Source organism: Gossypium raimondii, chromosome 3 (assembly GCF_025698545.1).
Source record: "Gossypium raimondii isolate GPD5lz chromosome 3, ASM2569854v1, whole genome shotgun sequence".
Classification (NCBI taxonomy): Eukaryota; Viridiplantae; Streptophyta; class Magnoliopsida; order Malvales; family Malvaceae; genus Gossypium; species Gossypium raimondii.
Window position 1 is genome coordinate 16,146,657 of NC_068567.1, and position 72,089 is coordinate 16,218,745.

Sequence of the window (72,089 nt, forward strand, 5' to 3'; positions counted from 1 at the left end):
CCAAATCATATCAAAACATGCCCATTCAACCTATATGTCTAACCAATATGCCCACAAAGGCACCTCAATCAACAATGCAAACCTAATCAATTGATCCCACTCCAATATACCATTATGCCTTCAATGGCACTCAAATTACCAAACCAAACATGCACAAGAACAACCAATACATTCAAATAAAGCATAGGTATGAACATGATTTTTATCAATTCCATACTAAGACATAATCTAGGCATATTATGCATCCAACCAAATCCAAACATCCATCAAACACAATGCCTAACATATAACCATTTCATTCATGGAAACACTTAGCAAATAACCAAAACCACCATTAAGCTATCAACAAAATGACCATTGCCAAAATGCTATACATATTTACATAACCTATAAGGCTAACAAGATTCAAAATTCCATCAAAATACAAAATCAACCTTCCAAAAACAAGATTCCCTAGGTACATGCCACAACCAAAATAAGAGCATCACCAACACTTGAGTTCAGGATTATCGTTGGATGCTGAATCGACGTACAAACTGAATAGTACCTAAGCTGCGCATGGAAATAAAACGTACGTTGAGTATAACTCAGTGATATTTCTATAATTCAAACATTAAGTATAATATAAAACATTAAGAAACATAATTATAGAATGAAAATGACATGCAAAAATTATCAAGTTAAATATGTTATTTCAAATCCCATGTATTCAAACATCCCATTACTCTCTTTTTCAATATAAATCTATCACATTTTGTAAATAAAAAATATTATAATGCATATAAACACTTTTCCTATCAACATCCAATTTCATGTTTTCATGGAACATAGCATACTAATGTTCCCAATTCAATTTTCAATTCACATCTCATTTCCCATTTCACTTTCATTTCATATAAATCATTTCATCATTAATATCTCTATTAACAAAACTCGGACTCGGACAGATACACGGATCCAACCAACATACTAGTTTGACACTCAGTGCCTCATCGGATAAATACCAAGTAAATAGTTGCGCCCAACGCCAAAAAGAACTTGACACTCAGTGTCTCATCGGTTAAACTGAAGTAAATTGGCACCCAGTGCCTCATCGACTCGTAGTAAAAGTATCCTTGAACTATTCCTATCCTATGGCATGCCATCTATATTAGACTTAGCCCAAACAGTTAATAGGGTTTTCATTTCATATTTCAATACCAACCAATATTTCAAATTCATATTTATTCTCAACATGTATACATTTATTCAACTTAATAACTGCTATAGTTATCCCAACACATATACTCAATTCATACATTTAAAAAATACATATATTTCTAAAATATGCACAATTGAGTCCTCATAATCATCAATTTATTCAAATCAGCCCAATTGAACAAGAAATCTCACTTCAAATGCTTACCATGATAAAAAAAATTCAATATGTAGCAAAGTGTAAATTAGTTCGGACTATAGAAACACAAACTGTAGAAACACAGTTCGGACTATAGTTCGGTCTATAGAAACACAAACTGTACATTATGAGCTATTCGTCGATGACCTTATCTTTTCCCTTTTTTTCGAGGAATCTGGGCCGACGTTAGCTACAGAATAAAATAAACAACACATTTCATCAATACACAAACAATTTCACATTCAATTGTTAATTTATGCAACTTTTATATTTATTCAATTTAGTCCCTAAAATTGGGACTAACATAACTTTCACAATTAAACTCAAATTTTCATACCAATGTCACTGATAGCCTAATTTAACTCCCTATTTTTCATTTTTACCATAAAATTTTGAATTTTTTTCAATTTGGTCCCTATTACACAAAATCAATAATTGACTTTATAATTTAGTTCTTTTTCACTTCTAACCTAAAAATCTATCAAATTGGTCCCTAAAACTTTAACTATTCAACAATGACAACATCTTCAATATTGAACAATATCAAAAAAATACTATATGGGTTAGCTAGCTCATATTATCGAGGTTCCAAAAAGATAAAAATTATAAGGAAAGGACAAAATTGCACTAATCAAATTAAGCTTGAAAATTTTAAGCCCTAGGTCGTGCGTGCTTCTCCCCCTTTCACCTTGATATCGAAATGAAGAAAAATAAAAAGAGAAAGTGGCTTCTCTTACTATCCACCTACATAATATTTATTTTTTATTTTATTTTAATATGATTTTATATAACATATATAAATTATATCTCTTGACCGTCCATTACAATTAAAAAAAGGTATAATTGCTTTATAAGTCCCTTAGCTATATTTTACCTTATAATTAAATAATAAGTCACACTTTTAAGTCCCTTAACATTTACTCAAACACTTGGCCTGTTTTGTTTTCTTGTGTTATCTTCTGTTCTTCTGTTGCTCTTACATTTTGAGTTGCTTTTGTTTTATTTTCGATGCTTTGATGAATTGCTATCGAGAATTCTCACTTTGTGAGAGTTAGGCTAACTCAGGTAGATTTGAACCCCAGAAATTACTTAAGGCCACACAGATTGCGAGACTAATATTTCGGCCCTCCAATTTTTTCACCCTGTGAGCTAAAATTTTAATGGTTTCCTCCTCGTAAGACAAATAAAGCTGAATTTCAATTTCTTCCGTCGAAATAAACTGAGACAGATCTAAACCATATTGCCTGAGCAGTGAAACATAAAAAATATCGTGCATTTTCTGCAACTCTGTTGACAATGCTAAATGATACACTACTGGTCCCACCCTTTCAATGACTCCATATGGTTCGATAAAACGTGGACTTAGCTTCCCTTTTTAGCCAAATCGTAAAATTTTCTTTCATGAAGTTACCTTTAAAAATACTTTATCACCCACAGCAAACTCGATGTCTCAATGTTTCAAGTCTGCGTATGATTTCTATTTGTCAAAAGCTGTTTTCAATCTATCTCGGATTAACTTAATTGTATCCTTCGTTTCTCATATCAATTTTGGGCCAACTACTTTTCTTTCACACAATTCTAACCAACAGTCAGGTGTTTGACACCTTTGACCTTATAAAGCTTCGTACGAAGCCATTTGGATGCTCGATTGGAAACTGTTATTGTACACAAATTCAGCAAAAGGTAATTATTGTTCCTAAACTGATTCAAAATAAATTACGCAGGCTCGAAACATATCTTCCAAAGTCTAAATAACACGCATTGATTGCCCATCCATCAATGGATGAAAAGTTGTGCTAAAGTTGAGCCTCATACCAAGAGATTGATGCAACTGTTTCCAAAACCTCGAAGTGAACTGGGGGTCCCAATCAAAGATAATCGATATAGGTACACCATTCAATCTAACAATTTCTCTAATTTAAACTTCGTCAAGTTTAGGAAGAGACCAATCAATTTTGACTGAAATAAAATGGGTTAATTTCGTAAGTCGATCAACTATCATCCAAACAACATTTTTCTTGCGTGGAGATAACGGTAACCCTGTTACGAAATCCATCGTAATGCGCTCCTATTTCCATTTGGGAGTCGAAATAGGCTAAAGTAATTCGGTGGGAACTTGATGTTCCAGCTTAACCCATTGACAAGTTAGACATTTATCCACAAAATCAACTATCTCCCTATTCATTCAAGGCCACAAATATAATTTTCATAATTCGTGATACATTCTCGTTCCACTAGGGTGTAAAGAAAAAGGGCTAACATGAGATTTGCAAAGTATAAATTCTTTTAATTCAACAACATCTGAAATACTGATTCAATTACGAAACCTCAGACAATCACAACCATCAATGCTAAAGTTTTTTATTGAACCATTCTGAACCATTTTTCTTTTTCCCGACAATTTAGCATCAACAAGTTGCGCTTCCTTATTCAAACAACATTGATTTAAGTTTTAATTCGACCAATAAACCGCTATCATCGAAAATATTGAGTTAAGCAAACATTACCCGCAACTTAATCGTTTCTTTTCTACTCAACGCATCAACTACAACATTAGCTTTACTAGGGTGGTAATTGATAACACAATCATAATCTTTCAAGAGTTCAATCCAACGACGTTGCCTCAAATTCAACTCATTTTAGGTTAGGAGGTATTTAAGACTTTAATGATTGGTGTAAATATGACACTTTTCATCATACAAATAATTCCTTCAGATCTTAAACCAAAAACCATAGCAACTAGCTCTAAATCATGCATAGGATAGTTCTGTTCATATGTTTTTATCTGGTGAGATGCATACACAATCACCTTCCCTTCTTGTATCAAAACGTAACCTAGACCATTTAAAGAAGCATTGCTATATACCACGAAATCTTTCCTTGATTCAAGCAAGGTTAGAACTGGCGCTTCAGTCAACAGTTGTTTCAATTTCACGAAACTTTTGAGGCACTGTTTTCTCCAAACGAACTGGATATTCTTTTTCATTGGCAAGCTAATTTCAAAAACCCATTTACAAATATTTGATAGTATCCAAATAAGCCAAGAAAGCTACGAACGTCTGACACATTCCTCGGTGCTTTCCACTGAACAATGGCCTCGATCTTTTTCGGATCAACTCTAATCTCATTAGCTGAAATAACATGCCCAAGAAACACAACTTCAGACAACCAAAATTCGTACTTGCAAAGCTTCCCGTATAATTGCTTATCTCGAAGTACTTGCAAAAATATTCGAAGATGTTGTTCATGCTCCACTTCAGATTTTGAATAAATAAAAATGTCGTCGATGAAAAAAACCACAAATTAATCCAGATAGGGCTACAAGATACATTTCATGAGATCCATGAATGTCACCTGAGCATTTGTCAAGCCGAAAGGCATTACCAAGAATTCATAATGGCCATAATGCGTACGAAACATTGCTTTAGGCACGTTACTATCTTTTACTTTTAACTAATAGTAACCTGATCTCAAATCAATCTTGAAAAAGATAGAAACTCCTTTTAGCTGATCAAATAAGTTATAAAACGAGGTTAAGGGTACCGATTCTTGATTGTTAACTTATTCAGTTACCGGTAATCAATACAAAGCCACATCGAACCATTTTTCTTTTTATTAAACAAAATTGGAGCTCTTGAGGGCGATATACTAGATCGTATAAAGATGCGGTCCAGTAAATCGTCCAACTAAACTTTCAATTCCTTCAACTCTGTCGGTGCCATATGGTAAGGGGATATTGACACCGGAGCCGTACTAGGAAGCACCTCGATTGCAAACTCAACTTCCCAATCCTTTGCTAGTCCTGGTAATTCTTTAGAAATATATCAGGGAATCCATAAACAATTTTACTCTTGATAATCTAACTATAACAACATTCGATTTAATGAAATAGGCCAAAAAAGCTGCACAACCTTGATTAAGGTGTTTATTAGCTCAAACAGCTGAAATGATACGAGTTGAACCACTCATTTGAACACCATTCACCTCAATCAAGCTGCCACTGGTACACTGAACCACAAACTTCTTTTACAGCAATCCAAAATCACTCCATGCTTAGTGAGCCAATCCATACCCAAAATGTAACACGCCAAACTCGGCCTAGACTTTATGGTCGAATCTGGCATGTCACATTGAAGTGTCTTTCGAAAATTGGACTTGTTGGTAAAAATTCATTTCTAAGTTTTAAAAACCCCTTAATTACAATTTAACAAATCATCTAGACAAAACGTTTGTCTTGTTGTCTTCTTTTGATATAATAAGTTGATCTAAAATCGAAGAAGCTTTTGAAACTCTATTGTTTAAATCTCGTGTCTTTGAAAACAGTAATTATTTTGAAAATGCATCTTCTCCTAAACTAGTAGTTTGGAATAAGAAAGCAAGAGCCCAATTAAAAATTTAAACAAGCTTAAAGGCCTTATTACATAACAAAAACCAACATAAACATTAAATTTAAATGAAAGCAAATGTAGAACTGCTGCAGTTGTGTGGCCACCTCCGAGTCCTTCGCACCACCAAATCGCTTAAGACTAAGGATTACCTGCACGGTTTAAAGGAAAGACTGAGTTTACAAAACTCAGTGTGTAATCCCCTATCAGACAATTAGTATACAACGAGCAGTGATAGTCTGGGCCCGACCCCTATTCAGTAACAGTACAGTGTGGGTCTTAGCCCAATACAGTAACAATGTGGGCCTTAGCCAAATACAGTATCGGTGCAGTACAATAATGCAACCCATCCCAATCCAGCCAACACACCACTCCGTACCACCAACACATTATGTGGGGATAAAATTGACCTACCCAGCTAACACACCAATATCGCAAAGAAAGTCGCCAAGAATAGTATCGCAAATGAAGCTACCAAGAATGAGATCGTAGCAAAGCTAGTAACAGTATACTTCTTCCATAACAGTATCCCAACCCCATGCAATATGTCATGTCATAAATCATACGTGTATGCAAAATGTCATACTCATTCATATTCATACATATCATAGAGCAAATCAGTTATACATAACATAAGGCCATATCAGTCATTTCATCTCCTAGGGGTATAATAACCATTTTACCCTATGGGGGTATTTTAGTCATTTTAACCTATGGAGGTAGTTCGGTCATTTTACCTTATAGGGGTAATTCGGTCATTTTACCTTATAGGGGTAATTCAGTCATTTTACCCTATGAGGGTAATTCGGTCATAATAGTGTAAATGGGCCCAAGGCCTATTACTCGGCCCAAGTGGGCCCACACACTCATGCAGTTCATTCAACCCAAATTTCACCACGGCTGTGAGATCTACATAGCCCAGTCTAGCATTTACCACAAATTGTGGATTTTATCCGTGTAGGGCCCAAAAGCCCATTGAGCCCACACGGCCCAGTTTGGCCCAACGTGGCCTATTACGGCCTAAGCCCATGAAAATGCTCATGGAGGCCTTTACAGTCCAACACCATGTTTTGTGGGCTCTAATTACCACACGAGCGTTCATACGCTCATATGGCCTCGAACGTTGTCATTTCCGGCTTTTCGGCTTTTGCCAATTTGCAGTAAAAGAAGGTGTGATTACACACCTAGATTCTATTTGCTGAGAAAACCTCCCACGCCTATGAAACCTACACTTAACCAACAATCTCCAATTAATCACTTACGCCATTTAAACAATCGAATAAACAAAAGTTATCACAATCGTTACTTACCACAACTTTTGATCGAGTGAAGAGGGAAGTTCGCCAATCCAAAAGTATTCACAACCCTTCAACCCTTTGAAAAGTTCCTAGGCACCAATCAAAACTGGGTAAGCACTTAATCAACAGGTAGTAAGGTAACACTAAACTATTACCCTTACCAATAATGCTAGAAAGGAATCAAACTACGAAATGCGAGACACACAGTTGCCCCCCCCCAAAAAAAGGAGAGATTCGGCAACTAGAAAATAAAAGGAAAAGATGAAAGAAGGGGAAAGCCAGAAAAGCAAAACGGCAGCAGTGAAGCAGGACAAGGAACGGTAGAGAAGATAGATTCAAAAGGGAAGAAAGGGAGAAAGGTGTATTCGGTAATCAAAGAAGAGAGAAAGTAAAAAGAAAGAAGAAAAAGAAAAAGATGAGGAAGGAGAGTTTATTCATCCAAAAAGAAAATAGGTGAAAAGGAGAAGAGCAGTCAAAAGAAAACAAACCCGAGAGGTACCCAAAAACTTAGCAAAAATCGACACCTACAAGTAGGGAGAGGGAAAACCACACAAAATCGGCATGAAAAGAATAGCAAAAAATGAACAAAATGCCCACTAGCCGAATTTTCCTGAGTAACAAGTCCAATTTTCGGCACCACTCCCTTCTCCCCTCACTTCCCTTGATTTTCTCCTAAAATCTCTCCCCTTATCCCTCCTTGAATCACTCCACCAATTTCTCCTCAACTCCCCAAACAACTCCATTCAAACACCCCTTAGCTGCGTTTCAGTCCAACTCCACTTCCTACACAGCTCCAGCAGCAAAATAAATACTCCAATGCGCAAGCCAGGACTTGAACCTCAGACCTCACAGTTACACCACACGCAAACTTGCCACTAGACCACAAGCTATTTTTGTGTCATAAAATAGGTACTAATATTTATAAGGCCTATATGCCAGTGTCCAGATTCATTTAAAAGCAAAACTAAAATTTCTACAAAAGCCAAGACTAGAACCTAGGCTTCTCAAACACTCCCATAAACACCCAAATCACTTAGCCACTGAAGCAGACATTCATTTATGTCACTTCCTTGCACAACTAAATATATATGTGCAGTCTCCTAACTGTTCCCTTGTTCAAAACCTATTTCTTCTAGGCCCAAAATTCGGGGTGTTACACAAAATCAGATCAAAATCGCCAAATGACATAATCAACAATTCAATAGGAAAAGTTACGTTTTGAATTTCTAACGAACACTGCCTACACACGTAGTCGACCAACATAGGTTGCCCTAAAGGACTTGACACAATCATGGATACTTTAGACGCCTTAGAGTTTAAACTTCCCGATTTGACCAATTTAGAATTAACATAAGGGTGTGAAAATCCAAGGTCTATCAAAGCAAAAATAGACACAAAATATAATAAAAAGATACATGCTACAACATCAGTAGAGTCGCCTTCCTCACAAGTCTATACAACATATGTTCGAGTCAATGCTCTAGCCTCTAACTAATGAGCAACAACTTCACTCCCTTTTCTTGCACCTCCTCTAAAAATAGAACCACCGCAACTACTTCCATGACCCTCGGGCACTCTCGAGCGGAATGCTTCAATGATCCACAACAAAAATAGGCTCGTGTCAATTTCCAACACTCACATCGATGCTTCTTTCCACAGTGCTCACAATTAGGTATCTCAACATCTTAGGACGGACCTCGTACACTACCCACAGACACAGTCAATTGTCGATCTCAATTTTTGTCAAATCTATCAGACTTAAAACTCGATTTCCAATTACCACGAGAATCCTTACTTTCTTTGACTGCGAATGTGAACTAACAGCTCCTATCCATTTTCCAACAACTCGCGTAGTCTCAGTCTTTATATCGAGACCCAAATCTTGCTCCACCATTTTTGCTCGCTCTACTAAATCAACAAACTTTGAAAGTCAATGTGATAAAAGTTGTACTCTGAGTTCATCACGTAAACCACATAGAAATCATTTGCAACTTTTAGCTTCAGATGACACAAACTCTGTACCATATTTACTAAGTCGTAAGAACTCACATTCATAATCAACCACTAACATCGCACTCTGTTTCAATAGCAAAAACTCTTGTTTCCAGTCTTTAAGATACAACTCTCTGACATATTTCTTTTGAAATTCTTTTTGAAAGAACTCCCAGTCGGCTCGCTTAGTAGGTACATAGCTGTTACCATTTGCCATAGAGAAACAACACAAATTACACATTTCCCGGGGATGCACTCGAGTTGTTGCAAAACACATTTAATCGATTCTAACCAAACTTCAGTAGCTGAGGGATCAACCCTTTTTAGAGCAAAGAACTTAGTAGCATCGTATCTCCATAATTCCTTAATCGGAGCCTATCGGACAAGAGGTACAAGTACAACAGTAGGAGTAACTCTGGCTACCCTCTGAAGAGTTTCAACTATAGCACGAAGTAAATTTGAATCACCTTGACCCTCTTTATTACCTCTATCAATGTTAGGTTGTTGAGCACCAACTGAATGAACACTCGGTGCCACTGACTAAGCTATGTTTAAATTTTTAGTAGAATTATCACTAATATGAACCTCTTGATTGACTTTGTTATTTGATTCTCCCGACATCTTTTATCTATAAAATAGAAAAAATTAAAATCAGCATCCAAATCCTGACTCTAACTCAACTCAACTTTGGCGTGTACCTCTAAAGTCAATTCTGAGCTTAATTTAGTCCGATAATCAGCTAAACCTGTAGCTCTGGTACCAATAAATGTAGCACCCCTAACACGTCTCCGTCTCCACGTACCTGCTAAACGAGTATATGACATTTAACAAGCCAAATAACAACATAAACCATTCAAATATTAGTTTAAATATCAAATATTTGAATTCAATCATCATTCATATCATATATATAAATACAAGCTTTATATCAAGCTTACGTAACCTAAAATCAATTTGAAAATAGGGACTAGTTTGAAATAAAATAGAAAAATATAGAAAAATTTCAAAACAGAGGTCACACAGTCACGTGGCCAGGCTATATGACATATCTCAGGTCGTGTGGCTCAGGAACAAGTTCGTGTGACCAAACTGTGTACAATTTAAAAATAGGGTCACATGGCCATGTGCAACTTGAAATAAGATCACACGGTCATGTCGCAGACCTATGCCAAACTGTGTGTGATTCAAAATAGGGTCACACGATTGTGTCTCCAGGCTGTGTAACAACCTAAAACCGTGTGGGACAAACCTACACCAAAACATAATAAGCCACATGGCTGTGTGCTGTGATCGTATGTGGCACACAGCCATGTGGTAAGCCATGTCCCAGGCCGTGTGCACCTAAAGTAACTTCAAAAAAAAGTCATTTCAAATACAATTTCTTGTTACCAAGCCATACCATTTTGCACCTATAATACTCATCTAAAAACACACCAAATCATGTCAAAACATGCCATATATCATTGAAACTAAGCGTCTAACCAATATGCCCACAGAGGCACCTCGATCAACAATCCAAACCTAATCAATTGGTCCCACTCAAATATACCCTTATGCCTTCAATGACACCCAAATTACCAAACCAAACATGCACAAGAAACATTAAGTCTAATATAAAGCATTAAGAAACATAATTATAAAATGAAAATGGCATGCAAAAATTATCAAGTTCAATATGTTATTTCACATCCCATGTATTCAAACCATCCCATTTCTCTCTTTTAAACATAAATCTATCACATTTTGTAAATAAAAAAATTTCATATAATGGATATAAACACTTTTCATATCAACATCCAATTTCATGTTTTCATGGAACATAGCATACTAATATTCCCAATTCAATTCTCAATTCACATCTCATTTCCCATTTCACTTTCATTTCATATTATTTTTTCCATATCAAATACATATAAATCATTTCATCATTTATATCCCTACTAATAAAACTCAGACCCGGACAGATACATAGATCCAACCAACATACTAGTTTGGCACCTAGTGGCTCATCGGATAAATCCGAAGCAAATAATTGTGCCCAACGTTACAAAAAACTTGACACCTAGTGTCTCATCGGTTAAACCGAAGTAAATTGGCACCCAGTGCCTCATTGACTCGTAGTCAAAATATCCCTAAAATTTTCCTATCCCATGGCATGCTGTCTATATCTGACTCAGCCTGAATAGTTAATAGGGTCTTTATTTCATAGTTCAATACCAACCAATATTTCAAATTCACATTTATTCTCAACATGTATACATATATTCAACTTAATAACTGTTATAGTTATCCCAACACATATACTTAATTCATTCATTTATAAAATACATATATTTCTAAAATATGCACAATTGAGTCCTTATAATCATCAATTGATTCAAATCAGCCCAATTGAACAAGAAATCCCACCTTAAATGCATACCATGAACAAACAAATCACTATTAGCAAAGTGTAAATTAGTTCGGATTATAGAAACACAAACCGTAAACTCTGATCTATTCATCGACGACCTTATCTTTTCCCTTCTTTTTCGAGGAATCTAGGTCAACGTTAGAGACAAAATCAGATAAACAACACATTTCATGAATACACAAACAATTTCACATTTAATTGCCAATTTATGAAACTTTTAAATTATATTCAATTTAGTCCCTAAAATCTGGACTAACATACCTTTCACAATTAACCTCAAATTTTCATACCAATTTCACTCATAGCCTAATTTAACTCTCTAGTTTTCATTTCTACCACAAAATTTCAAAATTTTATCAATTTGGTCTTTATTGCACAAAATCAATACTTAACTTTACAATTTAGATCTTTTTCACTTCTAACCTAAAAATCTATCAAATTGATCCCTAAAACTTTAACTATTCAATAATGGAAACATCTTCAATTTTGAAAAATACTGAAAAATACTATATGGGTTAGCTACCTTGTATTATCGGGGTTCAAAAAACATAAAAATTACAGGAAAAGGACTAAACTGCACTAACCAAATTAAGCTTGAAAATTTTAAGCCCTAGACCATGCATGCTTCTCCCCCTTTCACCTTGGTTTCAAAATGAAGAAAAATAAAAAGAGGAAGTTGCTTCTCTTACTATCCAACTACAGAATATCCATTCTTTATTTTATTTTATTTTATTTTAATATGATTTTATATAACTTATACAAATTATATATAAATTATACCTCTTGACCGTCTATTACTGTTAAAAAAAGGTATAATTGCTTTATAAGTCCCTTAGCTATATTTTACCTTATAATTTAATAATAAATCACACTTTTAAGTCTCTTAGCATTTACTCAAACATTTGGCGTGTTTTGCTTTCTTGTGTTATCTTCTATTCTTCTGTTGCTCTTTCATTTTGAGTTGCTTCCATTTTATTTTTGGTGCCTTGATGAATTTCTATCGAGAATTCTCACTTTCTGAGAGTTAGGCTGACTCAGATGGATTTAAACCCTAGAAATTACTTAAGGCATTGCAGATTGCGTGACTAAAGTTCTAGCGCCATGATAGTTAGTATTAGAGTTATGGTTTGAAGGCATTTTGGAGATGAAAAAAGGAATAAGATGAGCACAACGTCCTGATTGAGACTCGTGCTAGAAGGAGTAGGAATAAGATCTAGGTATATGCTACAAGGTTTGGAAAGTCGTGTGGTCCATCTCGATGAATCCATGGGTGAAGTAAGGAAACACTCGAGGTAGTGGAGACACATACTGAGGAGTTAGACTTGACAAAAGAGTAGTTTAAGGAATATGTGGCGAAGGCCTTTAGCTCCACTATGGACATATTGCAAGCTCTCCTTAACACTACTATAGGTAAGCCGAAAGAAAAGAATGATGCTCTTGAAGCTGGGATGATAGCTGTAAAGGAGAAAAATGAAGCCATGGTGATGGTTTAGAAGAAGGAAATTGAGGCCACGATGCTGTCTTTGAGCACAAGGATTTAAGATCATGATGTGTGTCGATCCACCATGGGTAAAGGGGTATTGAGTGCTACACTAAATTAAAAGTTGGTATCCCTAAACCAGAGAAGTTTAAAGAGGCAAGATATGCAAGGGAAGTGATAAAGCTAATATATAGCATTATTTGCTTTTGAGCTTATATTTCATGCTAGTTAAAGGTGATTGATAATTGTTTAGTAGTTATTCCTGTTATATTTTTGTTGAATATCTGATATTGAAAGGTTTTACTTGAATAATACCTTTTTGTTCAATTTCCCTGCTAAAATATGCTATTTTATCATTGAAGGTAGCTATTGAAGTCCACCCAATGCCACGGTAATGTTGTAGCAATGCCACAAGACTCAAGACCGATGGGAACAAGCTCGCATGCATTGCTCATGTTCTCAGATCACAAGTAGCACTTACTGGCCATGAGCTTGCAGTGTATAGCTCGTAGGGCACTGCTCACATTCTCAGCTCGCATGGAGATAACTCATACTTCACTAGTTCGTAAGCTTTATATTTGTAACTCGAATGGAGTGCTTGGAGACAACTTGCAGTTCACCAGCTCTCAGCTCTGTTATTCACAGTTTACCAATCCATAAGACAGTTCGTACTATACAATTTGTGGTACACAACTAACATACATTTCAGCTCGCAGCACGCCAATAGGAGAGTTAACAGCTCGCCTTAATAGAGCTCGTATGCACAGCTCACCTACAGGGAGCCTGCATATCATAGCTCGCCAACATGGAGCTCGCATGCATTACTCTTTTATATAGAGCTCACACTTCACCTGTAACACCCCATACCCGGTCCGATTGCAAAACTCGAGCGATAGGATGCTATGAGCAAAACCAAACAATTACATACAATTCAAAATTCAAAATTTAGTTAATTATAATCATATCAAATATGTTCAAATACATCATGTAATTCAATCTCTTTGAGCTATATATTGAGCATATGGAAGCTTAAAAATAATTTAGTGTCAATTAGGAATCAAATTGAAAACAGAAAAATAGGAAAATTATGCAAATTAGGGTCACACGTTCGTGTCCCCGGGCCGTGTAAAGGGTGTGAGGCCGTGTAGGTAAGCCTGTAACAGCTTGATGATGTGCGAATTTGGACACACACGATTGTGCAAACAAACCGTGTAACTCTCTGAGGCCATGTGCATAAAAAATCAACCAAAACTTATAGGCCACATGACCATGTCTCGAGCCGTGTAAGGCACACAGTTGTGTGCCAGGCCGTGTTACTTGGAAAATGCCTTCCAAAACAAGTCTTCTAACCTATTTCGCTTATGTTACAAGTAACAATTGATACGAAATTCAAGCAACTCAAAATGCATCAAATTCATACGAAAAACATCATTTAAATCAACCAACCTAAGTGCCTAACCAATATGACATAATTGACACCTCAATCAATAATTCAAAACAAGACAAACAATTATATTTAATCATACCAATATACCTTAAATGGTAACTCAAAATATCAAATCAAACATGTATGGATACAACCATTCAACCATTTCACTTTTATTTTCATATTAACCTTATAATCTAAATACTAGGATTGCCAAATTTCCTTCAAGCCAAACACAAGTATAAACATCAAACTTACCAAATCATCTCTATTACATAACCTAAACATACCATTTTCAAGATCAACCAAACCACATCACATAGTATATGATTTTCTCATTCATTAAGTCATTAAGCATATAAATCAAACTACCTACCATGACAACATCAACATGGATATTACCATCCCATATATATACATATACTTACATACAAAATCTTCAAGTTACCAAAAGAATACAAAAAGATAATTAAAACCATAGGACCTCCTAGGAACATTCTAAGACCAAAATGAACATATCACAAATGTTGGAGTTTGAGACTGCCGCTAGATGCTAAAGTGGACAATTCGAGTTAAAAGTACCTAACCTGCTTCCCCAAAACAAAACTGTATTCTGAATATACTCAATGGTATCTCTATAATCCAAATATTAAACATAATATGATACATACAAATTCATAAGTTAAATATAATGAACAATATGCAGATTTTACATGTACTTTCACATTTTCATAGCTTCAATCTCCAACCTAATCAAAACATTAATGTCTTATTTCATCTCAAAATTCATTGTATGCAATCTAAAGTTCATAATCAACTTTATTTGAACTCATTTCACACGCTGTAATCTCGATTTTTGTTTTCATTTTCCCTATTAATGTGACTCAGACTTGGACGGATACGTGGATCCAACCAACATACCGATTTGGCACTTAGTGCCTGACGGATAATTTCATAATAATGAATTGTGCCCTTTGCTGGCCGGTAAAATTGATAAATAAATGTGTCCAACACTTGTTGGTATAGTTGAAAAATGGGGTGTCCAGCACTCCTTGACACGTAGTCAAATAACCCTAAACTTTTCTTATCCTATGGCATGCCAATTATACCCAATCCTGCCCAAATGGGGTGTCTAGCACTCCTTGACACGTAGTCGAATACATGTAGGGTAACAATTTCTCACATTCGTTTATAATCATTTCTCTATTTCAATTTCATAACCACAATCAACCAATACAATTTTCTATAACAGAAAGGTTTCATCACCAAATTAGCACAATTTCACATTTCAAATAATATCTAATATTTTTGAATCTATTCAATTCAATCCTTAATACAAATAACCATTCCAATCACATAATTTTCAACTCACTGAACCAATTATAACACACCTTACAAACTTACCATGCAATAAAATGTAAAAATGCAACAATTGAGATAGTTCGAATTATAAAAACACAAACTATGAACTCCGAGCTATTTGTCGACAACTTTATCTTTTCCTTTATTTTTCGACTGATCCGGGTTGACGTTAGCTACGGATTAAAAAAACATGATATTTCATCAACACACAATCAAATTTTACAATCAATTTCAAATTTATGCAACTTTTTCATTTTATTCAATTTAGTCCCTAAAATCGAGACTAACATAACTTTCACAATTAAGCTCAAATTTTAATACTAATTTCACTCTATGCCTAATTTAACTCCCTATTTCTTATTTCTACCCTAAAATTTCAAAATTTGTGCAATTTGGTCCCTATGGCCCAAAATCATCAATTGACTTAACAATTTAGTCCTTTTTCAATATTAACCTTAAAATCTATCAAATTGGTCCTTAAAATTTCAACTATTCAACAATAGTAACATTCTCAAACTTTAACATTGCAAAAAATTATGACATGGTTCAGCTAGATTAAACTTTCAGGATTTCTGAAACATAAAAATTACAAGAAAATAACTAAATTACCTTAACCAATTAAAACTTGAAATTTGGAAACCCTTGTCGTTTCGTTTTCTCCCTTAAAATTTTTGTTTCAAAATTTCATGATGAAAAGGAAATGTTTTTGTTCCCCACTACTTAGGTTTATGTTATAACATTTTATTATGTTTTTATTATATATTTATTTAATTATTTCTAATCTTTATAACATATATATACATAATTTGCCTCATGACCATCCATTAACATAATGAGATGGTAAAATTTCTATTTCAATCCTTATTCCATTTCTAATTAATGAAATTATAAAGAAATTAAACTTTTGACACTTTTATAATTTAGTCCCTATACTTAATTTAATCCCAAAATCGACAAAATTACTCAACCAAAATTCAATTCAATTCTAAGATGTCCTCGTAAATATTTAATAAAAATATTTATGGAAACGGGGTTTTGAAACTACACTTTCTGATACCATGGACTTTCATGTCATTATATCACTACTGCATGCATTGTTCGTAGTAAGAATTCAAATCGCATGCATAGCTCCCATTTCATCAGTTCGGAACTCTCCTATTAGCACTTCACTAGCTTGCAGTTCTCTATTGACAGATGGAACACATTGTAGCTTGCAGCATGTGGAAACACAAAAATATATAGACTTTTTCAACTCCTCTTGAGCTCTAATTCATGTAGTTTTGTAGTCATTTTTGTCGAAATTCATACTTTAATTATAAAATAATTAATTTTCACTTAAATTATTAACATATTGAGTTTTAATTATTTTTAAAATAAAATTTTACAAATTTGGTTTATTTGACAGTTTTGCACAAAAGGTAAAAATTGGCTCGGCGGACACCTTGAAAGGCTCGAACCATTGGGGTAATTTTTGCATCAAGTGAATCAAGAACATGACTAATTTATTTTCCAGCCAAAGAAGGTCCAATAATTAATATACATACTTTATATTTAATTTTTATCGAACATTAATTGGGTCAAAAATTAATATAAAGTCTGAAGAAGAAAGTGGCCCAGTGTGCTAAGTATAGAGGACTGAACCACAAAGCAATTGGGTAGCCCAAAAATGTCCCTATAGTGATCCAATCAGCTAATTTTCATACTTGCAAATCAACCTTTGAGCTTCCCCTAAATTCTAATCAAACCCCTCCATTGTTTGTGCCCTTCACTTTTTGCCTCAAGCTAAATATAGCAAAGTTTGAAACGTTCAAACTTGCTCAATGCATGGCCGACCAAGGGGAGCTTGAATGGCTGAGATTTTTTTCTATTTTTAGCAGTTGTTCCCACCTATAAATACCCCTCTTCCTTTCCTCATTTCACACACTATTCATTCCTACACATCTCTCTCTTTCACTCACTTTCTCTCTTCCATTTCCTTCTTTTTTCCCATTTTTCTTGTTTCATTCCCTTTCTAATTTCCCTTTTGAAAAAGAGCTGTCATCCACCTTGGAGTAGTAGCATTCAAGTGTTCGTGAAGGCCTTGGATTGACAGAATAAACAGAGAAGGAGAGGAGCGCACTAGTCTGGTTTTGGAGAAATATTGGATTTGTTTTCTAGTTTCATTCTCTTTAATCTTCTTGTTTATGTTGTGATCATGAACATAGATATTTATTGTGTTGTTATTCTTGATTTAATTTAAACGACTTAAATTTAATTCTTGTTAGATTGATTGCATTATGTCCACTTAAATTATTTTAATCATGTTTGTGTTGTTATTAGGCCTTGGTAGTTTGTTCAATTAAATAAAATCAAGCCTATGCTATACTTGCATTATAATTGTAAGGTAACAAATGAATTAATTATTAATCATATTGAAATTTTAATTAATTGACACAATATTTAATTGATGCATGTTTAATCTTCTAAGGTAGCTTAAGGTTAAATTAGCAATGATTAAACGATACATTAGCCTTACATAACTTGCAAGATTATTGTTATTAAATTGTTTCAATATGGGACTATGTTGTTACTTCACTTAACCTTATACTTGCTTATGAAAATTGATTAATTGTTTGAATTGACATAGTAATATGTTCAAGAGATTAATTAGTTTACTAAGTTTGTATGTGCATTAGATAGCAAAATACCAAGTTGCCGTGAAATTATTCTTAACAACATGAACATGAGTTTAGTAATTTTAAGTTAAAGAATGTAATTGATCTAACACAATTATGTCATATTGATTAAAACCCATATTTTGAAATTGTGTATTGGAATTTTTACTTTTATTTTTCTTACTTAGTTAATTTTAGTTTTTAGATCACTTCTTCAAATCAACTATTGTTTTCACCACTAATTTGTTTAATTTCACATTTCATAAATTTTTTCTTTCACAGTCCCTATGGGTGGTATGATAACTCGACATTTACTTGTCACTTTATTACTTGATACGATTGTGTACACTTGCATATTTCCTCGTTCCAGCATGCAATCCACATCTTGCAATGTCAGCTTGTCATATGTGCAAGTTATTGCATAGTTAGCCAACTCCAACACGTACAAGAAAGACTAAGTCTACAGTTAAACTACGGGAAGCGAAAATCAAGGAACCACTTCAATAGAAGAGGAAATCAAGGAACCACTTCAATATAAGATAAAATCAAGGAATCGCTACACCTAAAAATAGAAAAGTGAAAGGCACTCAAACAATATAAATAGGGAGTGAATTTCAACAAACAGGACATCAAATGGTATACAACAATCACACAGTAAGCTGCACACAACGAGCTATAGCAGTAAGTTGTGAAAAAAAGCACAGGGAAAAGGAAGAAAACATTGTGAGCTAGCTACGAAGAACCACTAACATTCGACTAATCACCCTTACTTTCTCTAGTTTGCTACTCAGTTTTGTGTTTACAATTTTGACTAGAACTTACTTGTTTGTTTTTAGTTTAATGTTTATGGCTTAAACTTGTTATGCTAGAATAATTATGGAATCTTAGCATGAAATTATTGATGCTTGCTAATAATGTTTTGTGCAAATGGTGGTTTATTCATTCAAGTATTTTTTACATATAGAACTTGCTAGTGTGTAGCTAACAATTGTAAGTAATTGAGTTAATTATTCGATGTGAGAATATGGTAATTAATAGACACACAACTCGAATAGTGCATGTTTAATTCTTCAAGTAATTAAATTTGTAAGGGTATAGATATATATTGTTACCTTGCATAACCCGTAGGAACGATACCTGAAAATGTGATATTGAGGTTTCTTGGCATAGACATATGTCAAAGTGATTAAAATATTAAATGTAGGACTTCGAGAGAAGCTTATAGGTTGTGGAAAGGTAGTGACTTCGAGAGAATCCTACCGCATTCAAGTGGATTCCGAATTAGTAAACTACCATATTGTTGCGACATCACCGCAACATTACTACAACATTGCTACCAATAATTGCATGTTTAGAGGAAATAATTGTTCTAGCCTTTCATGTCATTGTTAATTAAATTTTGTATCATTGTTTCAATCGCTAATACTTTTTTTCATTGTTTAATTTATTTTGCATTTCTAAGTTAGATTTTGTAACAACCCATTTTCAGTGAAATCAAAACAGTAGTTTTGGGACCAAAATTTGACGAATCAATTATTATTTATTATTTTAATGTCTATGGAATGTTAGTAAGGTCATATTAAAATTTCATTAAGAAATTTTAAAGAGGGTGGGCTTAAATGGTAATTATACCATTTGTGTGGTTAGTGGATGTTCATATATGGTTTTGATGAAATTTTGATATTAATTAAAGGTTAAAAAGGTAAATGTGTAAATAAGGTTAAAATAAATAAAACTAAATTTGCTTCATCTTCTTCCATATTCTCCACTAAAATTCTAAACCAAAAAGAAGCCATTTTAGGGTTTGAGCATTCAGTTAGCTTTCTCTCTTGCATATAAGTGTTTTTAAGCCCCATTTTTAATGATTTTTATGTTTTTGAAGTCGTTTTAGCTTAATCTAGCTAGCTTAGGGGTCAATTTGTAAAATCATTAAAGATTGAAGATTATGCCATGAATGTACTTGTATGATTATTGATGTTAAATGCAAGATTATGAATCCTTGTTGATAAATAAATAAGTTTTGTAAAGTGATTTTTGATGAAATTTACATTTAGGGATTAATTTATAAAAAATAGTAAAAGTTCATGTTAAATTTATGAAATGATGATTAGTATGGATTGATTTAAGTCCCTAAAGAATTTGGTTAGCTTGAATGGGGATTAAAATGCTTAGATTTCAATTTATGAGCTTAAGGACTAAATTTTGAAAAGTTAAAATGTTAGGGGCAAAATAGTAATTTTGTATAAATATTGAATATGGACTAAATTGAATACTAGAAGTATTAAGTGGATTGAAATTGTCTATTTAGATCAAGATAGACCACGTACGGACCTAAACCAAGGCAAAGCAAAAGCTTCAAAATAATTCATTTAACTTTAACACCCTAGTTGTCGAGGAAAGTTCGTATAAATGATTATTGAATTAACGTTGTTAATTTGAATGTTTATTATGTTAGTTTAATGTAAATGGATCGATGTATAATTGTACCAAAGCCATGATGATTTGACAGATGTTGATTCCCGGTTGAACCTTAGGAATTCGTAGGATACAAATGACATGTCATTAGGGATTTCATGTTTCGGATGCTAGTCTTGAATGTCCTACCGATGGCTGAGGTCCTACACTTGTTCTAGATACTCCATAGCTCATATGAGCAGCATCATAGCATACGTTCCGACCCATAGCTCATGCGAGTAGGCCCATTTCACAGCTCATGTGAGCAATAATATAAAGGAAATGTTACGATTATAAGTTTAAGGACACTTTTTCTGAGCTTTCCCGAGTATCCAATGATATTCTAAATGGTTCAATGGGCAAGAAAATGGATTGAAATGGTAAGTTTTCAAATGCAATTATACATATGCTCATGAAAAAGATGAATAAATCATATGATGTATTTTCATATGGAAATAACTTATCATATGTTTAATCCAAATGAGTTATGTATAAATGCACTAACTTGTGTATTGATGATGATGCTTAGGCTTGTGCCAAGCTTGTGGTTTGAATTACATTATGCTTACTCTTATGGTTATGTTTTATTTTCTACGAACTTACTAAGCATTAAGTGCTTACGTAGTTTCTTTTCTAGGTTTTATAGATTATTGGAAGCTTGATCGGATTGGAAGCTCGTTAGAGATCTATCACACTATCCAACATAAATGTCGGTAGTTTTTGAATGTTTTGGCCAAGGTTATAATGGCATGTATAGTTTGGATTGTAATGTCATTATGATAAATGTTTAGTTAGTGGATTGGTTTGTATAAGTTATGAATGTTTTCTTGGTTTGATACATTTGAGGTCTTACTAGTTTGTATTATTGTGGGTATATCATGTTCCATGTTTTGAATAGCTCAAATGGAATGTTTTGTGATAGAATAGTAATGGTCAAGTTGTGTCATGTTTGGTAAGTTTGGTAAGTTTTGGAACTAGTAGTTGATGAATGGAAAGTGGTAAAATATGCATGTTTATGTAAGTTTTGATGATTGCATTTGAGTTGCCTCTGAATGGCATATTGGTTAGTTAATATAGGACTCTTGAAATGATAATTATATATATATATATATGTTTTGATAGGGTTTTGATGCCTTGATTATGTTCATAAATGACTTAACAATTTATTTATGAAATGGTATAGGAAATGACTTGATTTTTAGGCAAATTTATGTCCACACAAGCGTGTGACGAGGCCGTGTGATCCTACTCAGAGAGTTATATGGGCTAGGAAACGGTAGTGTACACGGTCTGAGACACGAGCGTGTATCTCAGCCGTGAGAGGCACATGGCTTGGCCACACAGCTGTGTGACCCATGTTTTCAAATTTTTGTAACTTTTTCTTAAACTTTCTAAATGTTTTCAGTTTAGACCCGAATTGTTTCTAAGGTATTTCTAGGGCATTGAGGGCTCGATTTAGCGATGATATATATGTGAATGAATGGTTTATAGTGTGTTTATAATAGTGTATGAAATGTATGTTTAAATGTTCTGTCTATACGATAATACTCTGTAACCCTAATTCGACGATGGATACGGGTTAGAGGTGTTATATTTGGTTGTATCAAAGCTACGGTTTAGTCGGTTCACAAACTGAACATAGCATGTATAGAGTCTAGAAATACATGCCATTATATAACCTGCGATAGTGTGATAACTCCTAACTGAAATTGAACTATGTTTTCATATAGATAAGATGTCATCCAACAGAGCTAATTCTGATGAAGTAGAAAGTAACACGCAAACCTCCATTCACGGAGCTACGTCTAGTGGTAGTAGGCCTGTATCTAAGGGCCAGGGAGGAGAGGCTAAAAAAGCCTTCTTCTAGATTATTTTCAAGTAGTTTTTAGAGTTTCTGAGAACAAACCCAATGGCTCAACAACCTTCACCCCCACTCGTACCCCAACCACTCCTGTAGTTCCTCAGGATTTGGAATCAGCACAAGTGAGTAAGCCTCCAGTTGATAAAATTTGAAAGTATGGGGTACACAATTAGGGTTAGAAAACACAATTAGGGTTTTCGATGAATTATCTTGTACATTGATAGAATGCTTGAAATGTGTTATTTCTTTGTTGAAAGACTCAACTCATCAATGGGGGAACACGTTGATCACGTGGTACCGAGGGAGTGTGTAAATTGGGAATTCTTTCAAATATAGTTCAGCAAGAAATATGTGAGTCAAAGGTTTTTAGTTAAGAAACGCAAATAGTTTCTTGAGTTGAAGGAAGACCATGTCTGTAGCTGAGTATGAGAGGGAATTTGTGCGACTCGGTAAGTATGCCTGAGAATATGTACCAATAGAGGTTGCTATGTGCACACGGGTTGAAGACGACCAAAATAAGGATATCAAGCTGTTTGTTGGATTCTTGAGTTCAAAGAATTTGCAATTCTGGTTGACAGAGCGGTCAAGGTTGAAGAACTTAGCAAAGCGAAGAGAAAAGCCGATCCTGAGGCTCATGATTTGGGACAAAGACCTCTCAGAAAATCATTCTCATCTTCATGGAAAAAGTCAAAAGAATTTCATAGCCATTCATCAGCTTCGGTGGGTTATTCTGGGAGAAATAGAGGAAAAAAAATTCGAGCTCGAAACCTCAGGCTACATATGTAGCAAGTGTGGGCAGTGTCAGAAACAACAAGCCTGAATGTCAACAGTGTAATAGACGACACTTTGGTGAATGTAGACTGAAAGATGGGTCGTGTTTTAAATGTGGTTCTTACGATCTTTATCTCAGAGACTGCTCTGAAAGGTCCGACAAAGAAAAAGGTAAGACTTCTCGTTCGTGTAATACAACTGTTAGAGAGAGACCACCACGGAACACTGGAAATGCGGGTAACAGTCATAGTGGGATCAAAGATTCTACTATGATATCTGAGGCACGTGCACCATCTAGGACTTATGCGATTCGTGCTCAAGAGGAGGCTTCAGCACCTGATGTGATTACCGGTACATTTTCTATCTTTGATAGTAATGTTAATGTTTTGATTGACCCGGGGTCAACACACTCATATGTAGGTACAACTTTAGTGTCAGATAAGAAAATACATTTTGAGTCTACTAAATTTGTGATTAAAGTAACGAACCCTTTAGGTTAGTATGTGTTAGTAGATAAAGTCTGTAAAAATTGTCCTTTGATGATTTAGGGTTGCAACTTTTCGGCTGATTTGATGTTATTTCCCTTTGATGAGTTTGATGTAATTCTGGGTATAGACTAGTTAACTCTGCATGATGCTGTTGTGAACTGTAGACGAAAGTATATTGTGTTAAAATATTAGAACGATGCAAAGCTTCGAATGGAGTCAGACGGACTGGATAGTGCATCCAATGTTATTTCAGCTATGTCAGCACATAAATATGTTAGAAAAGGCTGTGAAGCATATCTCGCTTATATATTTGATTCCAGGATTTTAGAATTAAAAAAGTTGGAAGCACAATTGTAAGAGTTAACAGATAGGGGCTTTGCTCAGCCCAACTTTTCTCCTTAGGGTGCTCTTGTGTTGTTTGTTAAGAAAAAGTACGGGTCAATGCGATTATGTATAGATTATCGATAGCTCAATAAATTCATGATCAATAATAAGTGTTTATTGTCGTGTATCGATGATTTGTTTGATCAGCTGAAAGTTGCAATAGTATTCTCAAAGATTGATCTTCATTCTGGTTCTTATCAACTACGGGTTAAAGACTCTGATGTGTCGAAAACTGAGTTCAAAACCAGGTACAGACATTATGAGTTTCTTGTGATGCCATTTGGTTTGACTAATGCACCTGTTGTGTTTATGGACTTGATGAATAGGATATTCAAACCATATTTAAACAGATTTGTTGTTGTATTCATTGATGATACTGTAATCTATTCACGAGATGAGACAGAGCATGCCCATCATTTGAAAATTATTTTGCAAACTTTATGTGAAAAACAATTATTCGCTAAATTTAGCAAATGTGAGTTATGGCTCTGAGAAGTTGGATTTTTGGGACATATAATGTCAGCAGACAGTATTATAGTTGATCGAAGTAAAGTCTCAGCTGTGGTGGACTGGAAACCTCTAAGAAATGTGTTGGAAGTTAGAAGTTTTTTGGGTTTAGCTGGATATTACAGAAGATTTGTTAAAGGAATTTCGATAATTTCTATGCCGTTGACGAAACTACTTCAAAAAGATGTCAAGTTTGAATGGTCTAAAGAGTGTTAGCAAAGTTTTAATCAATTGAAAGCATTGTTAATTGAGGAACCTGTATTGGTTCAACCACAGTCTGGTAAAGAATTTGTGATTTATAGTGATGCTTCATTAAATGGTTTAGGTTGTGTTTTGATGCATGAAGGCAAAGCGATAGCGTGTGCTTCTCGACAGTTGAAACTGCACGAAAAGAATTATCCGACTCATGATTTAGAGCTTCCAGCTATTGTATTTGCTAAAGATTTGGCAACACCATTTGTACGGAGAAGAGTGTCACATCTTCACGAATCACAAAATTCTGAAGTATTTGGTGTCACAAAAAGATTTGAACTTGAGACAATGTAAATAGCTTGAGTTGCTGAAATATTATAATCTAATCATCGATTATCATCTGGGAAAGGCTAATGTCATTGCCGATGCGCTAAGTAGAAAGTCTCTGTTTGCTTTGCGAGCATCGAATACACGATTAACGTTGACTAGTGATGGTTCAATTTTTGCTGAACTGAAAGCTAGACTGACGTTTTTGGAATAGATTTACGAAGCTCAGAAAGGTGATGATGATTTGTTTGCTAAATGGAGGCAAATTGAACTGACATCTGATTCAGATTTTTATGTTGGCTTAGACGACAGTTTGTACTTTAAAAATAGAGTTTGTGTTCCAAGAAATTCTGATCTCATTCAGAAGATTTTACAAGAAGCTCATAGTAGTAGCTTATCGATACATTCTGGTAGCAATAAAATGTACGGTGATTTGAAACAAATGTACTGGTCGCCAAGTATGAAACGGGAGATTTCAGAGTTTGTATCCAAATGCTTAATCTATCAGTAAGTTAAAGCCGAGCATCAGGTACCTTCGGGTTTATTACAACCTGTGATGATTCCAAAGTGGAAATGGAACGTGTTACGATAGATTTCGTATCGGGATTGCCTCTACCTCTGAGAAAGAAAGATGTTCTATGGGTCACTATTGACCGTTTGATGAAATCTGCGCATTTCATTCCAGTGCGTATGAAATTTTCACTTGGGAGATTTGCAGAGTTGTATGTTTCTGAAATTGTTAGATTTCACGGTGTCCCAGTTTCTATAATCTCTGGCAGGGATCCACAGTTTACATCTTGATTCTGGAGCAAGTTACATGCAGCTCTAGGTACTCAACTGTATTTTAGTACAACATTTAATCCACAGACCGAAGGTCAGTCTGAGCGAGTAATTCAGATACTCGAAGATATGCTTCGATGTTGTATTTTAGAGTTCGAAGGTAACTGGGAAAGATTTCTGCCATTGGTTGAATTTGCATATAATAACAGTTATTAGACGAGTGTTAAAATGGCACCGTACGAAGCTCTGTATGGTTGAAAATGCTGAACTCCATTATATTAGATTGAGATGAGAAAGAAAAATTTATTCGGTGTTAATTTGATTCGAAAAATCGAAGAAAAGGTCTAAGTGGTACGTGATAGTTTGAAAGCTGCTTCTGATTGTCAAAAATCTTATGCATATTTGAAAATAAAGGATATAGAGTTTGAAGTCAACGACAAGGTATTTCTGAAGTATCGCCTTGAAAGAAAGTTCTTCGATTTGGCCAAAAAGGAAAGCTTAGTCCGCGGTTTATCGGACCGTATGAGATCATTAAAAGAATTGACCCAGTAGCTTACCGATTGGCTTTACCGTCAGAGTTAGAAAAAATTCATAATGTGTTTCATGTTTTGATGTTAAGATAGTATCAATCAAATCCTTCACTCGTGATATCCTTGGTAGATGTTGAGATTCAGTCAGATATGATGTACAGTGAAGAACCAATTAGAATTCTAGCTCTGGAAGTTAAAGAATAGAGAAATAAAAGTATAGCTTTAGTTAAAGTTCTCTGGCAACAACACGGAATAGAAGAGGCTACCTGGGAACCAGAAGAAGCTATAAAAGTACAATACTTGAACCTATTTTTTGGTAAGATTTTCAGGTATGAAAATTCCTTTAGGGGAGAGTTGTAACAGCCCATTTTTAGTGAAATCAGAATAGTGGTTTCAGGACCACAAATTTGATGAGTAAATGATTATTTTATTATTATTTTAATGTCTATGGAATGTTAGTAAGGTTGTATTAAAATTTCATTAAGAATTTTGATGTTTGCATAATTAATTACGTGAAAATGACTAAATTATAAAAAGTGTAAAAGTAGATTTCCATTAGTTAAAAGGATCAAATGGCTATGAAACATTAAAGTGAGTGGACTTAAATGGTAATTAGACCATTTTTGTGGTTACTGGATGTTCATGGTATGGTTTTGATGAAATTTTGATATTAATTAAAGGTTAAAAAGGTAAATGTGTAAATAAGGTTAAAATAAATAAAAATAAATTTACTTCATCTTCTTCCATCTTCTCCACCGAAATTCTAAAGCAAAAAAAAGTCATTTCAGGGTTTGAGCATTCAGTTAGCTTTCTCTCTTGCATGTAATTGATTTTGAGCCCCGTTTTTAATGATTTTTATGTTTTGAAGTCTTTTTAGCTGAATCTAGCTAGCCAAGGGGTCAATTTGTAAAAAAATTAAAGATTGAGGGTTATGCCAAGAATTTTCACCTATGATTCTTGAAGTTAAATGGTAGATTATGAATCCTTGTTGATAAATAAACAAGTTTTGTAAAGTAATTTTTTGATGAAATTTTTATTTAGGGATTAATTTGTAAAAAATAGTAAAAGTTCATGTTAAATTTATGAAATGATGATTAGTATGGATTAGATTAAGTCCCTAGAGATTTCGGCTAGCTTGAATGGGGGATTAAAATGCTTAGATTTCAATTTATGAGCTTAAGGACTAAACTATGAAAAGTTAAAATGTTAGGGGCAAAATAGTAATTTTGCATAAATATGAAATGTGGACTAAATTGAATACTAGAAGTATTAAATGGATTGAAATTTCTATTTAGATCAAAATAAACCATGTACGGACCTAGATCGAGGCAAAGCAAAAGCTTCAGAATAGTTCGTTTAACTTCTACGCCCTAGTTGTTGAGGTATGTTCGTATGAACGGTTATAGAATTAATGTTGTTAATTTGAATGTTTATTATGTTAGTTTAATGTAAATGGATCGGTGTATAGTTGTACCAAAGTCATGATGATTTGACGGATGTTGAGTCCTAGTTGAACCATAGGAATTCGTAGGATACAAATGGCACGTCATTAGGGATTTCATGTTTCGAGTGCTGGTCTTGAATGTCCTATCGATGGCTGAGGTCTTGAATTTGTTGCGGATAGTCTACAGCTTGTGTGAGCAGCATCGTGTAGCTTAAGTTCTGACCCACAGCTCGTGTAAGCATACCCATTTTACAGCTCGTGTGAGCAATGATGTAAAGGAAATGTTACGATTATATGTTTAAGCAACTTCGTGTGAGCTTTCCCAAGTATCCAATGATATTCTAAATGGTTCAATAGAGAATAAAAGGGATTGAAATGGTAAGTTTTCAAATGCAATTATGTATATGCTCATGAAAAAGATGAATGAATCAAATAATGTATTTTCATATGTTAATGACTTACATATGTTTAATCCAAATGAGTTATGTATAAATGCACTAACTTGTGTATTGATGATGATGCTTAGGCTTGTGCCAAGCTTATGGTTTGAGTTACATTATGGTTACTCTTATGGTTATGTGAATGAAATGGTAAGTTATGTTTTATTTTCTACGAACTTACTAAGAATTAAGTGCTTACCTAGTTTCTTTCCTAGGTTTTATAGATTATCGAAAGCTCGATCGAATTAGAAGCTCATCGGAGATCTATCACACTATCCAACATAAATATCGATAGTTTTTGAATGTTCTGGCCAAGGTTATAATGACATGTATAGGTTGAATTGTAATGTCATTGTGATGAATGTTTAGTTGGTGGATTGGTTTGTATAAGTTATGAATGTTATCTTGGTTTGGTACATATTTAAGATCTTGCTAGTTTGTGTCATTATGGCTATATCATGTTGTATGTTTTGAATAGCTCAAATGGCATGTTTTGTGATGGAATAGTAATGGTCAAGTTGTGTCATGTTTGGTAAGTTTTGGAACTAGTAGTTGATGAATGGAAAGTGGTAAAATATGTATGTTTATGTAAGTTTTGATGATTGCATTTGAGGTGCCTTTGAATGACATATTGGTTAGTTGATATAGGACTCTTAAAATGGTCATTATATGTATGTTTTCATAGGTTTTGATGCCTTGATTATGTGCACAAATGACCTAAAGGTTTATGCATGAAATGGTATAGGAAATGACTTGATTTTTAAGAAAATTTATGTCCACGCGGCCTGAGACACGAGTGTTTGACACGAGTGTTTGACACGGGTGTGTGACCCTACTCAGAGAGTTACATGGGTAAGGACACAGGCTAGGACACGACTATATGTCCTTAGTTCGAAAGTTACACGGCCTGAGACATGGGCGTTTCTCTTAGCCATGTGAGGCATACGGCTTGGCCACACGGCCATGTGACCACTGTATTCAAATTTTTGTAACTTTTTCTTAAACTTTCCAAATGTTTTTAGTTTAGACCCGAATTGTTTCTAAGGTATTTCTAGGGCCTTGAGGGCTCAATTTAGGGATGATATATATGTGAATGAATGGCTTTTAGTATGGTTATAATAGTTTATAAAATGTATGTTTAAATGTTCCATTTATACAGTAATGCTCTTTAACCCTAATTCGACGACGGATATGGGTTAGGGGTTGTACAGATTCAAGTAGCATCTTAGTTAAATTCACAGTTATCTTTATTCACTTCCATTTTTCCATTAGTTAATTTTGCATTTTTGATTTAAATTCAGTCTCTATGGAGACGATACTCTATACTTACTACTTTATTACTTGTTGACGACTATGTACACTTGAACATATTTATTAAACTCGTAATAAGATGTGGAAAACTTGTAGGAGATGGAGCAATACTTCTATGCCATAAGCATTAAGGATGATGATGTGAAGGTAAACAATAATGATAGATATTTTACTGATTTCACACTTTTGTGGCAGCAGTATAGGTCCACAGATGAAAGGCATGGTTAGGCCTTGGAACTTGGGAGTGGTTCCAAAAGGACTTCAAAGAGTAGTTTTACCCCCGATATGTTGAGAAGAGGTTGGGAGGAGTTCCAAAAGGACTTTAAAGAGTAGTTTTACCCCCAATATGTTGAGAAGAGGCTTGAGCTAAGTTGCATTAGTTTTCACAACAAGGTATAATTTGGGAGTATATGAAGGAGTTCAGTGAATTGATACTCCAAATCATATATCTGAGTGAGAAAAAGATATTATTCTTTTTCATGGATGGTTTCAAGTTGTTGGTTAAGCAGGAATTGGAACGTCAAGGGGTCTAAGAATTGCCCAAAGTTATGAGGTGGCATAGTTTTTAGTCGAGCTTGTTCCGAGGAAGGACAAGTTCGAGTCTTGCAAGCCCAAAGGGAAGGGCAATGGTGGGGAAGATGAAGAGGGAAAAGTTGAGAATGACAACAATAATGGTAGTAGTGAGCAACCAAGAAATAGGAAGAGAAAGCCCAATAGTAAATTGAATGGGCCATTGAAATGCTTTCTTTGTGAAGGTCTGCATATGGTTAGGGATTGCTCGAAACGATCTATGTTTTCTTCCATAAAAAAGAATGATGATCTAGAAAAAGTACTATTGAGGTTTGGTTCGATTGTGCGTGGATTGAAGCCAAGAGGGGCAAAAAGAATGACAAGAAGTCAGTGAAGTGCTTCTTACATTGTGGTCCGCATAGGATGCGAGACTATCTAGAGCGAACTAAGTTTTCTATAGTCACTAAAGAATATGAAACGAAGCTAGAGAGCGAGGATTTGATGTTTAGATCAATGATGCTCAGTTTTGCTAAGGCGAGGAGGGATCGCAAGCAGAAAGGGTTGATGTTTGTGAACATCAAGGTTGTAAGCCAAAGGAGGAGTGCTCTTGGCAATACGGGGGCATCCGATCTGTTCGTTTTGAAGAAATTTGTAGGTAAACTTGGCCTCTCAATTAGCAAATCAACTAAGAGGATCAAGATGACTAGTTCTAAAGAGGTCCCAATTGTGGGAGTAGCATAAAGAGTTGAGCTACAAATCAGTGAGTGAAAAGGCAATGAAGACTTTAAGGTAATTCATCTAGATTATTACGAATTTGTTCTTGGCTTGAATTTCCTCGACCAAATTAATGGTCTTTTGGTTCCTTTTGCCGATTTTATTTTGTATCTTGGATGCTCGTTAACGATAATGCATGGTGCAGGTAAGTAGTGATGAGAAAGGTGGAACCAATGTATTATCGACAATCCAACTAGCCAAGGGTATTAATGGCAGAAAGAATATTGACTCGGTAGATCGAAGTGCTATAGGGACCTCCTTGAAAATGCTAGAGGTGCGGCAAACTAATGCGAACCCTGCTGAGTCATCAATAGAGCTACCACCTATAAGAGAGGTGGGTTGTGTATCAGGCTTTAAGGGTAAAATAGTGATGCAAACTGTGCAGTTGAAATGAGTAAATGCAACGAGCTAGATACATCTCAAACACTTATCTAGTGTTTTTCATTTTGACTTATTGTTAGCTTAGCAAGGACATAGGGACCATTTTAGAGTTTTGAAATGGATAAGTCAAAGGGCTTACAAACTAGAGTTAGTAGGAATACTTAAGGTTCACTCGATGTTTAATGTGAGAATGCCAAAACCTATTCGTAAAGATCAAGAGGATCCCGATTGAGGAAAGTCACAATTTGGGCGAGTAAAAGTGACGGGATCTTGTGAAGGAGATGTACCAAAAAGGAGTGAAATGGTCCGATTTAGGTGATTACGGAAGCCGAGGCAAATATTCCAAGAAGCGGAACTACCCGACAAAGAGGTTAGTTGAAGGACAACTGAGGCATCGAGAAAGTTCTAAGGTGAATAAAACCAGTGTCATTCGGAGTACACAACGAGGGTATTGCGAGCATGGGAGAGGGAGAATGTCATGGGTTGCAGATCAATTGATTAAATAAGACTCATTTAACACTCTTAAACTAACCCGACTCATGGAACATATGGAGAAATCCATCTACTTGAAACCTTGGTGGCCCAATGAAACACTCCAGTAAAATTAGAGTTATCAGAGTAAATAATGTAAATCTTAAAGGGATAAGATTGTATATAGTTTAAATCCATTAGGAATCTCAATTATAGATAGGCTCTAATATTTGATCGTCGATGTAACTCAATCTTTACCGTTGGTTTTAAGGGAGCTCAACTATAAATAAATGTCTTCCCCCTCATTTGTTAATCATTCCATTCATAGTTGTGAATATATTTGAAAATATTTACTGAAACACTTGACATGTTTTACTTTCTTGTGGCATTTTCGGTTCTTCTGTTGCTTTTTAGTTTTGAGACTAAAAACCAAGAAATCGCCTAAAGTCGCATAGATTGCGAGACTAAAGTTCTAATCCCGTGACAATTGCACACAGATTATTAATTTTTAATGGTTAAGATTATATCTCCCATATAACTTATATTTAACGACAAATTTTTTAAATATTAATAATCCATATATCAATTACCTAAATTAGTATTGGATATAGATGGAAGAAATTTATATAGGACGAGTGCCAAACCCCGAGTGTACCATAATACCATAATTAATAATGTATATGTATTTTAATTTTACAGCGTATTGCTTTCTTGCCTTAAGAAAGAAAGTAGAAAAACTAGTATTTGAACCTGATCTGAAAAATGTTGGATTCTATTATTTCCATTTTGACTTATTAGAAATTTTATCATACACATGTGTAGAAATTACATATCCAGAATATAGTGTTTATTTAAAATAATATATAATAAATAATAAAGTATATGATGCGAAACTAATTAATAATAGCACATGACATATATACGATATTAAAATAAAAAAAGATTAATCTATGAGTAAAAATAAATTTAAATACGTAAATACATTAAATTAGAAAATACTAAATTCACTATAACTATTTATCTCAATGTTGTTAGCAATCTTTAGTTAGTGTCAAGTTAACTTGGTGCATCAATTTAATCAAGAACTTTATTAATATAAATAATTAATAAAAGTAGTAAAGTATGTATAATAAAATTAAAATGTATAAAATAAAATAAAATACAAATTTGAGTGGAAGATTAAGGTTTCTCAATGCAAATAATGTAGATTCAAATCTTACTAAATTCAAAATTTTATTAATTTTTAAAAGAATTAAGAATATACTCTAATAATATAAATTAAATAATAATATAAATACTTTGAGTGGGTTGGGTCTATTTTTAAAATTTAATTTGAATTATTCGATTTTTATATATAAAAAATAAAAACCAAACTACAATAATCTGTCTGCTTTTCAAAATTTGTAAATAAGCTGAGACTTCTTAACTTACCGTAACTGTCGCAACTACGATAGACACGTGCCATATGACATTCCAATTGTCACGCGAGCAATCAATCATCGGACTGCTGGAATTTGTTTCCAAGAAAAAGATCCGACGGTCCCGATAAGCTTTTCCGAAACCAAGTGGGTTTCTTCATTCCTATAAGAATAATACAGTTACTGCTTTGCCGGCGCGGTGCAGTTTGTTCTGCCCTCCCCTTCTTTATCATTACTTTAATTTTTTTCTCCCTCTGCCCGGATCTCCGACGATATTATCCCTTTTTATTCCTCCCTCTCCTCTTTTATCCCCCAAAATTCTAAAAGAAGTTCTCCCACATTTCATATTTAATTCTAAAAAATTTTCAATCTTCTTGTTTCTCTATTGTTTTGTTTTGATTGAATAAAGAGGAGAGGGAAACATAACAAGAAAAAAAAATGAACTAGAAGAGTTAGGGTTCGAGCCAAGGTTTTGTGGATGGCGCAGGTTCAGGTTCAGCATCATGCGTCGGTTTCGGGGCCAATCAGTGTCGCGTCGGGGCACGGAGGAGCGCAGTTCATGCCGACTTCACTCTATGTTGGGGATCTTGATGTTTCAGTTACTGATGAGCAACTCTACCAAACGTTTGGCGAGGTGGCTCCGGTCGTTTCTGTGAGGGTTTGTCGGGACACGGCGACTGGCCGCTCTCTCGGATATGGCTACGTCAACTATAACAATCCTCGAGATGGTTAGACTTCAACTTTACTGCGAACTGCTCATTTCTTTAATATTTAAAGCGGTTTGTTGGTTAGACTGTGAATTCTTCTTTTTTGTGTATGTGGTTCTCTGTTTTGGGATATTTAAGGACCATGCGGTTATTTGAAAATTTTGAGCTATTAAGGATGTGTAGATATTAGTGAATTTACTTTAATTCTAAAGCTATTCAAGCTGATCGCTGTTGTAATATAATTTATTTGCAGTTTTCAGTGTATCATAGTATCAATGCGAGTTACTGATTTCCATGAATAGTGAATTGTTAAAAGTTGTAAGTTTTGATTAATTAACCTGAAGTATGGACCTTACATTCTACGTTTTACTTTTGAGTTATGCAGAATGTATGTAGTTTGTAGATATAAGAAATTATTTTTGCTAAAGGTTTGAGGTTTAACCTTTTTGCCAAATTTGCCTTGCATTATCATCCAAAGGGTCGCTTGAACTTCCGTATTAGAAGTTAACTTTAATTTTTAGTGGAGCTTTGGGATTAATTTCTATCAAGTTCATGTTTTAGATCATGACAAATTGGGAGAATCAACTCTTTCTTTTGAATTGTTGAGGTTGCTTACTATGCCTTGTTATTCATGTCTGCAGCGGCTAGGGCATTGGATCTACTGAATTTCACTCCAATGAATAATAAGCCTATCCGAATCATGTATTCTCAACGGGACCCTAGTCTTCGTAAGAGTGGTACTGCAAATATATTTATCAAGGTATTTTTCTTTCCCAATTTTCCCTCCCTTTTGTTCCATTTTAATTCCTGTTCTATACTAGGTTCCTTTTTCCTCTAAAACTAGAAGATTGGTCATTTAGTTGCACGTCACTAGGCATTTTGGGTTTCAAGCTCTTGCCCATTTAAACTCTCTCCGTGCGTGCTCAATTTCTGTGAAAATATATTTGCAAACAATTCTTTCTTTGATTTTCCTCTTTCTATTTGCTGTATCCATTCACATGCATGCATAATTTCTAGATAAAAGACTGTATAAGTTGCTTTTATGTTTACCTATGCCTTCGTTTTTGTTCTTTCCAGAATCTGGACAAGTCAATTGACCACAAAGCATTACATGATACGTTTTCTTCCTTTGGCAACATTCTTTCTTGCAAGATATCAACTGATGGTTTGGGCCAGTCCAAAGGCTATGGTTTTGTGCAATTTGACAATGAAGAATCTGCTCAAAATGCAATTGATAAATTAAATGGTATGTTGATTAATGACAAGCAGGTCTATGTTGGACATTTCCTTTGTAAGCATGAAAGAGAGACTGCACCAAATAAGGTCAAATTCAATAACGTATATGTGAAAAATCTTTCTGATACGACAACTGATGAGGAATTAAAAACAATTTTTGGTGAGCATGGTGAAATTACTAGTGTTGTAGTTATGAGGGATGCAGATGGGAAGTCTAAATGTTTTGGATTTGTGAACTTTGAAAATGCTGATGATGCTGCTAAAGCCGTTGAAGCTCTGAATGGAAAGAAATTTGAAGATAAAGAGTGGTATGTTGGCAAAGCCCAGAAAAAATCTGAGAGAGAGCATGAGCTAAAAGCTCGATTTGAGCAAAATATGAAGGAAGCTTCTGATAAATTCCAGGGTTTGAATTTATATATTAAAAACTTAGATGATAGTATTGGTGATGAAAAATTGAAGAAAATGTTTTCAGAGTTCGGTAACATCACTTCATGCAAGGTTTGCAAATTGCTTCTAGATGTTTGATTGTTGATGCTAACATATCCTACTTCTATTGATATTTAGTTTGTTTTCCCTTTTTTCCCTAAAAATTTTAAAGATTATGCGTGATCCTAGTGGAATTAGTAAGGGATCTGGATTTGTTGCATTTTCAACACCTGAAGAAGCATCTCGTGCAGTAAGTTTGGTTTATGTTATTTCTTTGTGTGGTCAGCTAGTATAATCTAATACACTATTTATCTACAGCTTGCTGAGATGAATGGTAAAATGATTGTTAGCAAGCTGCTATATGTTGCGCCTGCACAAAGGAAAGAAGAGAGAAGAGCACAGCTACAGGTAATACAATCGATGATAATTTCATGGACCATCATTAAAGTATTTTTAGTGTGCTTAGTGCATAATTTCATTTCGGTGTTTATCTGGTAATATGTTTCCTTTTAATAAAGGGAAATGTATTTGAATTTCAAAAAATCTAGTCCACTCCAGTTCTTTGAGATTTAAGTGTTTCTGAAAGTTCCATGAATCAGTCTATTTTAATTAGTTTTCTCACGTTTCTTTTGTTCATTCAGGCTCAGTTTTCTCAAATGAGGCCACTTGCAATCCCCTCAGCCGCTCCTCGGATGCCAGTGTACCCTTCTGGTGCTCCAGGTCTTGGCCAACAATTTTTCTATGGGCAAGCACCTCCAACTGTCATTCCTCCACAAGTAATATATCTTCTTGTCCTTTACTTCACTTTCTTGTTCTTTTGGATGTTTGGTTGATTTTAATTTTTTGGTTGTCCCTTCCACTTTTTCCACACCATCCACCGCTCCAATAATTAGGGCTGTGTTAATATTATTCTCTACCAGTATGGGGTTTCAAATAGGTAAACACTGTTTGCATTTGCATTGAAGAGAAATGAATTTTAAATTTGCTTTTTTTTTGCTTTGTCTATTCTAGGCTGGATTTGGCTATCAGCAGCAACTGGTTCCTGGAATGAGGCCTGGTGGACCTCCTATGCCAAATTACTTTGTTCCCATGGTACAGCAGGGCCAACGCCCTGGTGGACAACGAGGAACAGGTCGAGTACAACAGGCTCAGCAACCAGTTTCATTAATGCAGCAGCCGGTAAGCTGTATGCACATATAAGTATAAGCCTGCATTTGATTCCCTTGCTTTTGCTGATGTCTTTTTTTCCTCCTAATTCATCCAATTTGTTCCAGATGCTCCCCAGGGGACAAGTTTATCGTTACCCGCCTGGTCATAATATGCCTGAAGTTGCACCGTCAAATGTTCCTGGAGGCATGCTTTCCATTCCATATGATATGGGTAGCATGCCCGTGCGAGATGCTGGCAGTGGACAGCCTATTCCGGTTACTGCTTTGGCTACATCACTTGCAAATGCAACACCTGAACAGCAGAGGACGGTGAGTCCTTTTTGTTCTTTTTCAGTCAGTATAATTTTATTGGAATTTAATTAGCTTGAAAATATTGATATATTTTCGTGCTGTGAATGGCAAGTAGATGCTTGGTGAAAGCTTGTATCCCCTTGTGGAGCGACTGGAGCGTGATGCAGCAGCCAAGGTTACTGGCATGCTTCTTGAGATGGACCAAACGGAGGTTTTGCATCTCCTCGAATCACCGGAAGCTTTGAAGGCAAAAGTAGCAGAGGCCATGGAGGTTTTGAGAAGTGTTGCTGCTCAGCAACAGTCCAACAATCCAGCTGACCAGTTGTCCTCACTGTCACTGAATGACAACCTTGTCTCCTGAGTGAATGAACTTGAGTCGAGATTCTTGGCAGAGAAGTTGCTAGACCCTTTTATCAAAATTGGGCTTATCTTTGTTGAGTACGGTTGGATTTTACAACGTTTATTCTTTTTGGGTTATTTATAGGGTCTCTAGTAGTTGCTAAGACTTTATTTAATTTGGTTCCTTGGCTTATTATTATTCTTTGGTTTAGACTAATAACATTGAAGTTTTTTTTTTTTAATGTCATTGGAACTTTCTTTTACCTCATTATCTTTGTTTAATCTTTTGCTTGATCTTATGCGGACAAGCATAATGCTAGTGAATTTGCTTTGTAGGAGGGAGCAGTCTAATATCAAAGGCGACGATGTAGCAATCCTGGTCGTATTTAGGGCCCAAAACATTCTACTGTTCGAGTGTTTTCAGTTGAGATACTTTTCTGTTCCTAAAGGACTCAAAAGACCGTTCAAAGATAAATATGTTCAACTAATAAAGTAAACTAGCATGCTTTCTATCTCTGTTATAACTATATACAGTAAAAATTTAGAGTAAAAATTTAAAGATGATACTCCAAATTTAATCTCTATAATTTTATTTTTAAAAATTTAGTCATTTTATTTTTAAATTTAAAAATTTAGGTTGATTTATTAACATTATTAAGATTCTTTTGTTATATTTACTGTAGCATTTTGAAATAATAATAAAAAACCTCACTTGCTATTTATGTAAAAGAATTTGTAGCAGATCTAAATTTAATTAAAATAAAATATTTAGACTAATTAATGATATTTTAAAAGTTAAGGTATCAAATTATGTTAAAATTAAAGTATATAAACTAGATCTTAAATTAGAGTGAAATATAGGGATCAAATTGAAATATAACCATTCTTATAATTTAAAAGAATAGAGGATTGGAATTGAAATTTTACCCATTATGTTCTCATGTAAAAAAGGAAAACAACGTACGCTCCTCCTTAGGACATTCCTTTTATGTCTTAGTATAGATTTAATGTATTTGGGAGAGTTATTATCATATCTACAGCATTAAATAAAAATGAAGAACCAGAGATATGTTTCATAAAATTGAAGACAGCAGCTACATGAACCAGGGCCTATCTATTCAGGTCGATGGGGGTAAATCATAGGGTGTTAGCTCTTGGGGATGGAACCTTCTTTCATTGCTTTATCGGAAGACGTCAACCAAAAGAAGATAATATAAGAATATCTAAACTCAAACTGTGAGAGCAGTAGTCAAGACCATAGTTGGTGAATCGCTTGAACAGAATCTCGGAAATTCTGCTCAAGCTGCGGTTAACCACACTGTCAAACCCCTATTGTTAATTAAACTATTGTTAAGTTTTTTTAAAAGAAAACTTAAAAAGAATATCGACACCCATAATGTTGAGGTATATTTTAAAAACTTAATAGAATTTTATCCTTAAACAATTTTAAAAAATTAATAATTTAGAACATGCTTAGAGGTTAATTTAAGAACCTAATAAAACTTATACCTAAATGATTTTTTTTAAATAGAAGAAATTTATTTGAAAATTTTATATTTGTCTTAACACTTATAGGTGTCTAATATCCATTTAAAAGCTATAATGAAACCCTAACCTTTATAAATAACCTATCATATTTGTTTATTTTCATAAAAAAAAAACCAAATCTTCCACCTCTATATTCTATATATTCTAGACTATCTTACTTACACAAAAGTTCTGCAATTTAAAAAAAAGAAAATAGAAAAAACCAATCCACAATTGTCTAATTATCCATAATGGCAAATGCCATTGGTAACATGCTTTCATTTCCATCATTAGCTACAATCAACAAAAATTTCTCTTTATATTTTGTCCTATAATAACGTGTCACCTTTCTAAACAATCGGTTTGCAATACAAAAAGCCTCCAATTAATGCCCTAAATGTAAATAGCTATTGGAATATACGTTTCCCTTCCATTAAATGGCGCCCGAAGTACGTAAGAATTGTTTCCAATTCAACATTCGTATAGGGAATGAATTTTTGGTTGGATTTGGTATCTTAAGTGTAGTATATTCGTTTGTATATTTATATTTTTTTCTGAACAGATTGGTTTACAAAAATTATCTATGAACTGTATTAATATTCTTTGTATATTGTCTTTAATGATTTTTTACATGTAAAGCAAAATGGAAGAAATTATTAGCTCACTGGTTATCTAATGTTTAACTAATGCTAAGCAATATTACGTGGTCGAATCGTAATACGGAAAGACAACTTGTATTAGTAGATGAACCTAAAAATGTCCTTAGTCTAATCGAAAATGAACAAATCGATTGAAAGACTAATATGTCGTCTATCAAGTCCAGTTGAAGCATCAGAGTAGATGATTTCCAGAAGATAGAGGCATAGATGTAACTGACTGGACTGACAGTACATTGGACAAGACCCAAGTAGGATAGATCCTGAATCCATTTATGGATTTATTTACTTGTGATGTTCATATTGTGGCATACCTTAATCCTGAGTGGATAATGGACTACGTGCGTGTGACTCTTAAATTTTGATGTAAGTAAAAGCCCGAGTTCAAATAGATAATGAATTGAAAGCTGGTGCATTGGGCATACGAATTTTGTAGTATGTAGCATCATTCACAATAGTGAAATTCATAGCCCAAAAAAATGAGTAAATGATATCCTTTCATTGGGTTATATGATAGATGAAAAGTAAATACGACGACGAGTCATTTGTCTTTGTGATGAATGACTTTCCATGAAGAAAGATATAATGATTACCATGAGATTAAATATGATCATATTGGGATAACAAATTAATCCCAAAGAGATTAAGGATATCCTATAAGAGTACCACACTTATGACAAGGTCATTGGATGGACATTGATCGAGTAGCTTTCGTAATGATATGTAATTAGGGAGAGCTCAGTCATGATACTAGAGTGGAATGACTTCGTGACTAAATGAGTTTATAATTAAAAGGTGAAAAGTTGGAATTTAATTATAAATCATTGGAGCCCTAATTATATAAGTCCAATCGGTCCCTTCGCTAACTCATTGAAACCAGAAATGAATTGAATATAGAATCAAATGAACATAAATGAATACAAATGATAAAGTTAAAGAAATAGGTTACATTCAGAAATGAATGTGATTTCTCACTAAGTATGAAATGACACGAGAATTAATTTAAGTTTTTGAATTATTATTTAAGTAAATAATTGAATTTGAAAATGAAATTAAATTAATTGGTCATCGTGAATCGATTGAATGTAGAAATTAAATACATTTTCTCATAAATTCTCTTATGGTGAAGTTGCCATGACTTTAATGGAATTGGAATTGGGTTGGGAAAGTTATTTAATAAGAAAATTAATTTAATAAATAATCTTTATTTTGAGAAATCGAAAAACATGTATAAGGTAAATTATAAAGTATTGGGTTAAAAGTCTAAGAAGGACATATAATTGGACCCAATACAGGAGAGGCCCAAAACCACTCATAATAAGTATGAGAGGTGACAATCCTTGTAACACCCTCAACCCGATCCGATTTGCTGAATTTGAATCTTGGGCATTACTAACAAATACAAACACAAACTTAGTCTACTTATACTAATTACAATCAATTACAGTTTACTTAATTACAAAATTTCTAACATGAATACATAAGCATGTACAAGAAGTAAATACAACTACAACACATGATAATTAAAATACAACAATATATGATTTCAAATCCTAATCTATTACAAGCACCCCAAGTATGGAATTCTCAATGACAATTCATAATTTGAATGCGCCGCCAAACTTTCTCAGTGTGCATAATAGCCCAATACGCCTTTTCCTTTGGCGTAGTCTTGGCATTGTTCCTCCTAGTGTATACTCGCATTCAACCTAAAAAAAAAGTATAAACTCATGTAAGTGCAAAAGAACTTAGTGAGAGAAACGTCCTTTACTTGTGTATTAACCACTTATTGTTACTAATGAATCGTTATGACGATCTTATTTTGGTTTTTTGTCTCTAGAAAATGCTTTCCTCAAATTTCGTTCTTCATTCACTATAGATTAGCATGCCTTACTTTGAAATCATTACTTACCCATCAACATATTCGATACATCACTTACATTCTTCAACCTGATCTTTCATAAATCTTTATTCATTTCTTTTCCAGAGGTCCATACAACTGAAACATCGTTACTTTTGCATACATAACTCTCAGCCATCGCTTTATCACAATTCATGTATGGTCATGCACACGGATAGTAGATACCTCCTTCAAATATCAAATTTGAAATCCTAACTTAGAAAACACTTTTCTCCTGTTAACCCATCACCTCTTTATATCTCTTCAATTCATTATTCACAATTGAATCATGATATTGTATATTAATTTACCATAACCCATAGAGACACTGAGCCTTAATGATCTTTCTAATCACAGTTCCAAACCATATTGAACACACCAAAACAATTTAATACAAAATCTGCTACAAGAATCCGCCACAAGAATCATTCCTTTAGGGTACGCCATTGAGAGCCTCACTATGATACGCAACAAGGGTATTATTTTCAACATTTGCCATGTAAGTTGTTCCTTCAGAGTGTGCCACAAGGACTTATCTCTCAAATTGTCACAAAGGCTATTATTGCAGGGTTTACCACAAAGGCATTCCTTTCATAATTTTCCACAAAGGCTTTCTTTTCATGATTCTCCATAAAGGCTTTCCTTTCATATTTCGCCATAAAGGATTTCCTTTCATATTTCGCCATAAAGGATTTCCTTTTATATTTCGCCACAAAGGCTTTCCTTTCATATTTCGCCACAAAGGTTTTCCTTTCATATTTTGCCACAAAGGTTTTTCTTTCTTAATGTGTTTATGATATGGATTTACCTAAACTCATGTTATACGAGGTTTGCCCATCATCGTCTTAGGACACACAGGGAATCCCATTGAGAAATAACCATCTTTTAGTTCCTTTTGAAAGAGAGCCATGGCCATGGACTTTTTCTTCAAGATTCTTATTAGATATCGTGTTTTTAGTCCTAACGAACCCCTTTAGATTCCACTACAGTGGACAGACATAAAATTACTTGACAGACCCTTCATGCACTAACACAATCCACATTCATATTTAAAACCACAACTTACTCCTAATAGAGCATACCCATAGCATACATCTAAGACACACATATATGACAAAACCTAAACTTCTCAAATTCCATACTAATACATGCATTCTATCCTCAACAATCATTCATATAATCGCACGACCATCAGGCTATACTTTTCTAGCTTCGATTTTATAGCTCAATCAGTTTCTATAGATGTATCTCATTTGAACGATATTCATGCAAGAGTCAACTTAAAGACTCACCTTAGAACCACATATAGTATCTTGAACACCATTAAAACTTATTCATAAACTTTATTGATGTGAGTCTCAAGGCCCAAAATTAAGCTCATGAACGTGATGGACTGAAATTTCCTCAATGCCCAATAACGAGGTTGAAGGCCAAGCAAATTCGAGCAATATTGAACGAGACCATCTAAGACTTCGTTACCAAGGCCCTGATGCACACACGACCGAAAAAGAAAAACAAGATTCACTTTCTTGTTTTCAAGAAAATCAAGAAACTGAATCTTAGTCTAATTTTGCTGTTTCAAAAAAATTCAAGAATCAAGAAAATCAAGATTTCAAATCTTTGTCAAAGAAATCGAATCTTGCAGTCAAGGCGTATTGGATTTCATGTACGAGCTTGAATGAGCCAATTTCGAGAGCAAACGGATCACAAAACCAAGTTCTTGAAAAAAATGGCCCACTAAAATTTCTACAAGCCCATCCTAAAGTCTAGAAAGTAATTTAATTGAATATCAGGCCAAATTATCAAAGTGGCCCAATTGTAAAATATTTAAACTATAGGTCTAATTTTATTTTAATAGGTAGATCATCATGCAAGAATTCAACCCAACGAGCCCATTTAATTCCTTTGGCTAAATTCCCATTAAAAGTCCACACTTACAATTATTATTTTTTATTTGATAAGTTGTCATGTTAGTTATTCTATTAGGGTTAGGAAAACTGTAACAGCCCGTTTTCAGTGAAATCGAAAAGTGATTCTGGGACCACAAATCTGAAGTCAAAGAATTTATTTTATTATTATTTTATAAAAAATTCATTAAGAAATTTTACCGTTTACATGCTTAATTTGATAAAAAGGACTAAATTGCATAAAGTGCAAAATTTGAGTTCTAATAGCTAAAGGTATTAAATAGCTATAGAACTTAAAAGTGGAGGCCTTATATGGTAATTAGCCCATTAAGTTTGTTAGTGGATAAGCATGGTTTGTTATTATTGAAATTTTGATTGGTTTTTAAGGTTAGTTTAGTAAATAGATAATAAATGATAAATTAAAACAAAACAAATAGATCATCATTTTCTATCATCTTCTTTTACCGATTTTTCATAAGGAAAGAAGCCATTTTTGTTGAGCAACATTCGGCCAAGCTTATATTGCCCAATTAGGTATGATTTTTTGTCTCCTTTGTAATGATTTCTACGTTTCCAGGATCGTTGTAGCTTAATCTAGCTAGCCCGAGGACTAATTTATAAAACTGTTAAACTATTAGGGTTTTTCCATTGATGAGTGTGCTTGAGTTTTGAAGTTTGATGGTAGAAAATGAATGGTTGTTGTTAGATAAAAAATTTTTGTAAAAAAATTTTCGATGAAATTGTCAAATAGGGATTAAATTGAAAATTAGAGAAAATTATGTGGTGAAATTATGAAATTATAAAATTATGAAATATATGGGTTGCTATTAGTATGTATAGAAATCAACTAGGCTTGGGTAAGGGAAAAATTGCATGAATTTCATTTTTAGTGCCTAGGGACTAAATAGTAAAGAAAATAAAAGTATAAGGGCAAAATGACAATTCTGCAAAAATATGTTTTTGATTAAATTGAATGAATTATATGTTGAAATGAGTTAAATTTATCCGTATAGATCTAGTTAGACCTCTTACGGAGTTAGATCGGGGCAAAGATAAAGTCTCAGAAGAATCAAGGCAAAGATAAAGTCTCAGAAGAATCACCTCCTTATCTACGTATACTCATCGAGGTAAGTTCGTGTAATTAAATTGTGTAATTATATGCTTTAATTGAATTATATGTATGTGATTTGCATTATTGTCATTTATGATTACTGATCACATATCCGACGACGTACGATGATTACCAAGTCCCGTTTGAACCTTAGGAATTCGTAGGATACAAATGACATGTCATTAGGGTTACCGACTTTAGCTCCTGAGAGCTTCCCAATTCTCAACTCGTATGAGCTTACCATTATTCAGCTCGCACGAGCTTACAGTTACTTAGCTCGTATGAGCTTATCGATTACAGCTCGTATGAGCATACATGTACAGGAATTGACGGATTACAGGTGTGTGCTACCTGAGTATCCAACGATATTCTAAATGGTTCAACAAGCATAGTTCTGTTGTGAGATTTTATGAGTTTAATACGAACTACTACAGGTATTTACATGAAATAAATAGAAATGGTGTTGTATGATACATTAATATATGAAATGGATGATACATGTATAGGCAACTTGAATAATTGTTGAGTTCATCCATGTGTACTGGCTATTATATGTGTTTCACATGACTAACATGTTGGTGAATATGTGCTGAGGCATTTGGCCAATTTGGTTGAGATATCCTATGTCTACTTATCTTAATTGTGATCAAATGGTAAGTTAAATTCTGTGTTATATGAACTTACTAAGCTTAAATGCTTACTCTGTGTTATTTTTCGTGTTTGATAGTGAATCAGAAGCTTGTCAGAGCTATATCACACTATCCATCGGTTCTTTTGGTACTTTTGGATGTTTAATTTTGGTTATAATGGCATGTATAGGTTATTTTTGGCTAATGTTAGCCTATATGTGTCTTGTTGAGATTGGCCACTTATTTGGCTTATGATTTGATACATTTTGGTTTGTGCATAATTGCTTTTTATGGTTGATGTGTGGCTTGATTTATGGTTGAATGATAAAAGGTAAATTGGTAGTTGAATATCCTTATGATATATGTTTTATAATTTGGTGTGATTTGGTGCTTTGTTATGGAAAGCATATATGTATGTTGATGCTAGTTTGAAATGGCTTATTGGGTACTATTTAAGAGGTTTTGGTATGTTTTGATAGGTAGGCTAAGTGGCATGAGAAGATGCAAGATGGCTTGGTAAATTATTGTCTTATTTGGTTTAATGGTGTACATGATTATACATGTTTGCATATTCTCATTTGAGGTGCCTAAGGACATATTGGTTGTATGTGAATATAGCACATGTTTAAAGCTTGCTCATGCTTGTTTTGGATGCTTGATTATAGCTAGTGTATGTGTGCACCTTTGGGTGTAGGTTGGTGCCAAATTGGGTGAGAAATGTGGCTTGTAAAAATGGCATATTTTCGTCTACATGGACAGGGACACGAGCGTGTGTCCCCTGTAGGTTTCAAAGGGTTGTAAGTTAGACTGTTACACGGCCTAGCAGACGACTTGGCATACGAGTGTCTGAGGATACTTCGAAGGGTACATGGCCTGGCACACGGGTGTGTGGCTTGGCCGTGTGACCCAATTCAGTGAGTTACACGGGTAAGGACATGGGTTGGGACACGGCGGTGTGTCTCTATTTCAAATGCCCACACAGCCTAAGACACGGGCGTGTCTCTTGGCTGTGTGACCCCTGCAACTTTAAAAATTTTCAATATTTTTTGAAAAATTCTACGAGTTTCTGATTTAGTCCCAACTTGTTTCTAACGCGCATTTAGGGCTTTTAGGGTTGATATAAGAGACAATAGTATGATTTTTATTAGTTTTATTATGAACATTGGTAAGTTATGAAATGATGGAAATTTTATTTGTTTGTACTGTAAACTCTGGTAATACTCCGTAACCTTGTTTCGGCAACGGATACGGGTTAGGGGTGTTACAAAAACTTATTTTGGGACCCCTTTAGACTCCACCACAGTGTACAAACACAAACTTACTTAACAGACCCTTCACGCATTGACACAATCCACATTCATCTTTAAAACCACAACTTACTCCTAACAGAGCATACTCATAGCATACATCTAAGACACACATATATGACAAAACCTAAACTTCTCAGATTCCATACCAACACATGCATTCTATCCTCAGCAATCATTCATATAATTGCACGACGATTGGGCTATACTTTTCTAGCTTTGGTTTTATCGTTCAGTCAGTTTCTATAGATGTATCTCATTTGAATGATAATCATGTAAGAGTCAGCTGAAAGACTCACCTTAGAACCACATATAGTAGCTTGAACACCATTAAAACTTATTCGTAACCTTTATTGAGATGAGTCTCAAGGCCCAAAATCAAGCTCATGAACGTGATGGGCTAAAATTTCTTCTAGGCCTAATAACAAGGTTGAAGGCCAAGCAAATCTGAGCAAGATTGAATGGGACCATTCAAGACTTCGTTACCAAGGCCTTAGATGTGCACACGACTTAAAAAGAAAATCAATATTCACTTTCTTATTTTTAAAAAAAAATCAAGAAACCGATTCTTGGTCCAATTTTTCTATTTCAGAGAGTTTCAGGAATCAAGAAAATCAAGATTTCAAATCTTGGTCCAAGAAATTGAATCTTGCAATCAAGGCGCATTGGATTTCATGTACGAGCTTGAGCAAGCCAATTTCAAGAGCAAACGGATCACAAAACCAAGTTCTTGAAAAAACGACCTATAAAGATGTCTACAAGCCGAAGGAGCCCATTTAATTCCTTTGACTAAATTCCCATTAAAAGTCCACACTTACAATTATTTTTTTTATTTGATGAGTTGTCATGTTAGTTATTTTATTTGGGTTAGGAAAACTTATTTTTGGGGCCTATAATAGCATAACCGTCCACCCTTATATATATACAATTGATTTATGTTTTTTTAAGTTAATAATAATTTTGTTTGAGTTTTTCTTCAAGAATTGCTCTTGAGTTTCTTTTAGAAGCTGTTTTAACAAATTTTCAGGTTGTGGGAATCATCTTTAAGCTTTTTCTTGCCAAGATAATTTTCTTGGAGGGGTATTTATAGCCATTGAAAGAAGTTGTGGATTCTTAATGTTTCTAAGGCTTCTTAGGACGTCATCTTTTATTTTCTATCCTTAATTTATCGTTTCTTACTTATTTAAGTTAGTTTCTTGCTGTTTTGGCTTGCTGATTTTATTGATTTTTGTTCAAGGTTAAAGTTGCTTCAAGAAAGACATTCTCCTATCTTATTCCATCAAGAAACACATCAAATTAAGAGTTTTAATCTTTTCTTGTTGTTTCAAATATTCTTGTAGAAAACAATTTGCTTTTGTCTTTAAAATCACTTCAAACAAATCTATTTTGTGTTTTGTTTTTCCAGATCTGGTTGGGGCATTTTCTTGAGGTTCAAGGATGGTTTTGTTCCATCCAAGAAACCCTAATTCGTTCTCTATTAGACTATTTACCAGCCGGTTCATCTTTCTTTTGTTTTAATTTCATTTGACTCTCCTTTGTGACTACTAATTTGTTTTCATTGTTTTTGTTTCAGTTTACGTTCGTATAGAGATCTAGGTTAAATCCATAACTTAGGTAAGCTACAACACGCGTGCTGTATCATTCTTTATCATTTACCATCATCACAAACCCAGAGAACCCTCATATAAAACCTTACTTCTTCATCTTATTATTCATGCACTTATTCTAACTTAATCTTTCATAGATTTAACATACAGAGTCACGAAACTTACATTGACATGGAGTAGTCACAAACAAAGATCCAGATTTGCAACTCTAACTTAGAAAGAAGGTAATACTTTAGGTTTTTCTTAAGATTGATAGCAATGCTTCTTGAAGAAGAAGAAAAAAAAGAAAACTCCCTCTTTCTTTAACTTGGTTATCCATTAATGTAATCTAAGTCTTTATTGGGACTTGACAAATGTCACATCCTTACTTAATTATCTTATCCAAAGGTCTACAACTTTCAAGAAACCTAATTGAGTATCCCTTTATCTTTTAATTATCCTAGTTCACATTCAGTTGGTTCCTAATCAGCTTACCTTGCAACTTAACTTGTATAATATTACAGTAAAAGGGCGCACTAAACTCTTGATGTGAACTCATACCCTCCATACGTTTTACTTGGCCATTATCTTATTCCAACTAACATAGAAATCCGACATAGAAACTTCGTTAACTTAAACACATAACTGTATACACCCACTCTATACTCCAAAAGATCTACTTGGTGAAAACTACTCCACCAATCATACTACTTTAAGATTATATGCCAAACCTTGTACCCGCCATACCAGGGTGTTACAACCCTCATATATTTAACTAGGTTAGCCGCCCCTCTCTCCTTCTAGAATTAGGGGACTTGTTTTTCTATCAAATATGTATTATTTTCATTCTATAAATTCAAATAAGATTCTTCAATCTCTCCCTATAAATAGATGAAACTAGTAGTGCTATTCACACAAAAGTTTTCAATATTGTTATTTTGCTAAAAAATAGTGAGAATTTATTTCTAAGTATAAATTATATTTTTTGAGAATAACAGTTTGGTTTCTATAAAGAGAGATTTATTTTCCTACTGAAAGTAAGAAAATTATTTCTGATTCTATGTTTGATTCATAGTTAATCAAGCCCACACTCAAAGTAATTTATGGTATGAGAATAGTAGAAAAGGTTGTGCAGTTGAAAGCTATGAACAACAAGGATCTGTCTAGCACAGATTACATGTATTTTTGACTGCTACCAACATCCAGAGTAGAAATCCTGCACAAAATATGTGAAAAATTGGTATCCACAAGTATACGGGTCAAGTTGTAATATAGTTACAACAGAGTAGGTAAGTACTCCAAGGATCGTACCTAAGGGAGGACAGCACTAAATTAATTCTAAATTAAGCATAAATAGATGTAATTAATACTTTAATTGAATTATAGTATGAAGAATTAAAAAAGGGTTTTTGGATAAAAATAATAAGAAAAGAAATAAAAGAAAATTAAATAAACGAGAAGTAAGAAATCAAATAAGAAAATATATACAAATATGGGCATGGGTGATTAGCTCACTTTGGTAATCGTAATCAACTGTCATCTTGGGTTTTCTTGTTCAATCAACTAGCCAATACCCCAATAGGATCTTCCAATACATCCACAGAAATATTGAGCTGGCAATAACTACTTACCTTTCTACCTTTTTAGGGTTGTTAGGCCTAGAGGGTTTAGGTTCTTCCTTTCCTGAACAACTAATCCATTAGGAAATCCCTACAAAATAGTTAATTATTCATAACTCCACTTGCTAATCCCACACAGGAGGATTTGTTCCTCATGGATCTAGTAAAAAATATAAACTTGAATGAAAAAATGAACATAAAGAACAATTTCAAAAATAAAGTTTAGAATAAGCTTAATTATATTGAATTTAAGCACAGAATCCTCACAGAGTTTGAGAACTATTTCCAAATATGATTTATCTCCCAAAAGTAAATAACAAGAATGAAAGTAAAATCTAAAGCATAAGAAAAGAGAAAAACTAAGGACTAAAACTAAAGAAAAATTATATAATAATAAAAGGTGTCGATAACATGTGTTACCTAAGCCTGCCGAAACCATCTTTTGAAAAACAAAAAAAATGTTTTAGGTTGTCGACTTTAAAAAATAAAAATTGGGAGTCGCCACCAATCTTTTATTAAGGTGTGATTGGGTCACCTAAAGATGACTTTGGTCTACAAATTAAAAAAAAAACGGGTTCGGAAGTCAGTTATGTACGAGGAAGGATCAGCACCCCCATTACGCCCAAAAATTGGTACCTAATTAATTAATTAATGTCTTAAGGTCGAAAATTTTAAAAATTTAATCTTAAAAAACTTAAAACGTTGCAAATTAAGACCCTTTTCAATTCAGAGAAGCAAAAGTGCCACACCCAATACGTTAGGGCACAACATTCTAATTTCCCCAAAATGAATTAGGTCAGAATATAAAAATTTTAAAAGAGCATCCACTCATCCAAGATTTAAGAAACCACACCCAATACGTTAGGGCACGATCCCTTTAGAATCCCAAACTCGGAATATTTCCTTTATTTTTTTAAAAAAAAATCTTCATTTCGAGAAATCAATGCGCCACATCCAATACGTTAGGACACAACATGTTGAATTCCCAATAATGAGCTTTTATTTTAATTAAAAGAATATCCATTTTGAAAAAGTTTGATTTTAAAAATCGAGTGAAAAAAATGTAATGTTATGCTACATTAAATAAATAATGCAATAATACTACAATAGCATGAAAATAATACAAATATATGAACAAATAATTAAAATAATGGCTTACGAATATTAAATAAATGGACAAAATAAGAATATGTAAACCTAAATTAATAAGCGACGATTGAAATAAACAATCAAAATATACATGTACCCAAGAAAATATATAAATTTGAAATGATTAAATAGTATCAAAATTTATAAACATGTATTTAAAAAAATATAAGAAATATTAATTTTAATATATAAATACATACAAAAGAAACATTTATATATACTCATATAATAATAATTTCATAAAAAAATAATTAGAAATACTGATTTTAAGAAAAATATGAGAAAGGACTAAATTGGGACAGAAATTAAAAAAAAAGCGAATCTGCAAATAAATAAAATCTGGAGGACCAAATTGAACGCGCGAATTTCATAGAGGGGCTGGAAGGGCAATTTTCCCTTCTCCTCTAAAACGGTGTCGTTTAAGAAGGGTCAAATTGAATTTAAAATAAATTACAGGGCGAATTTAAAAAAAAATAAAAACCTAATTATAAAGACACTTAAGGGCGGAAGGGCTAAAAGTGAAATTTTCCCCTCCACGCAAAAACATGCGGATCCTGGGTCTAGGTCAGGTCGACGCGCGGATCCTTCCCCCCAAAACGGCGCCGTTTTGATTGGCCTATTTAAGCTAAATCTAAGTCAAAAAAAATTCATTTCAAAACATTTCTAAAAAAACAAAAAAACCTTTTTTAAAAACTCTCTCAACATTCTGTCCTCGAGCAATGGGCGATCATCGGACGGTCATCGGCGATCACTTGACCACCGTCTTGGCCGCCAATCTCGATCTTAAACACCGCCGTCTGCATGGTGGCGAAAATAGGAAAATCTCCTTTGGCCCTTCAAACCTTTCCAAACGCAAATCGGGCTCAAAATTCCCAAAATCCATGAGAATATGCGGGAAATCACGAAAATCTTTGGTTTCGGCCACCGATCCTCGGCGTGGCTCCTCGATGCTTTGCGCCGCTTCAAAGTTAAAGATAAGTAATTTCTTTCCTTTTTTATTTTACAAATAAAGAATAAAGTAAAACACAAAAAAAAAGAAAACGAATTAAAAATAAATAAATATAAACCTTTGGACTGTATTTTGCTCTGTATTGTGAAAGTGAAATCCTTGATTTTTATTTGATTTTTTCGATCCCTTTTACAATGTATTTCATCTCCTTTTATAGTCGAATGAAAATAAATCAAAGAAGGAATAAATTCGGATATATCTTTGATTTTCAAATTTATGATTTTTCCATATATTGTTTGATTTTCTTTCCTTGTTTTGCAGGTGAAGATCGGGGAGATTCGGCCTTGGCTCGGCTGCAGCGCTGTTGCTTCCTAGAAACCCTAGGGTTTCATCCGTTTGTTTCGAGCCCTGTTTGGTTTGGGCCACTGAATTTGTTTTTGGGCTTTGTGGCCCGTTTGTAATTTTGTTATATTTGGGCCTTTTTCCCCGGGCCAAAGTCGGGTATTACAGCTGCCCCTCTTTGCTCATTGTCGTGTAATGAGAATGGAGCAAAGACTTTAAAAATGCCCGATTTTGCCCAGACATGCTGAACCTTGGTATTTTCTTCAAAAGTATAGGAATTAGTGCCATCTTCAATCTACCTGACTGCAACTTCAGGGAGATAGGATTGTTGGCTTTAATCTACTCCACAACTGCTTAGGGAGATAAGGCTTGGTGGCTTAAATCTGCTTCCCACTATCTTGGAAAGATAAGATTCGCCGTCTTCGATCTGCTCCACTACTGCTTAGGGAGATAAGATCCACAATCTTCAATCTTCTCCACTACTGCTCAGGGAGACAAGGCTTGGTGGCTTAAATCTGCTTCCCACTATCTTGGAAAGATAAGATTCGCCGTCTTCAATCTGCTCCACTACTGCTTAGGGAGATAAGATCTACAATCTTCAACCTTCTCCACTGCTGCTCAGGGAGACAAGGCTTGGTGGCTTAAATCTGCTTCCCACTATCTTGGAAAGATAAGATTTCGATCTGCTCCACTACTGCTTAGGGAGATAAGATCTACAATCTTCAACCTTCTCACTGCTGCTCAGGGAAACAAGGCTTGGTGGCTTAAATCTGCTTCCCACTATCTTGGAAAGATAAGATTCACCGTCTTCGATCTGCTCCACTACTGCTTAGGGAGATAAGATCTACACTCTACAACCTTCTCCACTGCTGCTCAGGGAGACAAGGCTTGGTGGCTTAAATCTGCTTCCCACTATCTTGGAAAGATAAGATTCGCCGTCTTCGATCTGCTCCACTACTGCATAGGGAGATAAGACCTACACTCTACAACCTTCTCCACTGCTGCTTAGGGAGACAAGGCTTGGTGGCTTAAATCTGCTTCCCACTATCTTGGAAAGATAAGATTCGCCGTCTTCGATCTGCTACACTACTACTTAGGGAGATAAGATCTACACTCTACAACCTTCTCCACTGCTGCTCAGGGAGACAAGGCTTGGTGGCTTAAATCTGCTTCCCACTATCTTGGAAAGATAAGATTTGCCGTCTTCGATCTACTCCACTGTCAATGCAGGAACGCAAGATCTGCTCTTTCACTGATCTATTCTTTGTGGAACATGACCTATGCCTAATGATTAGGATGTCATGATCAAAATGCATCAAATGCTCCTAACTAGACATGTGTGACTTTTGCATGAATGAAAAATTTATTAATTTATTTTATTTTATTTTTTTCGAGAATGATCCCTCTTAAGTTGTCATTACTCGAAGTTTATTAAGGCTTTGTGACTGACGTGCTACAACACCTTCTTGCTTCACTGGCTTTTCTGAAGAAACATTTAGCCAGGCTGCCCCCCACTGTGAACCTCCAAGTTTAATCCATTGGGGCGCAAAAATTCATACCATCGTTCTCCCACTGTAACCCAAGAGTATATGACTTTTCTTCAATCTTCTCTTATCACAATTCAAGGATACAGATTATGAAATTTATTTACTCTCGAGGTGTCCTATCAAATGCTTATGCCCAAAATGAGGAGCTTTTTATCCATAGGGAACTTCTTCCTACCCCATCAAAACCTCCTACTATTCTCATTCGCTACCGAAGCAGTCTTAATTTAGACTTTTTCCTCCTTAGTCTCCTTATCTTTTGACCTCGGAGTGTTCTAAACAATAGTCCTGTTTTAAGTTACTAAATGATTTTAAAAAAATTCCAGAGTAATACACAAAACTTCTTTTGTAAAAGTTAATTAGTCCATCAATCATTATTCTAATGCAACATGCTTGCGCGAAAATCAAAAATACTGAATAAGAGATGAATTAATTCAGGAATTTATTGATAGTAAGTGTCTTGAAAGGAAAAAAAAATATTCAAGAACAGCAAAGAATGAAGTATTTACAAGAACCAACAAACTTGGTACAAATAATATGAAGACCAGGTGCTTTGGATATCGCCTTTTGAATTTCTCCATACAAGCCAAGAACCATTCTGAATTTAACATGTGTTTAAGGGATCTACAGTACTTTGTTAATGCCCCCAAGACGTCGTACATCCCTTTATTTTTGACTTTAGCAAGGTCATCATATGCCCCAATTTGACAATGTTTGAGCCGCCCTTTTCGGGTTTTCAACTCAAACCCCCTTTAGTCTCAAGGCGCCATTTTCGGGTTTTCACCTTAGCCTCTTTTTTTTTTGAAATCAGAGCGCCCTTTGCGGGTTTTCACTTTGATTTCTCCCTTTCTGCAAGTGAAATATTTCTTAACCGAGTCTAAATTTACAGGATTCGGAAGATTTTTGCCATCCATTTCACTCAAAATCAAAGCGCCTCCAGAAAAAGCCTTCTTCACAACATAAGGTCCTTCCCAGTTTGGCATCAATTTCCCTCTGAAATCCATTTGTAAAGGGAGAATCTTTTTCAGAACCAAATCCCCTTCATGAAATTCTCTGGGACGAACCTTCTTATTGTAAGCTCGCATCATTCGCTTTTGATACATTTGGCCATGACGAATGGCTTTCAATCTTTTTTCTTCAATCAAGTTCAGTTGATCATACCGAGATTGGATCAATTCGGCTTCATCCAATTTTAACTCAGCCAATACCCGAAGAGAAGGAATTTCAACCTCAATGGGTAACACTGCCTCCATTCCATAAACCAAAGAGAAAGGTGTTGCCCCAGTAGAAGTCCTGACAGATGTTCGGTAAGCCAGAAGAGCGAAAGGTAACTTCTCATGCCAATCTTTGTAAGTTTCAGCCATTTTCACCACGATTTTCTTGATATTTTTATTCGCCGCTTCCACTGCACCATTCATTTTCGGGCGATACGGTGATGAATTATGGTGTATAATATTGAACTAATCGCAGACTTCCGCTATTGTGCTGTTATTTAGATTCAATGCATTGTCTGATATGATCCTTTCAGGCATTCCATATCGACATATAATCTCCTTCTTCAAAAACTTGCTGACTGCTGACTTCGTGACATTAGCATATGAGGCTGCCTTTACCCACTTAGTAAAGTAGTCAATCACCACAAAAATGAAACGATGTCCATTAGAAGCCTTCGGTGATATTGGTCCAATGACGTCCATACCCCACATGGAGAAAGGCCATGGAGAAGTCATAACATGAAGAGGAGAAGGAGGTGTGTGCATTTTATCTCCATAAATTTGGCATTTATGGCATTTCTTGGCATGATTGATGCAATCTCCTTCCATAGTGGACCAGTAATACCCAAACCTCATAATCTGTCTAGCCATGGTGAATCCATTAGCGTGTGTTCCACAAACACCCTCATGGACTTCTTCTAAAATTTCCTTAGCCTCTACAGCGTCCACGCATCTAAAATTTCCTTTTCCCTTTTGTATAGGATCTCCCCATCCAAGACATAGTCAATAGCTAGCCTCCTCAATGTCCTCTTATCATTCTCTGTTGCCTGATCCGGATATTTGCGATTCTTCACATATTGCAATATATCTCGGTACCAGGGAGGATTATTATTCTCCGCCTCCTCAATGCTGTAACAGTGGGCTGGGATCTCATAAATACTAATTTGAATGGACTTCATGTCCTCTAACTGATTCACTTTAATCATGGAAGCTAGAGTAGCAAGAGCATCAGCCATCTGATTTTCTTCCCGTGGGAAATAACAGAATGTAATGTCGTCAAACTCTTCGATCAATCCCAAAACCAATCTCTTGTAACGGATCAATTTAGGATCTCTTGTCTCCCATTCTCCTCTTAGCTGGTATATCACCAATGCTGAGTCTCCGTACACCTCTAATGTCTTGATTTTCCACTCTATGGCTGGCCGTATACCCATGATGCAGGCTTCATATTCAGCCATATTATTAGTGCAATCAAAGTCTATTTTACTGGTGAAAGGATAAAAATCTCCATTCGGAGATACCAAGACTGCTCCAATCCCATTGCCTAGTGCATTCGATGCTCCGTCAAAGTTCAATCTCCAAGAATGATTTTCTTGGGAATCCTCTTCAGCATTCGCCACATACATCAAATCTTCATTTGGGAAATCAAAATCCAGAGGCTCATAATCTTCCAGAGCTCTGCTAGCCAAGAAATTTGCTATCGTACTTCCCTTGATGGCCTTCTGACTTACATATACGGTATCAAACTCAGAGAGCAAAATCTGCCATCTAGCCATTCTTCCATTCAATGCTGTTGACTCCATCATATACTTCAAAGGGTCTAATTTTGAGATTAGCCAAGTCGTATGATAGACTAAATATTGCCTCAACCTCTTGGTCGTCCAAATCAGGGCGCAACACAATTTTTCAATAGGCGAATATCTCATCTCACAATCAGTGAATTTCTTGCTGAGATAGTAAATCGCCTTTTCCTTCTTTCCAGTCGCATCATGTTGACCCAGCACGCATCCCATGGAGTTGTTGAACACCGTTAAATACAAGATCAATGGTCTATCTGGGCTAGGTGGTGACAGAATTGGGGTATTGGATAGGTATTGCTTTATCTTTTCAAAGGCTTTTTGACATTCTTCATTCCAGACATCAGGATTATGTTTCTTCAAAAGGCGAAATATGGGATCACATTTCTCGGTCAATTGTGAAATGAACCGAGCAATGTAATTCAGTCTTCCCAAGAAACCTCGAACTTCTTTCTGGGTACGTGGTGGTGATAACTCTCGTATTGCCTTGACTTTGTCTGGATCAATCTCAATTCCCTTTTCGCTGACTACGAAACCTAACAGCTTTCCTGACCTGGCTCCAAAAGTGCATTTTGTCGGATTAAGCTTGAGCTGAAATTTCCTTAATCTTAAGAACAATCTTCTCAAGACTTGCACATGTTCCTCCTCATTCGGATTTGGCAATCATATCATCGACATACACCTCAATTTCCTTGTGCATCATGTCATGGAACAAGGCTACCATGGCTCTCTGATATGTTGCTCCTGCATTCTTCAATCCGAATGGCATCACCTTATAGCAAAACGTTCCCCATAAAGTAATGAACGTAGTCTTTCCCATATCTTCCGGATGCATCTTTATCTGATTGTACCCTGAGAACCCATCCATGAAAGAAAATAGCAAAAATCCCGCCGTATTATCCACCAGAGTATCAATATGTGGCAATGGGAAATTGTCTTTTGGGCTTGCTTTATTCAAATCCCTGTAATCGACGCACATTCGTACTTTTCCATCTTTCTTAGGGACTAGGACGATATTAGCTACCCACTCAGAATATTTGACTTCCTGTAAAAAACCAGCCTCAAACTGTTTCTTAACCTCCTCTTTTATTTTGAGCATAATATCAGGCCTCATTCTTCTGAGCTTCTGTTGAACTGGTTTGCAATCCTCTTTTATAGGTAAGCGATGCACTACAATATCAGCACTCAATCCTGGCATATCCTGGTATGACCATGCGAAGACATCTTTGAATTCATGAAGTAATCCAATGAGGTCTCGTCTTGTTTTTGCGAGGATTTCAATTCCAATTTTCACCTCTTTCCCTTCTTCTAGGCTCATGACTTCTACTGTCTCTTTGTGAGGTAGGATTTGCTTTTTTTCTTGTTCCACCATCCTCAACAAATCCAAAGATGGACCACCCTCTTCATCACCTTCAAAGTCGTGCGATCCCTCTAAACACACGTTTCGTTCAAAAGGGCACTCTGAGCTCGTAGCAGTGTCATTCACGTCATTGATACACAGAGACCTATTATGGTTACAAAAGAATGTATGAATTTACGTACAATTTATTTATGTAATAAAAGAATATATATTTTTAGGCGTAAGAATGAAAAAATATTTACTTTAAATAATTGCAAAGATGTATTTTATTAAAATAATGATTTCTAAACATAAGCCTATTTCACAAAAGAATTCTTGTTATTTCTAGGCTAAAACAACAAGTTTGTTCTGAATATTACTCTGAGACTGTTCTAAAGACTTTAGGTATTTCTTCCGCAGTCCAATTGTCTAGAACACTCCCAGGCTCATAAGGTCGAATGTCTAACCAACTTCTCTCTTCATTCCCAAGCTCATGAATGACGTTAATGTACATATTTCCCAATGTCTCCTCGATGCTTTCCTCCACCGATTTCTTCCTCTCCTGATGAATGATCCCTCCGGATACGAAAGTTTTGGATATGTGGGGAATTATCATTGGCTACCACTTAGCTTCCTCCCCCTTAAAACCCGCCCTTCTTCTTTCCTGCCTTTTTTCTATCTCCTTCCTTATTTGTCCTCTATCCGGCTTGTATCCTAAGCCAAAATGATCTTGCTTTCCTTTCAGCATTGGAGCCTCAGTCTTCCCTTGCAGATATCTCCCCAGCCCTCTTCCGGGTAAAGCTCATTTTCCTACCAACAATTGTAAACCCATCTCTGTGGTTTTGGGTAATTTTGGAGCCACAATTTTGCTCCCTTCAGGGACAAATGCCGCATTAACAAAATCCAAAGATCGAAATGAGCATTCAACTGACTCATCATTGGTCTCCACGTACGGCATTTCATTGGATACCGTTGCTATTATATCCTCTTCGGCTTTTATTGTCACTAGCCGACCATCTGACACTAACTTCAACATCTGATGTAATGATGACGAAACTGCCCCTGCCGAATGTATCCATGGTCTTCCTAATAAGCAGTTGTAGGAAGGTTTGATATCCATCACAATAAAATCTACTTCATAAACCGTTGGACCAATCAGTAAGGGTACTTCAATTCTTCCCATGACCTTCCTTTCTGTACCGTCAAATGCCCTCACTACATTTTGACACCTTTTTATGTACGAACTGTCTATAGGCAGCCTGTTCAGTGTGAATAACGGCAAAACGTTTAAAGCTGATCCATTGTCAATCGGTACTCGGCAAAATCGCCTTGCATCGATGCGTTGATATGCAAAGCTTTGGTAGATCCCATGCCCCGAAGGTATTTCATCATCATTGAAAAATATGAAATTATCAGCACTGATATTATTGACCAACCGATCTAGCTTACTGACAGAAATATCCTTGGACACATAGGTTTCATTTAGCATCTTCGTCAACGTATTTCGATGCACTTCAGAATTCAAGAGTAAAGACAGTATAGATATGTGGGCCGGTTTTTTATGCAACTGCTCAACGACATTATACTCACTATGCTTTAAAAATTTGAGGAATTCCACAGCTTCTTCCTCCTTCACTGGCTGAACTACTTTCCCTTTTTGCTCCCCTATTATAGCCTCTTTCATAGACTCTGGATCGATACTCACACACCGGCTCTTTGCCGCCTTACTTCCTGGGACAGTCGTATTGCACTCGTAGTTCCATGGAACTTTCTTACTGTCTCGGTAAGGAAAGGTTGCAGGTTTCTTTATTATGATTTTTGGCATTGCTGGTGCTCTCACCTCATCCTTCTTGGGTCGCGAGATAATGACCACAGGTTACACTATTCTTAGAACCTTCAAAGCCTCTGATGTGGAAATGCTCCCCTCCTCCTTAACTTCTTCATAAAATTCCATCTCCTTGTTATCCATCAGTTCTTGAACCAAAGCTCTAAATTCTGCACATTCCTGGATTTTATGTCCCTCCTCGTGATGAAACTCACAGTAATTTTCCACCCCTTCGACACTTCTCTCTGAACTCGGGGTGATCAATCCCCTTTTCACCATATTTTCCCAGATCCACTTCAAAGGAATTTTCACTTCTGATATGTCTTCCTTGATCTTTCTACCCATGCTCCCACCTATCATGTTCACTCCGTTGTGATCAGGTAATGGATTTTCTGTATTGGGTGAATCATCCAATTTTACCACGCCCATGCTTATAAGCCTTTCTACCAGCTTCTTAAATGTCGTACAATGCTCTATAGAATACCCCACAATTCCCATGTGATAATCGCACTGTGCGTTTGCATCGTACCACTTGGGATATGGAGGTTGCAAGGGTTTTAAATGGTGAGGGGCAACAACGTGTGCATTGAATAGATTCTGATATAGCTCCCTATACGACATTGGGATTGGCGTAAATTAAAGCTTCTCTGTGTTTTGTCTTGTGTCAGATCTCTGCTTTGATGATCCTATTTGGTTAATGTACCGTCTTCCCGATTGACTTCAGAATCGCTTGTCTTCAAATACGAACTTGTGTTGTTGACCTCGTTCTCTTTCTTCTTCGAAACTGGCCTTCTACTACTTTCCCCAACATCTATCTTCCCACTTCTGATGGCATTTTCTATCATTTCCCCGTTCATAATTATGTCAGAAAAGCTTTTAGAAGCACTCCCTAACAGATGTGTAATAAATGGGGCCTTCAATGTATTAACGAAAAGCATCGTCATTTCTCTTTCTAGAAGAGATGGCTGAACTTGGACAGCAACTTCCCTCCATCTCTGTGCGTACTGCCTAAAACTTTCACCAGGCTTCTTTTCCATGTTCTGTAGAGTAATTCTATCAGGTACCATGTCAGTCACATGGTTGTACTGTTTTAAGAATGCCTGTGCTAGATCTCTCCATGAATTAATATGGGTACGACTTAGTTGATTGTACCATTTGGATGCAGCCCCTGCGAGGCTATCCTGGAAGCAATGTATCAGCAACTGGTCATTATTAACATATCCAGTCATCCTTCTACAGAACATAGTAATATGGGCTTTGGGGCTACTAGTCCCGTTGTATTTCTCGAATTCTGGCATTTTGAACTTGTGAGGAAGTACCAGACCTGGAACCAAGCTCAATTCTCTAGCATCAATTCCATGGTAGCTCTCAGTACCTTCTATTGCTCTAAGTTTTTCTTCTAGCCGTTTATACTTTTCCTCGAGCTGTTTTGGCAATTCATCATTCATTTTCTCGATTGTCTCATCGAAGTCTGGGATAACAGGATTAGCAAGATTGTCTCTAGCTTGGAAGTTTATTGGTGTTTCAGTACCGTCATGAGGCTTGATAGTAACGGAGGATTTGCGCGGATATATCCCCGCTTGTTGAGAAGTAAGTCCTGAGGAATAAACAGGTCCCTCGTTGTCTCCTTCTTCATTGTTGAGCACCAATCCCTTTCCTTTGTCAACTCCTCCAGCCAATAACTGAGTCAACTTAGCCATCATACTCCCTTGAGATTCCGTTATTTTTTCCATCATCTTTTGTTGAATCTTCTCTAATTGCTCATTCATTTGCTCCTGCATTTCTTTCTGGAACTGCTCTAGCCTTTGGTCCATGTCTCTAGTTTTGGATCGAGTACCATAGCAGTGTTTGGTAGCTTGATTGGTTTCCAGATTAGCTGAGGAGTGATTTAGATTAATTAGAATCCCTTAATGTATTTATTAATGCATATGAAACAATGCAATGCATGAATGCAGAAAAGGCGTCAATTTGAATTCAATTCCATATAAGAAAACTTTACTAGAAATTAAATTCCTTTACATAAAATGAATTACAAATACGACTTTGCCCTGGTACCCAGAACTCTAATCTTTCTAAGTAACAAAGCCAATTCTTGCCCCCGTTTTGACTCTAACTCATACTTCACACTCAGCGTGTCAGCTTGTACTGCTAAAGTCTGTATATGGTCAGCTACTTCTCGAATTTGGACTACAGCTTTCTCGATAAGATGATCTTTGCTTCTAACTTGATTCTGAAAATGGTGAAGCTGTTCATTACTATGACTCTCGTTCGCTTTCAAGTGCTTAATCTGGATCTCACAATTTTGCAGCTCCGTCTCTAACTTTTCAATTCTTTTCTCCATTTCTTCAATCTTTCTCAAGCTAGCTTTTAACTCTATCGTAGAATTTCAGCTTCGATACTGACGAAGAGATCTTTCCAATACAATCACCCTATCCTTCAACTCGCCTTTTTCTTTCTGGCTTTCTAATAAACTCTTTTCTAAAGCCTCGTTTCGTCTTTGCATCTCCTGGAATTTCTGTTCCCATCTATCGGCCTTACCTTTTTCTTCTTGGATTTCTACTCGCCACTGTTCTGACGTCTTTCCCAGCCCAGCAGTTCTTATTGACAATCGCAACTTTTTATAATCCGTCTTTAGACGCCCAGTTCCTCATCAGCCTTGTTTTTCTCTTTCTTCAACCTCTCATTCTCAAGCTTCTGAACGTCTATGTCCAATCTCAAGTTCATTTTTTCCGCCTCCATTTGCTCTATCCTTTTCTCCAAGTCCGCATTCTTCCTCTCAAAATCTTGTCTTACCATTTCCAACTCAGAAGGAATGACTCGCAAATGCTCTTCTATAGACTGGCTTTCTTCCTGATTTAACTTAGGTGTATTATCATTTATCCTTCTAGCCCACCATTGATGATACTCAGGAGTTGTCATTGGACCCACAGCTAGCCTCTTCATTCGACGAGTTTGTTTCCACGCACTAGCCATCTCTTGAATCTTCTTTCTATAACCATCATCCTTGTACGAAAATTCACAATCAGCTATCCCTTGGGTCGCAGGTATAAATTGCCTTGACCTATACTGCCTTAGCACCAATAATGGGGCGTATCTAGTAGCTCCCCAAACCCCTAGCAAAGGAAGCCAATCAAAACTACCACACCTATACAGGATCTCATCTGGAAGTAACCAAAGAGCTTTGCACTCAATGTCCTCCTCTCGAAGATTTTGAAGAATTGCTATCCACTTCTCCTTCGAAATGTCGTCTCTCCTGGGTGTAGCGACTATCTCCTTTAGTGGTGAATAATTTTCAGAGAAAACCCGATACAACATTTTATCCACCTTCCAAAAGTGACTGTGAAACCACGCGAGTAGAAGCTGTGCACATCCAATAAATCTACCTTCACCCGTCTTCCGGCATGCACTCAATGACCTGAAAGTCTCTGCCAAAATTGCTGGAATTGGCGTAACTTTCTTATCGAGCCGGCCGAATAAATCAGTGACTGTTTCATCCACATACCCCAAGGCTTTAGGGAAGACAACCAAGCCATAGATACTTAAAGCAAAAACATCTAACCTTTTCCTGACATCTGGGTGTGTGAGGATTGCATCTTTCAAGCTTCTCCAATGAACGCATTTACTGTCCCCCTTTTGCTTAATTCGTGCGACAACCCACTGCTCGCTCATTCCCGTTACACTCATCAGCTTCTTGGAAAAAGTTGGCACATTTACCGCTCTCGAATAGACCCTGTCCACTTGAAACTTTGAACAACGGAGTAAAGTCATATACTCTTCTATCGTAGGCACTAAATCGACTTTCCCGAACGTAAAGCAACTGTAAGCAGGATTTCAAAATTGGGCGAGGGCTTGAAACAAACGCTTATCTACCTTCATATCAAGCAAATAAGGCAAATCCCCATAATTATCATAAAAGAGCTGTCTAACCTCATCACTCCACTGACCCCAGATTTCCTTCAATTCTTGCAAATTGTTTTGAGTTGCATTGATATACGTAAAGTCCCATAACTCCGATACATGCCCATCAGCCAAACTATCACCCTTTTCTTGCTGCGTTGTTTCAGACCAAGTTCGAACAGCTGCATTGTCCTCCACTTTATCAAGAAACCCGCTTTCCATGTTAAACCTTCTATCTAGCAACTGAATTTGAATTGACGCCTTTTATGATGAAATAGAATGTCATGTCATGCAAATAAAACATCAAAAGTCAGTATAACATAGAAACACAAGATATAATCAAGAAATAATAAAGATCCCTAATTGGATATCTACTAGGGTTTAGTATGATTCTACCTAAGGTGGATTCCGAAGGTTCATTATATGAAGTTTGGCTTCTAGAGTAAAGGTACCCGAACCAGCAAATTCCTCAATCCTCACCCATTATAGGCTCATATGGACCGAGTTCAGTTCAGGGGAATACATTTCCCTATGGCTGCACGGAGATGAAAATCTCACGAAGACATAGGTACGGATATATCCCGGAAGCAATCCACTACCCTACACGGAGGTAAAACCTCACGAAGTCATAGCTTCTCACTCCCACTTAAAAGGGTAAAATTGTTCAACTCATGAAATGTATAATGCAAACAATATTTAAACAAAAAGATAATGCATGCAAAAGGATGTCATGAGTTTTTTAAAAAAAAATATTTTCTCGACCATAAGACAAAAAAATAATCAACTTTGTGGCTCGACTCTCTTATTTTTTTAAAAAAATCCCTAGTGGAGTCGCCAAGCTGTCGAACCATATTTTGAAAAATAAAAAAATGTTTTAGGTTGTCGACTTTAAAAAATAAAAATTGGGAGTCGCCACCAATCTTTTATTAAGGTGTGATTGGGTCACCTAAAGACGACTTTGGTCTACAAATTTAAAAAAAACGGGTTCGGAAGTCAGTTACGTATGAGGAAGGATCAGCACCCCCATTACGCCCAAAAATTGGCACCTAATTAATTAATTAATGTCTTAAGGTCGAAAATTTTAAAAATTTAATCTTAAAAAACTTAAAACGTTGCAAATTAAGACCCTTTTCAATTCGGAGAAGCAAAAATGGCACACCCAATACGTTAGGGCACAACATTCTAATTTCCCCCAAAATGAATTAGGTCAGAATATAAAAATTTTAAAAGAGCATCCACTCATCCAAGATTTAAGAAACCACACCCAATACGTTAGGGCACGATCCCTTTAGAATCCAAAACTCGGAATATTTCCTTTAATTTTTTTTTAAAAATCTTCATTTCGAGAAATCAATGCGCCACATCCAATACGTTAGGACACAACGTGTTGAATTCCCAATAATGAGCTTTTATTTTAATTAAAAGAATATCTATTTTGAAAAAGTTTGATTTTAAAAATCGAGTAAAAAAATGTAATGTTATGCTACATTAAATAAATAATGCAATAATACTACAATAGCATGAAAATAATACAAATATATGAACAAATAATTAAAATAATGGCTTACGAATATTAAATAAATGGACAAAATAAGAATATGTAAACCTAAATTAATAAGCGAGACGATTGAAATAAACAATCAAAATATACATGTACCCAAGAAAATATATAAATTTGAAATGATTAAATAGTATCAAAATTAATAAAACATGTATTTAAAAAATATAAGAAATATTAATTTTAAGATATAAATACATACAAAAGAAACATTTATATATACTCATATAATAATAATAATTTCATAAAAAAAAATTAGAAATACTGATTTTAAGAAAAATATGAGAAAGGACTAAATTGGGACAGAAATAAAAAAAAAGCGAATCTGCAAATAAATAAAATCTGGAGGACCAAATTGAACGCGCGAATTACATAGAGGGGCTGGAAGGGCAATTTTCCCTTCTCTAAAACGGTGTCGTTTAAGAAGGGTCAAATTGAATTTAAAATAAATTACAGGGCGAATTTTAAAAAAAATAAAAACCTAATTATAAAGACATTTAAGGGCGGAGGGGCTAAAAGTGAAATTTTCCCCTCCGCGCAAAAACACGCGGATCCTTCCCCCCAAAACGGCGCCGTTTTGATTGGCCTATTTAAGCTAAATTCAAGTCAAAAAAAATCATTTCAAAACATTTCTAAATAAAACAAAAAAACCTTTTTAAAAACTCTCTCAACATTCCTGTCCTCAGGCAATGGGCCGATCATCGGACGGTCATCGGACATCACATCGCCACCGTCTTGACCACGATCTCGACACCGCAGCAAATGTCTGTGGTGGCCAAAAATAGGAAAATCTCCCTTTTTGGCCCTTCAAACCTTTCCAAACGCAAATCGGGGCTCAAAATTCCCAAAATCCAGCAGAATATGCGGGGAAATCACGAAAACCTTTCGGTTTCCGGCCACCGATCCTCGGCGTGGCTCCCTCGATGCTTTGGCGCCGCTTCAAAGTTAAAGATAAGTAATTTCTTTCCTTTTTTATTTTATTTTACAAATAAAGAATAAAGTAAAACACACAAAAAAAAGAAAATGAATTAAAAATAAATAAATATAAACCTTTGGACTGTATTTTGCTCTGTATTGCGAAAGTGAAATCCTTGATTTTTATTTGATTTTTTCGATCCCTTTTACAATGTATTTCATCTCCTTTTATAGTCGAATGAAAATAAATCAAAGAAGGAATAAATCTGGATATAACTTTGATTCTCAAATCTATGATTTTTCCATATATTGTGTGATTTTCTTTCCTTGTTTTGCAGGTGAAGATCGGGGAGATTAGGCCTTGGCTCGGCTGCAGCGCTGTTGCTTCCTAGAAACCCTAGGGTTTCATCCATTTGTTTCGAGCCCTGTTTGGTTTGGGCCACTGAATTTGTTTTTGGGCTTTGTGGCCCGTTTGTAATTTTGTTATATTTGGGCCTTTTTACCCGGGCCAAAGTCGGGTATTACAAAGCCTATTTATAGATGTAGAATGGTCAGTATCTTTAACCTTAGGTCAACCAACATTTTGAGCTAAAAGTTGGATTGTACGAACCAAAACACCCTTGGCCTGTATTAATTTCCCGTACAAAGGCAATGTCGCGACACATCAGGTCCTGTGTCGTGACACCAATGGTAGTATACTCTTCTTCAGGGTACCTTTAGGGGCATGTCGCGACATCCTCATGCTGTGTCGTGACATTGAAGGTAGTCTTTGACTTCTTCAGTTCTACTCCCTATGTTGCAACACCCAATGCTCCATGTTGCAACCTAGTGACCAGTATTGAGTTAATACGTCTTCTAATGGTTTCCTGCACACTCGTAAAGTATATTAGTTCACCCTTAGGCCTCATTCGGCCTTTAAGGTCTATAAAAGATTTAAATTACACATTTTATTAAACATAACTAAACTTGCTAAAATTTAATTAAAACACAACTAAAATGCTTATGTTCAAGCTCCTGAAATGTAGAGACTAGTTTAATTTGCTACACATGTTATGATAGATCAAATTCCCCCACACTTAAATTATTGCTTGTCCTCAAGCAATGAAAAAAAATAGGATAAATGAAGAGACGACCCTTGGGCCAATATCGTACAAGTGTTAGCTTTGGAGCACATGAATAGGTATTTGATATTCGCACATAATCTTGGCATGAGATATAATCGACTCACCACTTTTGATATCAAATACTTAAGTTCAGTATATTACAGAGCATAAAAGCATTAATGGTATCAAATGTGTGAATCCATCAATAAATTATACAAGTAATTTGATTATCCTAGAAGAATACAAATAGTTATAAATGCAGTTATTCAGTATGATTTCAAATTGTGAATAAGTTTACCTAAGTCGCATAGGGCTTTTCGACTTGTAACGTTCTAAGGCTTAGGACAGGTATGGATTTCAAGAATAGTAAGCATCAAATAGTTTCTAGCACGAAAATAGTTTGACACATCATATGGTTTCCTATTCTCCCATTTAGTAACCTTTTCCCGCTCACCGCCTTCTTTCTCCACATAGGAAATCACAACCTAATATAACAATCATGGTTAGTTCATGAGATTTTGTGCACTAATGAATGAGATTTTCTACTTTTGTGACTTTGCCACATTTTCCTTTTTCAATACATCTCACTCACAAATGCTTTTACATTTCAAGTACTTTTTCTACTCATTTTGATTTCCTTCTTGAAATTTTCTTTTGTTACACATATTGGCTAACCTATAATTACTATATCACACTGATCCTTCCTATTTCACTCTCCTTTTACAAAATCCGCCGTAATGTATCTACTTAACCCTCAATATGTATGGCTAGCCGTCTATAGTCATGCAATTCAGGACCAACGAAAAAGGATAAGTACAAATATATATTTTGGCTCTAGTTTTGTACAAAGTTTCATCAAGAAGTGTTTTCTGGCTTAAAAATCGGTACTAAAGATAAGTAACAGTGTTAGCTATTTGGCACTGGGTGTATTCCAAACGATGCCTTAGGTCATCCTTAGGTATCTCAATATTCACAACTCTAATAAACCAAACAACACGAATTCCACAATTTATCATTCATACTAGCATGCTCGTTTCCTTGATTTTTATATATCATTTGGTACATTCAATTACTTTAATGCCTATCTACAGTGTAATAAATAGAACTTAATAGTCTAATAATAAAAAATTTAGAATCTCCTATCCTCATGCCAAATTTATTATTCATAAAAGCAACCTATGTACATGCTCTTAACCAATCACTTGTATTTCTTCAAGCTTAAGTACACAAATGACAAAGAAAAATCAAAGAAAAATAAAAAATTAAAACAACTACAAATTTTCTATGTCACCCCCACAATTTAGATAACATATTGTCCTCAATGTGTAACTCCTAAAAAGATAAAGACAGAAGTTACCTGATTGATCGTGATAGTTTCATATACTATTGGTGGGGGCTTCTTCCATTTCTTGTTGAAAGCTATAATTGTTGTGCCTCCTCCATGTGGGATTCCTACATAGAAAACTTTAACAGAAAACAAAACAACTAACAGTCCATTACTATTACTCCTAAATAAATAAATTAAAATCATTTTCAGATAAATTAATACAATCCTTTGTAAAAACATTAAAAAATTCAATTTAGTCCTCCTTTGAATCATCTAAAGGAGGTGAACGCCTCCTTTCCATGGGTGCTTTTCCCTTGCCCAATCCATATTCTTGGTGGGCGCTCCTACTTGTTGAAAGTGCTTGTCGGGTCAGGCTTCGGATAATAGGTCCTTTCGACGTGGTATATTGTGGCTGGAATGCCACATCATACTCATCCTCCGCTCCTGGGTAATCTTGTGCATTCCTTCATCTTTGGAGTCCTATCTCTCATCATCTCCTTCTCTGCCATGATGGGTCAGTGCTGAGTCAAACATGTCAAGTGGATAATTCAGAGCTCTCAACCCATTTGATCTTGCAAATTCCTTAAGTACTGACCCCATTTCTTACATCCATTGGATCATCCTATCAAACTTCTCCTTGGTACTTCCACTCTCTCCTACATTCACCTTCGACTGTTTCTTCCATTTGAGTGATGCTAGAATTTCCATCTTCTCTTTACTTCTTTGCTTCCATTCAGTTATTTGTTTTCTTTAGAGCTCAATATATTGAATATACAACACATCACCAATTAAACTCTTTGTGGGCTTTATGAATTCCTCATTTTCATTCATCCGTACTCCCGCATTTCAACAAAATGCTATTACTAGGTGAGGAAAGGAGATTCTAGCTTTTTGCCCACTCACACAATGTTTCATCTCATGGACTATCCTCCTTCCTACACATATCTGTTTTCGCTGCAAAATACTATACAAATGAATAGCTAGAAAAGTATTAAAATTAGAAACATTCAATGTAGATGCAATTCTAGTACCTATGAATAGCATCCACATTTTTGCTATTGGGAACATTATAGTCTGATTAAAATTTATTGGTAACCTAGTGTCTGGCCTCTAATTCCAAGTACCCTTACCCTGAGTTAAATATTTAATAACACTATACAAATCTATATTTCCAAATTTATCTAGGTCTTCACTTGAATTAACATGAGGTAAGCTAGATGTACATGAACATACTACTTTTGAATTCATCCTTTTCATGAACATAGATATACTTTTATTGAACATTTCCATTTCAATCCTTTCCATAGATTTATGTCACAGTTTGTTTGAACACTTACCATTCCTTTCCTTTTCATGCCCATTGAACCATTCAGAATAACATCGGATACACGGGAAAGCTCACACGAAATGTGCTCAACATATAACCGTAAGCTTTCATTTTCCATTACATTGCTGCTCACAGGAGCTGTGAAATAAGCCTGCTCACACAAACTATGGGTCAGAATGTAAGCTATACGATGCTGCTCACACAACCTGTAGAGTATCCGCAACAAATGTAGGACCTCAGTCATCAGTAGGACATTCAAGACCAGCGCCCAAAACATGGAAACCCTAATGACATGTTGTAACACCCCTAACCTGTATCCGTTGCCAGAATAGGGTTACAGAACATTACCGTAAAAATCGTAAGTTAAAATATTCAATTCCAGAAATTTCATTAATCATAGCATAATTCATCCAAACACATGCACATCGTCCCTTATTCGAGCCCTCGAGGCCATAGAAACACTTCAGAAATGATTCGGGACTAAGTCGAGAATATTTAGAACTTTATATGAAAAATAGAAAATTTCACAATGTAGGGGTCACACAGCCGTGTGGCCATGCCATGTGACTCACACAATTGAGACACACGTTCGTGTCTCAAGCTATGTAACTGGAATGACAAAAATGTGCAAGTGTACACAATCGCAACAAGTAATAAAGTGACAAGTAAATGTCGAGTTATCGTACCCACAGGGACTATAAAAAAGAATATGTATGAAATTAATGTTAAAACACTTTGGTGATGGAAAATATTTTGGTTTAAAGATGTTTAAAAACTGAGGGTTAAAAACTAAGTAAAAAATTTAAAAATAAAAAGGTTTAATGCACAATTTCAAATAAGGTTTAATCAAGATGATATAATTGTGTTGGATTAATTACATTCCTTTAACTTAGAATTATTAAACTTATATCTATATTGCTAAGAACAAATTCACGGCAACTCGGTAATTTGCTAACTACTGCTCATACATACTTATTAAATTAATCAATCTTTTGAACATTTTTCAATGTCAATCCAAGCGATTAATCAATCTTCACAAGCATATAAAAGATCAAGTGAGGTAATAGAGTATTTCTACCTTGAATCAGTTTAATCACAATAATCTTGCAAGTTATGCAAGGCATATGTATCGCCAAATACAATGCTAAATTAACTTCAGCTACCTTAGAAGAATAAACATGCACTGATTAAGTATTGTGTCGATTAATTACAATTTCAATACGATTTAATAATTAATTCATTAGTTATCTAATAATTAATATAGTAAGAATAACTTAGGCATGATTTTACTTAATCAAGCATCTTACCGAAGCCTATAACAGAGCAAACACAATTTCAATAATTCAAGCAAGAAAAGTATAATCAACCCAACACGGATTAAATTCAAGCTAGATTGATTAAAATAACCATTTCAATAGCATAAATATTCATAAACATGTTTTTTAAAACAACAACAAAATTTAAAGAGATAGGGAACAAGAAGCAAATCCAGTGTTTCTCCATGGCTTGACTGATTTCTCTGTTCTTCGTTCTCCGTTGTCCTTGGCTATCAAGGTGGCTTATGAACAATTTAATTGCTGCTCAACAATGGCTGATGAGGACCTTTTTCCCAAGAGAAGAAATCGATACTTGAAAAAAAGGGAAAATGGGAAGGAAAAGTTGAGAGAAAGTGAGAGAGGAGAAGAGAGAATGAGAGTGTGAGGGATGATTTGAATGATCAACAAGGGTTGGCTTTTATAGCTGATTGTGGCTGCTAAAAATAGCAAATTCCATCAGCCAAAGAGACCCCCCTTGGCTGGCCACATACATGGTAAAGTTGAGCGATTCAACTTTGCTAAAAATAGCCTGGGGTAAATCCATAAAGCTACATTTTTTGGAGGGGTTTGAATGCAAGGTTGAAAGTTCTTCAAGGGATTCTTTGCAAGCTTATTTAGTCAGCTAAAATGCTGATTTGGGTCAGGATATGGACGATTCTGGGCAGCCCAATTGGTGGCTGGTTCGGTTCACTAGATTCGGTTCAACCAATGTGGTTGAATTGGACCATTTTTTTCCTTAATTAATTAATAATAATTTATTTAGCCCAAATTAAATTTGAAATAAATTAAAATTAATTATATTATGAATTAGCACACATTTTTGGACCATCTTAGGCTAGAAATAAATT

General features: G+C 35.2%; 2 protein-coding genes and 1 pseudogene across 3 annotated transcripts; 2 read left to right on the forward strand and 1 right to left on the reverse strand.

The window, feature by feature from the left end:
* The first annotated feature begins 23,130 nt into the window (after positions 1–23,130).
* On the forward strand, positions 23,131–26,191 carry LOC128039915 (uncharacterized). The gene is made up of 7 exons (XM_052628847.1): positions 23,131–23,170; positions 23,278–23,441; positions 23,552–23,843; positions 24,888–25,082; positions 25,197–25,375; positions 25,605–25,848; positions 25,920–26,191. The coding sequence occupies exons 1-7, from the start codon at positions 23,131–23,133 to the stop codon at positions 26,189–26,191; spliced, it is 1,386 nt and encodes a 461-aa protein (XP_052484807.1).
* A 7,428-nt stretch (positions 26,192–33,619) lies between these two features.
* LOC105797316 (polyadenylate-binding protein 2) lies at positions 33,620–38,126 on the forward strand. 2 transcript variants are annotated; one of them, XR_008194313.1, is made up of 10 exons: positions 33,620–34,177; positions 34,798–34,916; positions 35,234–35,890; positions 35,991–36,068; positions 36,137–36,226; positions 36,460–36,594; positions 36,830–36,997; positions 37,093–37,296; positions 37,394–37,716; positions 37,954–38,126. XR_008194313.1 is itself a non-coding variant. In XM_012627277.2 (9 exons), the coding sequence occupies exons 1-9, from the start codon at positions 33,928–33,930 to the stop codon at positions 37,637–37,639; spliced, it is 1,947 nt and encodes a 648-aa protein (XP_012482731.1). In that variant the 5' UTR covers positions 33,620–33,927; the 3' UTR covers positions 37,640–37,880. The 2 variants fall into 2 exon arrangements, 1 of the variants encoding a protein (XP_012482731.1); XM_012627277.2 differs by lacking the exon at positions 37,954–38,126 and having other exon boundaries at positions 37,394–37,880.
* A 13,580-nt stretch (positions 38,127–51,706) lies between these two features.
* Positions 51,707–59,052, reverse strand: LOC105795724 (uncharacterized; annotated as a pseudogene).
* Positions 59,053–72,089: the final 13,037 nt, after the last annotated feature.

Excerpts from the sequence above, each read along its gene's own strand:
- LOC128039915 (XM_052628847.1), top strand. The coding sequence starts at position 23,131 with ATGTCTGTAGCTGAGTATGAGAGGGAATTTGTGCGACTCG. Across the intron at positions 23,844-24,887 it reads AGCACCTGATGTGATTACCG|CAGACAGTATTATAGTTGAT; the intron begins GTACATTTTCTA and ends ATATAATGTCAG. Across the intron at positions 25,849-25,919 it reads ACAAATGTACTGGTCGCCAA|GTACCTTCGGGTTTATTACA; the intron begins GTATGAAACGGG and ends GCCGAGCATCAG.
- LOC105797316 (XM_012627277.2), top strand. The coding sequence starts at position 33,928 with ATGGCGCAGGTTCAGGTTCAGCATCATGCGTCGGTTTCGGGGCCAATC. Across the intron at positions 36,069-36,136 it reads CTGAAGAAGCATCTCGTGCA|CTTGCTGAGATGAATGGTAA; the intron begins GTAAGTTTGGTT and ends ATTTATCTACAG. Across the intron at positions 36,998-37,092 it reads TTTCATTAATGCAGCAGCCG|ATGCTCCCCAGGGGACAAGT; the intron begins GTAAGCTGTATG and ends AATTTGTTCCAG.